The sequence below is a fragment of the Salvelinus namaycush genome, chromosome 40, assembly GCF_016432855.1.
Source record: "Salvelinus namaycush isolate Seneca chromosome 40, SaNama_1.0, whole genome shotgun sequence".
NCBI lineage: Eukaryota > Metazoa > Chordata > Actinopteri > Salmoniformes > Salmonidae > Salvelinus > Salvelinus namaycush.
This window is the reverse complement of record NC_052346.1, coordinates 15,741,396-15,813,106: the sequence shown is the minus strand read 5'-3', so window position 1 is coordinate 15,813,106 and position 71,711 is coordinate 15,741,396. Positions and strand designations below refer to the sequence as shown.

General features: G+C 44.4%; 4 protein-coding genes and 1 pseudogene across 5 annotated transcripts; 2 read left to right on the top strand and 3 right to left on the bottom strand.

The window, feature by feature from the left end:
- Positions 1 to 24,793: 24,793 nt before the first annotated feature.
- On the bottom strand, positions 24,794 to 31,020 carry LOC120033425 (F-box only protein 36-like). The gene is made up of 4 exons (XM_038979782.1): positions 30,919 to 31,020; positions 26,316 to 26,424; positions 25,689 to 25,861; positions 24,794 to 25,496 (listed from the first exon to the last, which is right to left on the bottom strand). The coding sequence occupies exons 1-4, from the start codon at positions 31,012 to 31,014 to the stop codon at positions 25,308 to 25,310; spliced, it is 567 nt and encodes a 188-aa protein (XP_038835710.1). The 5' UTR covers positions 31,015 to 31,020; the 3' UTR covers positions 24,794 to 25,307.
- A 5,141-nt stretch (positions 31,021 to 36,161) lies between these two features.
- Positions 36,162 to 39,015, top strand: LOC120033598 (chromosome alignment-maintaining phosphoprotein 1-like). Of its 2 annotated transcripts, none has more exons than XM_038980016.1 (2): positions 36,162 to 36,447; positions 37,068 to 39,015. In XM_038980016.1, the coding sequence occupies exons 1-2, from the start codon at positions 36,407 to 36,409 to the stop codon at positions 38,272 to 38,274; spliced, it is 1,248 nt and encodes a 415-aa protein (XP_038835944.1). In that variant the 5' UTR covers positions 36,162 to 36,406; the 3' UTR covers positions 38,275 to 39,015. The 2 variants fall into 2 exon arrangements, with proteins under 2 accessions (XP_038835944.1, XP_038835945.1); XM_038980017.1 differs by lacking the exon at positions 36,162 to 36,447 and adding an exon at positions 36,461 to 36,670.
- An 889-nt stretch (positions 39,016 to 39,904) lies between these two features.
- LOC120033589 (P2Y purinoceptor 8-like) lies at positions 39,905 to 44,975 on the top strand. Its single transcript, XM_038980003.1, has 3 exons — positions 39,905 to 40,081; positions 43,407 to 43,747; positions 43,952 to 44,975. Exons 2-3 carry the CDS (start codon positions 43,499 to 43,501, stop codon positions 44,753 to 44,755), a joined length of 1,053 nt encoding a protein of 350 aa, XP_038835931.1. The 5' UTR covers positions 39,905 to 40,081; positions 43,407 to 43,498; the 3' UTR covers positions 44,756 to 44,975.
- Positions 44,976 to 47,143: 2,168 nt separating this feature from the next.
- Positions 47,144 to 53,305, bottom strand: LOC120033261 (protein FAM171B-like). Its single transcript, XM_038979536.1, has 9 exons — positions 53,095 to 53,305; positions 51,503 to 51,736; positions 50,556 to 50,648; positions 50,250 to 50,408; positions 50,000 to 50,002; positions 49,635 to 49,805; positions 49,068 to 49,184; positions 48,769 to 48,892; positions 47,144 to 48,482 (listed from the first exon to the last, which is right to left on the bottom strand). Exons 1-9 carry the CDS (start codon positions 53,303 to 53,305, stop codon positions 47,144 to 47,146), a joined length of 2,451 nt encoding a protein of 816 aa, XP_038835464.1.
- A 12,587-nt stretch (positions 53,306 to 65,892) lies between these two features.
- On the bottom strand, positions 65,893 to 66,285 carry LOC120033761 (annotated as a pseudogene).
- Between the last annotated feature and the right edge of the window lie 5,426 nt (positions 66,286 to 71,711).

Sequence of the window (71,711 nt, the reverse complement as noted above, 5' to 3'; positions counted from 1 at the left end):
GGTTTCCGTGATTCGTGAGAACAGCCCTCGTCAAAAAAGCCGAGGTATTTTAATTATGTATTGTTAATATATAGTATTATACCTGAAATGTATTTGACATTTTTTTATCTGACATATTTTTATGTTTAATAACCTATTTTGTATGTATTATTTTCTTTCAGACCCCTCCCCGGCGTATAACGGCACAGAAGACCTCACACATCAAGAGCACGCGGAGGATTCCGGCTCACCGAACATTCCCAATGAAACAACCAAACCGGAGGATTTCACCGTTTTAAATGACATTTCAGAGGCAGACGACTGGTTATTATGGGATGCGGCCAACCTTCTTGATTCGGCCAATTCTTTGGTGGCAACACCCGGATCTGAAATAGAACAAGCTAGGTTTTTCACAGCCTTTTCCAGGGCTCTAAAATCCCAAAAGGTTTTGCTACACAAACGAATGGGTGTTTTACTCGAGCGACAATACTGTCAGGATCTATCCTTCTGGCATAGAGCAATTCCATGTATGTTAACTTTTTAGGGATAGGGGGCAGCATTTTCACTTTTGGATGAATTGGTGCCCATAGTGAACTGCCTCCTACTCTGTCCCAGATGCTAATATATGCATATTATTATTACTATTGGATAGAAAACACTCGGAAGTTTCTAAAACTGTTTGAATTATGTCTGTGAGTATAACAAAACTCATATAGCAGGCAAACTTCCAAACAGGAAGTGGAAATTCTGGGGCTGGTTGATGTTAAAGTCATCGCCTATTCAATTCCCAGTAAGATATGGATCTGTTCGCACTTCTTATGCCTTCCACTAGATGTCAACAGTCAGTAGAACGTGGAATGAAGCCTCTAGTGTAATGTGGGGCCGGATGGCAGCTATTTGAGTCAGTGGTCTGGCAGAATGCTAGTTCCTGGTCACGCGCGCTAGTCATGATATGGCCATGTGTTCCATTACTCTGTAGACAAAAACGTATGCTCCGGTTAGAACGTTATTGGATATATATGATAACAACATCCTGAAGATTGATTCTCTACTTAATTTGACCAGTTTATTCGACCTGGAATATAACTTTTTGAAGTTTTCGTCCGAGTTCGCCTGGACCGGCGCCAGCGTTTGGACATGTGAACTAAACGGAGCAGAGCGCCAAATTCCCAAAAAATATTAAAAATATTTATAATCATGAAATCACAAGTGAAATATACCAAAACACAGCTTAGCTTGTTGTTAATCCACCTATCGTGTCAGATTTTGAAAATATGCTTTGCAGCGAAAGCAATCCAAGCGTTTGTGAGTTTATCAATCACTAGACAAAACAGTAAGAACAGCTAGCCTCAAATTAGCTTGGTCACGAAAGTCAGAAAAGCAATAAAAATTAATCGCTTACCTTTGATAATCTTCGGATGTTTGCACTCACGAGACTCCCAGTTACACAATAAATGTTCTTTTTGTTCGATAAAGATTAGTTTTATAACCGTTTTTTATAATCAATCCTCAGGTTGTTTTTAACATACATAATCGATAATATTTCAACCGGACGGTAACCTATTCAATACTACAGAGAAAGAAAATGTCGAGCTACATCTCTGCTCGCAGGAACTAATCAAAGGACACCTGACGCGTTTTGAAAAATCTCGCTAATTTTTCAAAATAAAAGCTTGAAATTATGTCTAAAGCCTGGTCACAGCCTGAGGAAGCCATTGGAAAAGGAATCTGGTTGATACCCCTTTAAATGGAGGAGGGGCAGGCAACGGAACAGGGATTTTTCCAAATAAAAGGCACTTCCGGGTTGGATTTCCTCAGGTTTTTGCCTGCAAAATCAGTTCTGTTATACTCACAGACAATATTCTGACAGTTTTGGAAACTTTAGAGTGTTTTCTATCCTAATCTGTCAATTATATGCATATTCTAGCATCTGCACCTGAGAAATAGTCCGTTTACCTTGGGAATGTTCTTTTTCCAAACATAAAAATTCTGCCCCCTAGCTGAAAGAAGTTAAACAGCAATCCGATAAAAAAACACAAATACAGGCGCTAAAATCATATATGTAACACGAATCCTTCCAGAATAACCCAAGGACACGCATCATTAATTATCCAAATGGCTGAGCCAACAGACATTGGTGAGACAGTTGAAAGCCAGAACTCAAAGCTATAATTAACCATATGAATGAGGCGGGGGTAACAGACATAATACCGATAGATGAAAGCATATTATCACAGATTCCAGCCGAACTCATAGAAATGATTAATCGTATGAATGAGTCAGGGCCGACCGATGAAAACCTGTTATCACAGATTCCCGAAGCCCTCATATCGATAATTACCCAGATGAACGAGAGCCTGAGATCTTCTGCACCGCACACCCCACAAAACCAGCCGTTAACGCCCAGGTCAGAAGAGTCTGAAACGCAATACGATGTTTTTGAGGAATTGGAAAATTGTCTAATAAATCAGGATGGAGACGGTATTGATAGACGTGTCCGGGTTGTGTACCGAAATAAATTCAACAATACAGAGATTCGACAGTTTTTCAATTTCACATGGGTGAATCAGAATCTTGACTATGCTGTGTTTTACGTAATGATATTGGACACTCTGAACGAACTGTTAGACAGGGCTAGAGATTATGGCGAACCACGTGATGTCTTACAGTTGGAAATTTGTGGAGATAGCCTGCATAGCACGGTATCTCTTATTTTACCCAATGGCGAAGCAGATCTTGAACAATTTATCGCCCTGCTAGAACGACTTGTTCAGTCAAATGTATCCGTCATAGCTGATAGGACCCTCGAGCTTGTAGTGCAAATAATACGTCAACCCCAGGGTGCTGGGGGACAGAGAAGGAAGCTAGATAGCCTAATGAAATCAGAAATCATAAGCAATAAAAGGGCCTACCTCATAAACGTTCACAATCCTGGTAATCAGCTATGCTTTGCAATAGGTCTGTCCCATTTACTCAACCCTGGATGTACTGATCTAGCGGTGTTACAAAAGGCTAGAGATCTCCAAACTGCTGTGGGTCTAGGTATACAGGATGCTGTGGCTTTCTCTGACATAGTCAAATTTGAAAACTTTCTGAATATCAAGATTGTGGTTTTGTACCACAGTAGAGCTAATGCAGCTCTCTTGAAATTCCAAAATAAAACCCCAACCTCATCCTCAGATTCTGTACTTTTATGTGCAAAACGAACATTACTATGCCGTTACTAACATCACAGCGTTTTTAGGCGCACCATATGTCTGTCCATCGTGCCATACCGGCTACACCCGAATGGGGGGGCACTCGTGCTGTTATAACTGTTCAGTATGTCTGGATGAAAATTGTCCTATGCAACCCTTAAACTTGACACCCTGTGAGGATTGCCACCGCACATGTCGTTCGGCCTACTGTTACGAAAAACACAAAATTGAAACATGGCACCCCAAGGCCTGTAAATCTGTAAGCAGTTGTAACATTAACAAGAAATGTCCAAAATGCCATTGCAATTACAACCTTAAAATAGATAGCCCTTAAACCTCATGTGTGTGGAATCATACATTGCCCAATCTGTAAAGGGCCTTTGAAAAGCAGAGACACTGAAGTGGTTCAAGAAGTGCCACACGAGTGTTATATTCAGCCCGTGGCTGAAGATGAACATTCAGAGAAATACGTGTTCTATGATTTTGAGACAAATCAGCAATCAGGGGTTCATTTGCCTATTTTTGTATCTACCATGACTTTCAAGGGTGAAAAGTGGTCGGCAGAGAGACCCAATTGTGCACTGCTCTTTCTAAAACACTTTAGAAAACCCCAGTACAGAAACTTCATGTTTATAGCGCACAATGCTAGAGCCTATGACTCCTACCTTCTTCTGAACCCCTTGATACAGCAAGACGTTGCACCCAGTGTCATAGCTCAAGATAGTAAAATCTTGTGTTTTGTAGAACCCGCCTTCAACCAGAGATACATTGACAGTTTAAGCTTCTTACCCATGAGATTGGCTCAAATGCCAGAGGCCTTGGGTTTTGAAAACTCTGTGAAAGGCTGGTTCCCCACTTCTTCACATCTGAGGAGAATCTACATTATATTGGATCTTTTCCCAGCCCTGAAATGTATGGGTGTGATCAAATGTCTCCCAAAGAGCGTGAGATTCATGACGTGGTACGAGACAGTAAGACATGGCCCCTTTGATTTCCATAAAGAGATGGAATCATACTGTGACAATGATGTGGTTATACTTCGTGAAGGATGCCTCAGATTCAGAGAAGAGGTAAGGCATTGACCCCTGGAGTTGTACATCTATTGCATCGGCATGCATGAAAACCTATCGTACACACTTTCTACCTACAGCATCTATAGCTATCCCCTCGCCTAACAACTACCGATGCCAATTCAAGTCATACTCTAGTGGGTCCATTCAATGGTTGGAGTACTTGGCCCAGGATAAAGACATTTTTATTCAACATGCTTTGAATCGGGGGGAGAAGGCATTTGGCTCTTACCATGTAGATGGATACACACAGATTGACGGGGTTGAGACCGTGTATGAGGACAACGGTTGTTTCTTCCACGGTTGTAAATCTTGCTTTGTGCCCCAGGCCATGTGTGTCCTAACCCAAAAGACTTTTGGGGAAATGTACCAAGAGTTTCAAGACAAATTGGATTATTTACAGGCTACTTACGGGTTAAAAGTGGAGGTGATGTGGGAGCATGAATGGACCGCCCTCAAAAAGTCTGATCCTCATGTTCGAGCCTTCCTTTCCAGCTATGACACACCAGAACCCCTGGAACCACAACAGGCCTTGTATGGAGGCCGTACCAATGCTTTGACATTGCGGTATGTAGCGCAACACGACGAGACAATAGGATATGTAGATTTTACATCCCTTTATCCTCATGTAATGAGTTCCTCATGCTATCCTATGGGGCATCCGGAAATTAATCACCGCGACTTTGACGTACCCCAAAACTATTTTGGTCTGATCAAAGCAATTGTCTACCCTCCTAGGGTTTTTTTTATACCAGTGTTGCCTTACAAGGGACCTCAAGGAAAACTTTTCTTTCCCCTTTGTCGCACCTGCAGTGAAAACAACAACCAGGAAAACCCTTGTGATCACTCAGATCAAGAAAGAGCCCTGACCGGTGTATGGGTCACAGTTGAATTCTCTAAGGCTTTAGAGAAGGGGTATCGTGTGGCCAAAATCTTTGAAGTGTGGAACTTTTCCAGGAAATCAGACACTCTTTTTAAAGAGTACATCAAGACCTTCTTGAGATGCAAGCAAATGGCTTCAGGCTATCCTGCATCGGTCACAGATCAAGAGAGCAAAGACAAGTACATTCAAGACTATCACGACAGAGAAGGCATACTTCTTGACCCTGACAGAATAGAGGTCAACAAAACCAAAAGAAATGTGTCGAAATTGTACTTGAACTCACTTTGGGGCAAATTATCGCAGAGATGCAATATGCTAACAACGTTGATCATTAAAGACCCCGAAGAATTTTTGGAATTTGTTTTTTCGGACCAACACGAAATTTCACATTTTTCCTTCTTGAGTCAAGACACTGGTGCAATGGAGGCGTAACAAAAAGTGGGTTCTGCCCCCGGGTAATGTAAATGTGTTTCTTGCAGCATTTACCACGGCCTATGGCCGACTTGAACAGTACACCCTCATGGAACAGCTTCAGAGGCGGGTTCTTTACCACGACACAGACTCTGTGGTCTATGTAAGCAAACAGGGTGATTGGAACCCCCCACTTACATTTACATTTACATTTAAGTCACTTAGCAGACACTCTTATCCAGAGCGACTTACATTTAACCTTTATTTAACTAGGCAAGTCAGTTAAGAACAAATTCTTATTTTCAATGACGGCCTGGGAACAGTGGGTTAACTGCCTTGTTCAGGGGCAGAACGACAGATTTGTACCTTGTCAGCTCGGGGATTTGAACTTGCAACCTTTCGGTTACTAGCCCAATGCTCTAACCACTAGGCTACCCTGCCGCACTTAGCAACTATCTGGGTGGTTTAACGAGTGAACTCGAAGAGGGTGACCATATCACAGAATGGTCCTCCTGTGGTCCCAAAAGCTATGCTTTTAGGACTAAAGACAATCACGTGGTGTTGAAAGCCAAAGGCGTGACTCAAAACTATGAAAATGCCCTGCGTGTAAACTTGGAATCAATCACATGCTTGGTCGAGGGTTTCATAAACGACCGGAATAGTGACTTGGAGATTTTGAGCTCCTACAGAAAAATTGTTAGGGATAAAAAGGGCTTCCATCTAAGGAATGCCCCACTTACTAAAAGATTCAGGGTAGTCTATGACAAGAGACTGCTTTTACCTGACGGGACCACATTGCCCTTTGGCTACTGACTTATGCTATAAGCCCCAGTGTGTCTTAAAGCTTAAGATATAATGACTGCTGTAGAAGGTTTTGACCCCCGGTTGCAACTACCATTTTCGGCCTTAATCGCAGGCCCATCAAATAATGGTAAAACTTGTTATGTAAAAAGTATTTTAGAGAATTCTGAACATGTGTTATCTCAAAAGCCTGATAATATTGTGTGGTGTTATTCGTGTTATCAACCTCTGTATGATGAATTGTTGAAGAAAATAAAAATCAAGTTTGTTGAAGGAATACCTGAATCCCTGTCTGATGATGAACTTCTCCCTCCTCATAAAAACAATCTGCTGGTTTTGGACGATATGCTATTTGCAGGTAGCGAACATCCCGAAATTGCACGAGCTTTTACCCAATATACTCATCATAGAAACCTGTCCGTGCTTTACTTGGTGCAGAATGTGTTTCACCAAGGTAAAAATAGCCGTACCATTAGTTTGAACGCCAATTACATGGTTTTGTTCAAAAATCCTAGAGACAAACTACAAATGAACACTCTAGCTCAGCAGATGTACCCGGGAAGGAAATCCTACTTTATGGAGAGCTATGAGGACGCTACCAAAGTGCCATTTGCTTATTTAATCGTGGATTTAAAAGCAAATACTCCAGAACACCTGAGGCTACGAACCGGTCTGTTCCCATGGGAGTGGCCGGCTGCGTACATTCCTAAAAAGTAACCGCTATGTCTCTGCGTTTAAAAAGAAACCTGCCCCTCTTGAGAAGCCTAGTTGGGTCTACAGCTAAAGAACGGAAGGCCATCTTGGGTCACTGTTCTTCAGATCTCATATTATCCCTATGTGAGATTGCTTTGAATCTTCTCAAAGGACGCATTCCACTCACCCTGACCCAATTGAAAAAATTAAAGAGACAAAAGACCGCGATCAAACTCTATGCCAATAAAAGGGCCAGTCTTCAAAAGAAAAGACATAGCATACCACAGTCTGGGGGTTTTCTTCTACCTTTACTAAGTATAGCTGTGCCCTTCATCACCAGCCTTATTGCTGCCAGTTGTGGGGGGTGAACACCGAGTGTGATGGCCAATAAAATTAATTTGGTGCCACAACAAGAGTTGGATAGACTTAAAAAACAAATGCAGGGTCCTGAAAATATCAGACAAACAGCGGAAAATGATTTGGATATGGCCATGAAGGATATTTTGAACCGAAAAGGATTGAACCCCTATGATAAGGTCCAAAAATACACAAACCTATTGCAAAGGTATTTGGCCATGGTAAAACAAGGGGAGAGAGAGACCAACCATTTAACGCGTTCCCTACCGGACCCTTTAAAAGATGACGAGCCTAGCGAGAGCCAAGCCCCTGTAAGGCCTGTACCTGCGATCTTACCGGCTGAAGATCAAATGCCTGTTGAAGATAAAGTTATGCAGGACATGTTGACACATGTTCCGGCACGTAACAGGAAAAATGTTAGATACATTATGAACAAGATAAAAGACTCAAAGGGGACCGCTACTTGGAATGACAAAGGAGAGTTTATCCTTCAGGGCGCTGTTGTCAGGGGTTCACATATGCTTGACTTGCTTAAAAGTACCACGGCTGCCCACAAGGTTGCTGATGACAGAAGACCTCCTGGGTGGTGTCAGTTTCTTAAGGCCTTGGCAATCCTCAACATTCCCCTCTCGGGTGTACCCAACTATAAGCTATGTCAACAGATTCAAACTTTAAAACAAAACCTCAACGAGATACAGCACCCCTAAAGATCACACAACGACCCCGCCCCCCTATGAAAGGGATGATGATAACTCATTTACCCCCCTGAATGTCTCCGGACCTTTTCCTAATCCTGATCTCTCTGGGTGGTTAGACTTTTGAATGACTATGATTAAATTCAATACATTTTATTTGAAAAAATAAGCAATTTAACATTTGTGGCATTCTTGAAACATTTGACGTGAGCATACGCCTTGATTACACGGTCTTAAAGGACACACATTTGAACACTTTTGATATTTTCTAACAAAAAAAGCTCCAACGTTATCATTACTTCTTAAATCACCATTATAAAGAGACATAACATCTTCAAAAGAAACTCCCCGGGCTCTTTGGCATAGGTAGAATACACAGTGTTGAACACATGTAGTGGAAAGGTTATCTTGCACTTGTTTGATGCTGTAGTATATCTTTGATCCGTTTTTGGTCAAAAATTCTTTAATACATGGCAGGCCGCTCCGGCCATTTCTCAATAGGTAACACTCCACAAAATAGTTTTCCAATCAATTGGCTAGTGAGCCCGTCCAACTCTTGGGTATTCATGTCTTTGCTCAATGATCCTTAATAATAATCCACCAAGACCTGTCTTCGGGCATTCACTTCCAAGATTGAATCAGAGCATGCATAAACAATCATGCTAACTGTACAGGCTAAAGGTGTACGGAAACGCATTTCCAGCCTGAGGTTACCTTGGGACACCACAGACAGATTTCCTGAGGTGTCATCATCAGGTGATAAATTGAAAGCATACAATGTGTAACCCTCTGCAAAATCATTTCTGTCAATAGGTAAAGAGAGATCTTTTTAGATGCCTCCCGGTAGCCAGGAATAGATTGTAAAATTCTCGCACAGATATGTTGTTATTAAATTGTGGTTGGAAAGCCTTAGCAGGGACCTGACGTCCGTCCTGACAGAGAGCTACATACTCTGCATTGAAGTGTTGAAAATTAAAGTTTTTTAAAATCTAAGCTGCCCGTATTAGAGGCATGATCAACCAGACCTATAACCACGTATCGAGGTAAAGGGCCTAGAAATAGGTTTTCTTGACTGCAGATTCTACTGCCCACCGGTATGCTAAAGGTTTTCATGGTAGTTATTTAGAGAGGGTAAAGGGCATTTCCTTTCATCAAAGCCTGTGAGTGACCCAGACGAACTGCCGGAGATACAGACACTTTTTTAATAAAAAGCGTTGCCCCCAACACTTTTAAACTAAAGTCCCCGTCCTGGGCAGACATCAGGAAAAACTCATCCTTGGCCCTGGTTAATTTTAGTCTTAAATCAACCGAATTTAAGAGTAAACGTTCTTGAAAGAAAATGTCAGAGTGTATAGGCCCTAGCAAATGAAACTCTCGAGATTCGGCACAGTAGCGAGCGTGTGCCTCCAGTCCTTTGTTTGCACCAGTGGAAGGGTCTGTCGATTCCATAGAGACTCCTGCAGTATCCTTGCTAAACAGCCCGGCGCTGAATTGTGTCTTGAGAGTGTCTTCGGAGTAGTTGAGTAAACACTCCATGATGGCCCTATAAGGGTATGTGGCGCTGCTTTGACTGATTAGGCGTTCACCCAAAGTCACGTCCACTTGGGAGAAGATGGTGGCCACTGGGTAATTAATGAGACTCACTTTGGCATCGCCTGCAATATGAGTACCATCTCTTTTGGTCACTTTTAGACGCAAATGTACCAAGGTGTTGTTGAGGTCCAGATAGTTGTCACCGTGGCCTGGTATGAAAAATTCTATCGGACTGTTGTCGGTAATGGCAGAGAGTGGGGCTATCTCCACATAACTGGAGCTCTCTATTGAATGTTGGGTTAAGGGGGCCGTGAAAAGATCGAGCTCTGTCTTTATAGCTTCAGAGGACATGCGGTGTAAAAGAGACATGTTGCTTGTTCTTTTAGAAAATACTTCAGAGTATTCTTTTTGTCGTTTTTGGTCCAGACCTCCTCACTTTACCACGTCTTTGACTTACTGAGTTTCTTTTAACTGTTAACCTCCGCCTTTTATCCGGAGGTCTCTTTTTTGGTCTTCGAGACAACATCATAAGCCCCGAGCCTTCTTGATGCTCGGCATCTGGTGACGCCCTTCGGGTCATAGCATTGGCTACTATATTTTAGTAGCCAACGCCCTTCGGGTCATAGCACTTACTATATTTTTAGCCGCTGATTTTAAATGTGGTTTGGCTATGCTGAGGCCTCTCTTCATAAACGGTAAAACCATCCTAAAGAGGTTACGAAATATACCTCCTATCCCCGAACCGTACATGGTCGGGGATCCATAATAGCCGGGTAACCCATTACCCACTTGAGAAACATAGTATGAGACATAGCGGTTAGGGTCGAGATGTTGGTGGTCCATAACCCTTTTTAATTGTTTTGTATTATGTTTATAAAAATATATAATACTAATATTATATATGTAGAGAAGTTTTGGTGGGTCTAAAGTGGAGTTTTACAATCGTTTTACCATAAGTAAATTCTATGTTTTCGTTCTTATCCGTTTTAAGCTCAACCAGAATGTTTCCAATATATTTCTTGCTTACAGGTAAATAGTGTGGCTTGTCATAGTTAACAGTGACTACATCACCATCCTTTCCCTCTATATGAACTGTTCTCAGGATGGTCACATAACTGTCTCCTACACTTTGATAGGATATGATGTCGGTATACACAAATATGTTGTAAAATCCTGCATGTATATCCGCAGGGAATGGGAATGATTTATCTTTCACATACGTCCATTTATTGGGACCCATCCCCAACATGTAGGCTAAATTACCACTGGTCTTTATACCCCCGTCAGCATCCCCTGAGATTTGTACACGTTTATGTATAGGGTTGTAGATCAGGAGTATTTCCATATTGTTCAGGGTTAGTTCATTCAACTCTGAGACGATCCTGTCGACGGTTCTATAGAATCCTTTTTTAAGCTTAATAAGTTTCGCAGGTTCCGATATCCTTTTGCAATAAAAATCACGGGCCTTATCTTTGATATTATACCAACTATGGGGGTATGTAATCTCGCTGAGACCTACTTCCCAAGCCTCTGATAACTCTACAGGCTTTGGGAATTTGGTTGTATAATTCAAACTTATTACGATATATATGTGCAGACGCATTGCTGGGGAGAGTCAGGTAGAAGCCGTTGTGTTCCATGATGCACTCCTGTGTACACGCGAATGATGGGGTATTTATCATGCATGAGGGTTTAAGTTAACCCCCGATACCTCCACCACATCGTGCTCTAATACCCAACTGTTGAACTTTTGGGGCCAGTTTTTCCAGCGGACCAGCACCCATTTTTTTTACCCTTTTCTCTCTTTTGATCTAGAATCTCCTCCACGTGAAAGACTTTGTCTTTACCCAACTGTACCTTCTGTAGTTCCTTCTCATAAAAAGGTCCCTCTATAAGCTCCCCGTCATAATCTTTTAACTTGTAGACCGGGGGTATGCGCGGCAGACATTTGGTAGCGGTGAACAACTCATCGCTGTAACCTTGCTCATATTTTTTGTCGAAAACACCCCTCAACTTGGATATACGCACCAAGTCCCCCACTCTGAATTTATTTTTTATTTTTTTCTTACGGCGAAGGGGGAACAAACCATACAGATTTTTAAAGACTTGAAAAGAGTTTTCAGAAGAGACCTCGGAGGGCTTCATCCGTATATTCTTATGGTAGCAGTAGTTGTACCCCTTTACTAAATCTTGAACTATATCGATATATCTATGGTTGTTGTGAGCTGTAAAATATCCCCACATCCGCTCCTTCAGAGTTCTGTTAAAGCGTTCAACAACTGAAGCTTTCAAATCCGAGCCTGTAGCAAAATGTATGATATTGTGCTTCTTCATGAGTTTCTGAAAAGTATTATTAAAAAATTATTTTCCGCCATCAGTCTGCACTTTCTTGGGGGCTCCTCCTTCCTTCAAGATAGAGTCAAAGGCCCGGGTCACCTCTGCCCCGCTCTTATTTTTTAAGCCCCTTACAAATGCTATTTTAGAGAAAATATCTATAACCGTTAGCATGTAGCGATTTCCATCTTTTTCATCTGCAAGGGCCTGCATGTCACATAGATCCGCCTGAAACTGGGACAAGGGGTGAGTAGAAAACACTATATTTCTTGGAAATTGTTTTCTTACAGGTTTATGTAGAGTATGTGCATCCTGCTCTGATAAACACTCATTCACTTTAGCAGCGCTTAACCGGCTACCTGTTTCTTCAGCTATAGCTCTCTGTAAACGCTCCTTACCCCCATAAGACGCAGGGTTAGAGGGGGAATAATAAATGTTTTTCAACATCTGCTCCGCCATCCTTCTTGCCTCTCTGAGGTACAATAACGTTAATGAGCCACTTTCAAATAACGACAACATTTCATTTTCATTTTTGAATTTTTATTTTATGCATACATCAAGTATTACGTATACAGACAATTCAGGATTCGTTGCAGGATACATGTCCCCGTTTTCTCAACGATCACAGCATGCAACACCCTGTATATTTGGTTTAGATTTACAGGCTTGTGTCGCTGAATTTTTAAAACACACACATCCGCTATATAAGCATATAAACAACAAATATGATACATGTTACAACTAAATGGTGTTTCAAACAAATAAAGTAAAATCTTAGACAAAGTTGTTTCTAGTTCTTCAGAATCATCCACAAGACGGGATATCAGTTGCGTCCATTGTAGACTCTCGCCCGTATGTCGTACATGATTCATGATTTGTTCCATTTTCAGCACACGCTCTACATTAACCCAGGCATTGTGTGTTGTGTAGAGCGATACATTGCTCACTTTATTTTCAATAATTTGATGCATAACATTTGTAAGTTCTCTCAAAAGAAAAAATGTATTTATTCTCTCTAACATGGTATAAATATAGTTGCCCATTGCTTTACATCTAAATAACAAAATGTCACTCGGTCTCTTGGGGTTTATTGAGCCAGAAAGTCATCACATCAGCCACCACAGCTTCCCGGTATTTATTGTCGTCCACCAGGGTGTGTCGGATTTCTTTGAGTTTCTCGTGGATGTAGATTGCCTCCTTCAGTTCATGTAGGAAAGCCTCGGTTACCCCGTAAACTCTGGGAATAGACGGCACAAGACCCATAGACTCCAAGGCTCTGACCAGCGATGGTATAAACCTGCAGGACCACAGTCTTTTCACCAGCTCCTCAAAATGGTAGAAGAAGTAGTATATTGGGGGGTCGTATAGGCACGGATGACGGCACTGGCTGGGGTGATTGATCTCACAACCGATGCATTTTTCTCTTATATACTCTCAAATCACCACGTCTAAAAGTGTGGCTACAGAGGCCTTGATGGTGTCCACAAAAATAGTACTGACTACCCCATCAAACACATCCTCAGGCTGTGTACATGTAGGGGGTGTCGTGGGTCTTGCCAGGGGGGAGTAGAATGTTGGGCTGTGAGGCATAGAGTCCTTAGGGTCTGGCCCCCATGTCGTATCGGAGTCCTGGTATGTTGTATGAATATCCATGGTATATGATGAAATGAAGAACTGGAGGCTTTAAGGGCACTCCTTTTATTGTTGAACCAGTCCTTTGGGTATCAGGGCGTGGTTAACGCAGCCGCGTACTTAGTTTTCTTCGGGGGCTGACCCTTCTGAGGATGTACCTTCTTGGGGCTCCTTTGAATCATAATCCTCAGGATTCGTATATATTATGCACTTCCTTACACGAACAATGCTCTGCCGCTGTTGACTCTGTACAAAAAGAGCGTCCAACAACTCTAACATTTTCAATTCCATTAGATCCCAACTTTTAAAAGGAATAAGCATGCGCAACCTAAAATCCCCAGTCAGGCCACCATCACGAATGTTTTGGTTGCGGGTTTCTTCGTTGCTGATATAGAACTCCACGCAGCCACATGGAAGTCTATTCTTTCTTTGTATTTTCACCCTGTGAAATATTCTTCCTGAGGAGTCAGGGGCACCTTCCCAACGGGTCTCGTAGCCCGTGAACAAGCTATACCCCTTGGTGATAAGTCTCAGTTCGGGATACACAACCTTGCGAAAAACCGTCCAGTCCAGTTTTTCAAATCTTGTTTAGTGTTCTGGGGCTGCATGTCTTGTTCTGGGCTTTATTTATAATGCGTCTGCCAACCCCAATACCCCAGGACATTCCTGTTTCATAGATCAATAAAGGTCAATAAAACAGGGGGTGGGGGGGGTGGGGGGGCCATACTCTTTGAAATGTTCAAACACATCCCCCCCAGTTCAAAGAGGTCCCTAGACATCAATCATCATGACAACTTCAAAGGAATAAATGCATTATATACATAAATTCACACTCACTCTAAGGTGTGAGAACAGGAACAGGATGCCCATATATGGGCATAAGCACGTGATAACTTCCCGCCAGGATGTCCTGACCGGATGTCCAAATATGGGCATGCACACGTCATCCGGACATAAGGTCATAAATCAAACGTTTGACGTGTGCCGTCTACTTTATTCTCTCTTCAATGTACATGCAAAAAATATAGATATTTAGTATTTTGCATTTTATAAGGATCCCAATGAGCTAGTGGCTACATACACATAACCATGTGTATGTGACAAATAAAATTTGATTTGATTTAGTGCTAAAGCAACAGCTACTTTTCCTGGGGTCCACATATTGAAACCAAAAATCTACCAGCAATAGAGAATGCTGGGAAATATGATAATGATGGGCACGGTTTTGTTTCAACTCTGGTTATTAACACCAACACTGGGATTATTTTTCACCACTTAGTGTTAATTTAACTCTTCCAGTGTTAATTTAACTCATCCAGTGTTAATTTACCTTCCGAATCAACACTTGAAATGTTACACTGAAAAATAAACACTATTAACACTGGCTAATTTGCTGTGTGCTAGGAAATGGACTATAACGGTAGTCATATTCCTCCTCCTCGGACGAGGAGAGGCGAGAAGGATCGGACCAATATGCGGAGTGGTTAGTGCTCATGATGAAGATTTATTATAACGAAAAAACTGAACACTGAAATACAAAACAAATAAACGAAGTGCAGAAAACCGATACAGTACCGTGTGGTGAAAAACACAAACACGAAATACAAACACCCACAAAACACACGTGAAACCCAGGCTGCCTAAGTATGATTCTCAATCAGGGACAACGATTGACAGCTGCCTCTGATTGAGAATCATACCAGGCCGAACACAAAAATCACAACATAGAAAATAAACCATAGACAAACCCACCCAACTCACGCCCTGACCAACTCAAATAAATACAAGACAAAGGAAAACAGGTCAGGAACGTGACAGAACCCCCCCCTTAAGGTGCGAACTCCGGGCGCACCACCATAAACTCTAGGGGAGGGTCTGGGTGGGCGTCTGTCCACAGTGGCGGCTCTGGCGCTGGTCGTGGTCCCCACCCCACCATAGTCAATCCCCGCTTCCGTGACCTCCTCCCAATGGCCACCCTCCATATACGCAGCACCGGACTAAGGGGCAGCTCCGGACTGAGGGGCAGCACCGGACTGAGGGGCAGCACCGGACTGAGGGGCAGCTCCGGACTGAGGGGCAGCTCCGGACTGAGGGGCGGATCCTGGCTGGCTGGCTGGCTCTGGCGGATCCTGGCTGGCTGGCTCTGGCGGATCCTGGCTGGCTGGCTCTGGCGGATCCTGGCTGGCTGGCTCTGGCGGATCCTGGCTGGCTGACGGCTCTGGCTGCTCCTGGCTGGCTGACGGCTCTGGCTGCTCATGGCTGGCTGAAGGCTCTGGCTGCTCCTGTCTGGCGGAAGGCTCTGGCTGCTCCTGTCTGGCGGAAGGCTCTGGCTGCTCCTGTCTGGCGGAAGGCTCTGGCTGCTCCTGTCTGGCGGAAGGCTCTGGCTGCTCCTGTCTGGCGGAAGGCTCTGGCTGCTCCTGTCTGGCGGACGGCTCTGGCTGCTCCTGTCTGGCGGACGGCTCTGGCTGCTCCTGTCTGGCGGACGGCTCTGACGGCTCGGGACAGACGGGCAGCTCTGATGGCTCGGGACAGACGGAGAGCTCTGACGGCTCGGGACAGACGGACAGCTCTGACGGCTCGGGACAGACGGACAGCTCTGACGGCTCGGGACAGACGGACAGCTCTGACGGCTCGGGACAGACGGACAGCTCTGACGGCTCGGGACAGACGGACAGCTCTGACGGCTCGGGACAGACGGGCAGCTCTGACGGCTCGGGACAGACGGGCAGCTCTGACGGCTCGGGACAGACGGGCAGCTCTGACGGCTCGGGACAGACGGGCAGCTCTGACGGTGCTGTGCAGGCAGGCAGCTCAGACAGCGCTGGGCAGATGAGAGACTCTGGCTGCGCTGGAGAAGAGGAATGCTCTGACAGCGCTGGACAGGTGGGAGCAACTGGGGAGAGAACCCGGAGAGACAGCCTGGTGCGGGGGGCTGCCACCGGAGGACTGGTACGTGGAGGTGGCACCGGGTATACCGGACCGTGAAGGAGGACACGCGCTCTTGAGCACCGAGCCTGCCCAACCTTACCAGGTTGAATGATCCCCGTAGCCCTGCCAGTGCGGCGAGGTGGAATAGCCCGCACTGAGCTATGCTGGCGAACCGGGGACACCATTTGTAAGGCTGGTGCCATGTACGCCGGCCCGAGGAGACGCACTGGAGGCCAGATGCGTTGGGCCGGCTTCATGACACCCGGCTCGATGCCCAACCTAGCCCTACCAGTGCGGCGAGGTGGAATAGCCCGCACTGGGCTAAGCACGCGTACTGGGGACACCGTGTGCTCCACCGCATAACACGGTGTCTGACCAGTACGACGCCCTCTCACTCCACGGTAAGCACGGGGAGTTGGCTCAGGTCTCCTACCCGGCTTTGCCACACTCCGTGTGTGCCCCCCCCCCAAGAAAGTTTTGGGTCTGACTCTCGGGCTCCCAACCGCGTCGCCGCGCTGCCTCCTCATACCAGCGTCTCTCTGCCTTCGCTGCCTCCAACTCCGCCTTGGGACGGCGATATTCCCCTGGCTGAACCCAGGGTCCTTTGCCGTCCAGGATCTCTTCCCAAGTCCACGAGTCCTGTGTCTTCTGTTGCTGCTGTCGCTGCCCTTTTCCACTCCACTTGGTCCTTTGTTGGTGGGTGTTTCTGTAACGGTAGTCATATTCCTCCTCCTCGGATGAGGAGAGGCGAGAAGGATCGGACCAATATGCGGAGTGGTTAGTGCTCATGATGAAGATTTATTATAACGAAAAAACTGAACACTGAAATACAAAACAAATAAACGAAGTGCAGAAAACCGATACAGTACCGTGTGGTGAAAAACACAAACACGAAATACAAACACCCACAAAACACACGTGAAACCCAGGCTGCCTAAGTATGATTCTCAACCAGGGACAACGATTAACAGCTGCCTCTGATTGAGAATCATACCAGGCCGAACACAAAAATCACAACATAGAAAAGAAACCATAGACAAACCCACCCAACTCACGCCCTGACTAACTAAAATAAATACAAGACAAAGGAAAACAGGTCAGGAATGTGACATGGACACATCTGGAGGCTTCCGTACATTTCAAGAACCTTTTAGAATTCTGAAGAACTGTAGAAGCCACATCAAGAAACCCCACTTAACTCAAAGGCTATTTATCGTCAAGAGTTCTCCAAGGAACCTTAAAGGCATAGTTTGTGATTTTGGCAATGAATCCCTTTATCTTATTCACCAGAGTCAAATGAACTCGTGGATACAATTTTGATGTATATGCATCCAGTATGAAGGAAGTTAGAGGCAGTTTCATGAGCCAATGCTAACTAGCGTTAGTGCAATGACTGGAAGTCTATGGGAACAGCTAGAATAACACATTTCGCTATTGCTAGTTAGCAACTTCCTTCAAACTGCAGCACAGAGACATAAAAATGGTCTCCACGAGTTAATCTGACTCTGGGGAAGTAGATAAAGGGCTTCACTGCCAAATCTCGAACTGTCCCTTTAAGAGCTGAGGAAGAACGATTTAAGAACCTTATTTTTTTTCAGTGTAGGCCTACTAGAAAAATAACCTATTTGCGGAAGTGAGAAAAGACGTGGTAGGCCTTGTGTAATTCAAAGTTGGCCTAAATGTTCCATTGTTGGTGCAGCATATGTCGCATTGCTTTGCATGAGATGCTACAGGCCTTTGTGTTGGAATATCTGATGATGTTATTTATAGATCAAAAGCTCTATGCAAAACAAAAAAATGCCGTGTATATCTCAGTGTGTATTTACAGTCATGGCAACGTGTGTGAGCTGCATCAACAGATAGCCTTGATGTCCAATTCGTATGCAGCCTTGGTGAATTCTTAATATCGGCGTAAAGGGGAAACATTGCGTTTAGGTTTAGGGCCGCAGTGTTTGACTGGGCCAGTACTGAGCTGAGCCCGTGGAAGTGTTGCAGAAGTGATCTATACTGCAGTGATACAAACCCGAACAAACCCGAGTGAGAACAGCGGCAGCCACAGCACAGCGAAAAGACGCAGCCTCGATACAGTCTGCAGCTAAATTGAATTGGCATTACAGGCCCTACAATCACCTGAAAAAGTTCCGCTACAGCTGAAATCTATGTGTTGCTGTGTCGTTGGGTTTGAGGGATTTGTTTTTGTGTGTTGGCTTTTTTCCTGCTGCGCTTCTGGCACGCGCACGCTCAACACACACACACACAGAAACACACACACACACAACACCAGCAGCAGCAGTGGCAGCAGTAGTGGGGTCTGCGCAAATAAGTTATTCACCCCCTCCTCTCCTCCTCCTCTTTCTCCCTCTCCTCCTCTCCCCCTGCGCTCACTTGGTGCACAATTGCGATTGCAGCTACAACACACCAGCAACCACAAGCTTGCGCCTAACAGTGCAGTCACGGGGGGGAAATACACACACACACACACACACACACACACACACACACACACACACACACACACACACACACACACACACACACACACACACACACACACACACACACACACACACACACACACACACACACACACACACACAGGGGGGTCTCTCTCTCTCGCTCTCTCTCTCACTCTCTCAGTCTCTCACTCACCAGTTGGGTTCTTGGTTTTCTTGAGACTCTTCCCACAAAGACACTGCAGCATATGCGATCCTTTGCTGTAAATGTTCCAAAGAAACCTCATCGATTTGGTCGAGGAGCGCTCCAGCAGCCTAGACACCCTCATGGGGACTCGCTCCCCCCGCTTGCATAACAGCCAGGTCCCGTTGGGCTTAGCTCTGCGACTCGGCCCAACCAGCTGGACCATAGAACAGAACAGGTGAATCCCCGGGTCCTTCGCGTTGGCGCTTAGCTGCAGAAACGCTTCGTTATACCTCAGAATGAAGGCGATTGCTGCAGTTTCCTCCACTTGCTCCTGCTCCTTAACGGTATCGCTGCAGCGGGTACTGCTGCTGCCGCCTGGCCGGCGCGTCAGAAGCCCAAATAGACTCTTTAGATCGCATCTGCCGCACAGGGGGAGCGGTGCGGCAGACAGACATGCGGAGCTAGCGTGTAGTCGGCGAAACGCAGGGGATTTCTGGACAAAAAACCATTGCATATTAGTTCGTACGTTCCCGGGGTGAGGGTGGATATGGGATCGGTCCGTTAGTGAACCCGTAGGGGTACCATCCCTATGCGAACACTGCAGCGGAGCTTTCTAACCAACAACGCATAGCCAATCGCTGGAGCCCCGAATCCAAATCAAGTCGCGTCGTCACATTGGTGAAGGCTACTCGCTTTTACTGTAAATCCCAGCAGGAATCAATCCCCAATCGCTTCGTTCCTGCGTCTTTAAAAAAAACGTGTTGAATATTTAATAAAGCCTAGGCTTTTTAAAATGAATAATCCATGCTTCTCTGATAGAGTCCCAATGCACTGCTGCTGCTCTCCTATCCGGGTAGTTTCTGTTTTCTCTTTCCCCCTCTTCTTTTCCTCTCTTCCTCACGTTGTTGATGAAAATAAGCTGACTACGGCCCTCCCTTCTCCCAAAAGTATAACGCATCCGGTAGGGATGTGTGTGCGTGGTCCCGTACCCCTGCGCTGGAGATAGGCGGGCGCGAGGAAGGGGGGTGAGATGAGAGGGAGGAGGGGTTCAAGCCAAGAGATCGGCTTTCCATTACGTAGACACGTGGTTTCCACATCATCACCTACGAACGAGACGCTCCCCCAGTTTTGGTAAAAGTGACTCGAGATATCGTCACTTCACCGGTCGGCTCGCTCTCTCCCGTCTTTTCCAGTCACTTCCAAACCGTGATTGGAATTCTCCATTGGGGGGAAACATAGGCTGAGGCTCACGCAAGGTGGGTGAAACGTCCAGTGCGTTGTAGAGCCATATGTAAAATAATAGATCAACAATTATCCTGTAGTTTATTTATAAGTGCTCTCTAGCTAGAAATCGTAATGTGTGTGTGTGTGTGTGTGTGTGTGTGTGTGTGTGTGTGTGTGTGTGTGTGTGTGTGTGTGTGTGTGTGTGTGTGTGTGTGTTTTCCAGCAGATGCAATGAAGTGCAGCGCTGCAGCGTTGAGCAGCATATAACCGCTCTCGGTGGTCCTGACCTGCTCCACCCGCATAGCACCAGCTCGACATCTGGTGCTGAAAGGACAGCGCCAGGACCAGCATCATATCAGTGGTGACGCATTCTCCCATTTTCCCTGCATGTTCTGCAATATATAATTAGTTTATATTCTAACTTTCGACAAGAGAGCCATATTGCTCAGCCTTGAATCACCAAGAAAGGTTAAATAATAGCAATATTATATGTTATTTGTAAAGTGGATTTCAAGACACCCCAGAGCTGTGTTGACTGAGCGGGTGATAACTCTATTCATGCAAGGCACTACTGCTTTATTTGAACACCGTTGTTTAGTCACTTCTCAGTGTTCAAGGCCAACGCTTCGCGCTATTACACAACGAATAAACAGCTCAGAACATTGCAGCAGGTGAGAAGAGGTAAAATATTGCATAGGAGGTTGGCTGTGGTGTGTATAGAACCACCACAGTCAAAACTCTTTTCCATTTTCTTAAAATGTGTTTCTAAATATATGGTTATGATATACAGTGCCTTGGGAAAGTATTCACCCCCTTTAACTTTTTCCACATTTTGTTATGTTACAGCCTTATTCTAAAATGGATTAATAAATGTAAAAAATCTACACACAATACCTCCATTGATCATCCTTGAGATGTTTCTACAACTTGATTGTAGTCCACCTGTGGTAAATTCAATTGATTGGACATGATTTGGAAAGGCACACACCTGTCTATATAAGGTCCCACAGTTGACAGTGCATGTCAGAGCAAAAGCCAAGCAATGAGGTCGAAGGAATAGTCTGTAGAGCTCAGACTGGGGCAAAGGTTCACCTTCCAACAGGACAACAACCCTAAGCACATAGCCAAGACAACACAGGTGGGTCTTCAAGACAAGTCTCTGAATGTCCTTGAGTGGCCCAGCCAGATCCCAGACTTGAACCCATGTCTGGAGAGACCTGAAAATAGCTGTGCAGCAACGCCCCCCATCCCACCTGACAGAGCTTGAGAGGATCTGCATAGAAGACTGGGAGAAACTCCCCAAATACAGGTGAGCCAAGCTTGTAGTGTCATACCCAAGAAGACTTGAGGCTGTAATTTCTGCCAAAGGTGCTTCAACAAAATACAGAATAAAGGGTCTGAATACTTATGTAAATGTGATATTTGTGTATAGTTAAAAATACATTTTATTTTTAGCAAAAACTAATAGAAACCAGATTTTATATATATATATATAAAATGTTTTGAATATATATTTTTTGAATATACATACAGTACCAGTCGAAAGTTTGGACACACCTACTCATTCAAGGGTTTTTCTTTATGTTGACTATTTTCTACATTGTAGAATAATAGTGAAGACATCAAAACCATGAAATAACACATATGGAATCATGTAGTAACCAAAAAAGTGTTATTCGAAGTAGCCACCCTTTGCCTTGATGACAGCTTTGCACACTCTTGGCATTCTCTCAACCAGTCTCACCTGGAATGCTTTTCCAACAATATTGAAGGAGTTCCCACATATGCTGAGAACTTGTTGGCTGCTTTTCCTTCACTCTGTGGTCCAAGTCATCCCAAACCATCTCAATTGGGTTGAGGTCAGGTGATCGTGGAGACCAGGTTATCTGATGCAGCACTCCATCACTCTCCTTCTTGGTCAAATAGCCCTTACACAGCCTGGAGGTGTGTTGGGTCAATGTCCCACTAAGCGCAAACCAGATGGGATGGCGTATCACTGCAGAATGCTGTGGTAGCATGCTGATTAAGTGTGCCTTAAATTCTAAATAAATCACAGACAGTGTCACCAGCAAAGCACCCCCACACCATAACACCTCCTCCTCCATGCTTCACGGTGGGAACCACACATGCGGAGATCATCCATTCACCTACTCTGCGTCTCACAAAGACACCGCGGTTGCAACCAAAAATCTTACATTTGGACTCATCAGACCAAAGGACAGATTTCCACCGGTCTAATGTCAAGTGCTCGTGTTTCTTGACCCAAGCAAGTCTCTTCTTCTTACTGGTATCCTTTAGTAGTGGTTTCTTTGCAGCAATTCAACCATGAAGGCCTGATTCACGCAGTCTCCTCTGAACAGTTGATGTTGAGATGTGTCTGTTACTTGAACTCTGTGAAGCATTTATTTGGGCTGCAATTTCTGAGGCTGGTAACTCTAAGGAACTTATCCTCTGCAGCAAAGGTAACTCTGGATCTTCCTTTCCTGTGGCGGTCCTCATGAGAGCCAGTTCCATCACAGTGCTTGACGGTTTTTGCAACTGCACTTGAAGAAACTTTCGAAGTACTTAAAATTTTCCACATTGACTGACCTTCATGTCTTAAAGTAATGATGGACTGTTGTTTCTCTTTGCTTATTTGACCTGTTCTTGCCATAACATGGACTTGGTCTTTTACCAAATAGGGCTATCTTTTGTATATCACCCCTACCTTGTCACAACACAGCTGATTGTCTTAAACGCATTAAGAAGGATAGAAATTCCACAAATGAACTTTTAACAAGGTACACCTGTTAATTGAAATGCATTTCACGTGACTACCTCATGAAGCTGGTTGAGAGAATGCCAAGAGTGTGCAAAGTTGTCATCAAGGCAAAGAAAGGGTGGCTACTTTGAAGAATTTCAAATATAAAATATATTTTGATTTGTTTAACACCTTTTTGGTTACTACATGATTACATATGTGTTATTTCATAGTTTTGATGTCTTCACTATTCTACAATGTAGAAAATAGTAAAAATAAAGAAAAACCCTTGAATGAGTAGGTGTGTCTGTAAATATATATTTATTATTATTATTTATTTTGGATATTTCATAGGCTACACCCAGGCTGTAAAATCCGTGCTACTTTCTGCATTCCATTCGAAAATCATTTTTTCTTCGACTCTCCTTGCCAGAGAGAGAAGGCTAGTTTTTCACAATGAAATTCCACCCTCATCTACCTCAGTTTTCAGAATGGAATTCGGCAGCCCTCTACCAGAGCGAGAGAACAGTTGGAGTGTGTGAGAGAGAGAGCTCCTCATTCATTGATCTTTGTCACAGTACTGAATGGGCAGGCCACTCCTGGGACTATCATATGGCTGCCCTGTCAGCCACCATTAAACAGCTCTCAATGATTAACCAGGCTTGTACTGGCCCTTTCAGATACTGTCTGCTTCCTAAATGGCACACTTCTCCTTACATATTGCACTAGTATATGAAAAAAACCCTCATCCCCCTCCCCCCATTTCCTTGCTCATTATCTCTACCTCTCTCTCTTTCTTTCTCTCTCTCTCTTCTCTCAGACAACACATTTTACTTATTTTCAAGTCTTTGAAAAGAACACATATTACATTCCAAAAACAATTCAAAGATGGGCACATCCCCATGGCAACAGAACAACTAAACTCAACCTTGGATAACTGTGGTGATTGCTTTACTCTATACAATCATTGTGGTCCATCAATAGTCAATATGCCCCAAGAGAACTGTGGTGTGTGTGTGTGTGTGTGTGTGTGTGTGTGTGTGTGTGTGTGTGTGTGTGTGTGTGTGTGTGTGTGTGTGTGTGTGTGTGTGTGTGTGTGTGTGTGTGTGTGTGTGTGTGTGTGTGTGTGTGCTGCATCACTCAGAGAATGGAAATGTATTACAGCTGGGTCTACACACCAGAGGGGGGTCTCTAATATGATAAAGCCCAAGCAGAAAGCCTCTACAGTACTATAGTCTTTAGCCTCTGGTGGGTAGAGAAGACTATATTCTTTAGCCTCTGGTGGGTAGAGAAGACTATATTCTTTAGCCTCTGGTGGGTAGAGAAGACTATAGTCTTTAGCCTCTGGTGGGTAGAGAAGACTATAGTCTTTAGCCTCTGGTGGGTAGAGAAGACTATAGTCTTTAGCCTCTGGTGGGTAGAGAAGACTATAGTCTTTAGCCTCTGGTGGGTAGAGAAGACTATAGTCTTTAGCCTCTGGTGGGTAGAGAAGACTATAGTCTTTAGCCTCTGGTGGGTAGAGAAGACAAGAGCACTCAGATGTGCGACCAGTATATTCAATCACATGCATTGGATTAGGACTTCCGATCTGCCTGCAGTACATTGGAGAATAGAAGATGTTTCTTCTATTGATGAACTACTGTCTATATGTTTGATTCATCACAGACACAATGTATAGGTGATTGTGCCGTATGTTCTTTATTCTATCATTTGAGACCAAAAACACAAACAACATTAGCTATGTATCATTATAACCATTAAAAGGTTTTGGAGTAGCAATACCTCTTCCCCTAGCTGAGCACACACGTTCTACAGCAGGCTACCAAATACCTATTAGTGAATCAAAGAGGTTTATGAGGCTCTCTGATTTCTGCTTAATATTACCACCTGCTGGCCATTCAAAACACTGACAGGCAGCTACACTACCTATATAAACTAACTCTGCCCTATGTGCCTAACGTAACTATTTTCCAGGTCATGGAAATGTAATAGATAATAATGAAATATCTTGAAAGAGTATGAGAGAGAGACATACATACAGACTAATAGATAGACAGACAGACCGACCGACATACTTTGCTCCTCTCTCCCTCTCACATGTATTCTGGTGAAATCTGCCTGATCGTGCGATAGCTCACATTCTGTTGAAGTAAAACGAAACGAGAGCGCTGCGTGACCAGGCTAACTCTCTCACAGGTGCCAGACACTGTTCTTCCTCTTGCTGTGCTGCTGCTGGGCCAAACGGTAAAGCACCTGTCTTCTGTGAAACACCACCAGACGGCGCTGTAGAGTAGGGCTCACACCCTCCATAGTGACCTCACTCTGCCCGTACCTGGCCCCTGCTGTCCCCTGCGCCCAAAAGCCCTCACTGCAGCATAGCTAGGGAGAAGGAGAAAGAGGAGGATGGGAGGGGGGAGAAAAGGGGAGAGAGGGAGAAAGGAGAGGAGCAGCAGAGGGAGGGGGAGAGCTCATACATGTTGAGCATTTTTCAGTCTGAAAAAAGTACTACCAGCATAATAACTCAAACTATTACTATAAATCATTACAATGATGTCATCATGGTTAGCCTACCTGTTGGAGCCTCTTGCAGGTCTGGGAGATATTCTTAATATCCGCCCACTCCAGGAAGGACAGGATGTTCAGGAGCAGCCAATCAGGGAGCCGGACCAGGTAGTCATAGCGATGCCAGCACAGGTTCACCACATAGTCCAGAGTGTGTGGACCAAACACTCGCCCTATGTGATCTGTGAAGGAACCCCTCCCCCCCACACACACATCCTCTTTCAATAACCTTTTATTTAAAATAGTAATATTTAAAATAGTAATAGTTTATTGGCATCTATTCTAAATAAATCATATGATCCTTGGAATTGGACAATAAAAGTATTTGAATGTGTATTCTTGCTATGGACTATGAAAAGGATATTGTGGGAGTAGGCTCTCTCTTTCCATGCCTAGACTTGACCATGGTCAGGTGGTTGACAGTTTGATCGTTCGGTTTTATATGACATAGTTATTTATGGAGGGTATGCATTTGTGTGACCTAAAATAGCACTTTATCTCTAACACACACACACACACACACACACACACACACACACACACACACACACACACACACACACACACACACACACACACACACACACACACACACACACACACACACACACACACACACACACACACACACACTACCTTGTGTGTGGCTATCCTGTAGGAAGTCTGTGTGTGGTTTCTTGTTTTCTGCAGGTTGTGGTTTCTTGTGTCGTAGAGGACAGGACACTCTCCACACCTTGAAAACCACCTATGACCAAACCAGGTCTACATGATTACAAGTTAATACACAATAGCCTAACAGTTCACAGCGTACAAATATAGCTAGTTACAAAACACACTATTCACTTGACTGTGTAAATGACTATTCCCCATTACTGTGTCATTTAAATGTGAAGTTTTGTTCTTTATCGTTTTTTATACTTCATTAAATATTTCATTAAATGTCTAGCCCGGAGACTGATTCACATCTGTAGCAGAGCCCTAAAGCTGATGAGATTTCCAGGGATGCATTCGCTCGCTCTCCTCGGTTGACATACTTTATGAAACAGCTTCTAAATGCCGCACCTAAAAGACATCCAAAACCAGAGTAATAGACTAAGCTAGGTGTCTGTACTGTTCCTGTAGGTGTCTAAACTATACCTGTAGATGTCGATATTGTTCCTGTAGTTGTTTGTACTGTACCTGTGTCTGTAGGTGTCTGTACTGTACATGTGTCTGTAGGTGTCTGTGCTGTTCCAGTATTTGTCTGTACTGTACCTGTATCTGTAGGTGTCTGTACTGTACATGTGTCTGTAGGTGTCTGTACTGTTCCAGTAGTTGTCTGTACTGTACCTGTAGTTATCTGTACTGTACCTGTGTCTGTAGGTGTCTGTACTGTACATGTGTCTGTAGGTGTCTGTGCTGTTCCAGTATTTGTCTGTACTGTACCTGTATCTGTAGGTGTCTGTACTGTACATGTGTCTGTAGGTGTCTGTACTGTTCCAGTAGTTGTCTGTACTGTACCCGTGTCTGTAGGTGTCTGTACTGTACCTGTATCTGTAGGTGTCTGTACTGTACCTGTAGTTATCTGTACTGTACCTGTGTCTGTAGGTGTCTGTACTGTACCTGTATCTGTAGTTGTCTTTACTCTTCCTGTATGTGTCTGTACTGTACCTGTGTCTGTAGGTGTCTGTAATGTACCTGTAGTTGTCTGCAATGTTCATGTATGTGTCTGCACTGTACCTGTAGGTGTCTGTACTGTACCTGTAGGTGTCTGTAGTGTTCCTGTAGGTGTCTGTACTGTTCCTGTAGTTGTCTGGACTGTTCCTGTAGTTGTCTGTACTTGTAGGTGTCTGTACTGTACCTGTGGGTGTCTGTACTGTACCCGTATGTGTCTGTACTGTACCTGTGTATGTAGGTGTCTGTACTGTACCTGTGTCGGTAGGTGTCTGTACTGTTCCTGTAGTTATCTGTATCTGTAGGTGTCTGTACTGTTCCAGCAGATGTCTGTACTGTAGCTGTATCTGTAGTTGTCTTTACTGTTCCTGTATGTGTCTGTACTGTACCCGTGTCTGTAGGTGTCTGTACTGTACCTGTATCTGTAGGTGTTTGTACTGTTCCAGTAGATGGCTGTACTGTACCTGTATCTGTAGGTGTCTGTACTGTTCCAGTAGTTATCTGTACTTGTAGGTGTCTGTACTGTACCTGTATGTGTATGTACTGTACATGTGTCTGTATGTGTCTGTACTGTACCTGTGTCTGTAGATGTCTGTACTGTTCCTGTAGTTATCTGTATCTGTAGGTGTCTGTACTGTTCCAGTAGTTATCTGTACTGTGCCTGTGTCTGTAGGTGGCTGTACTGTTCCTGTATGTGTCTGTACTGTACCTGTGTCTGTAGGTGTCTGTACTGTACCTGTAGTTGTCTGTACTGTTCCTGTATGTGTCTGCACTGTACCTGTAGGTGTCCGTACTGTACTTTACCTGTATGTGTCTGTACTGTACCTGTAGGTGTCTGTACTGCACCTGTAGTTGTCTGTACTGTACCTGTATCTGTATGTGTCTGTACTGTACCTGTAGTTGTCTGTATTGTACCCGTGTCTGTACTGTACATGTAGGTGTCTGTACTGTTCCTGTTGTTGTCTGTGCTGTAACTGTAGGTGTCTGTACTGTGTATGTAGGTGTCTGTACTGTACCTGTAGTTGTCTGTACTGTTCCTGTAGTTGTCTGTACTGTCCCTGTAGGTTTCTGTACTGTACCTTTAGTTGTTTGTACCTGTAGGTGTATGTACTGTTCCTGTAGGTGTCTGTACTGTACCTGTAGTTGTCTGTTCTGTTCCTGTAGTTGTCTGCACTTTACATGTGTCTGTAGTTGTCTGTACTGTACCTGTAGTTGTCTGTACTGTACCTGTAGGTCTCTGTACTGTACCTGTAGTTGTCTGTACTGTTCCTGTAGTTGTCTGTACTCTACCTGTAGTTGTCTGTACTGTACCTGTAGGTGTTTGTACTGTACTTGTAGTTGTCTGTACTGTACCTGTAGGTGTCTCTACTGTTCCTGTAGTTGTCTGTACTGTACCTGTAGTTGTCTGTACTGTACCTGTAGGTGTCTGTTCCTGTTTGTGTCTGTACTGCACCTGTAGTTGCATGTACCTTCCCTGTAGTTGTCTGTACTGTACCTGTATTTGTCTGTACTGTACCTGTAGTTGTCTGTACTGCACCTGTAGGTGTCTGTACTGTTCCTGTAGTTGGCTGTACTGTTCCTGTAGTTGTCTGTACTGTACCTGTAGGTGTCTTTTCTGTTCCTGTAGTTGTCTGTACTGTACCTGTAGGTGTCTTTTCTGTTCCTGTAGTTGTCTGTACTGTACCTGTAGGTGTCTGTACTGTACCTGTAGTTGTCTGTACTGTACCTGTAGGTGTCTTTTCTGTTCCTGTAGTTGTCTGTACTGTACCTGTAGGTGTCTTTTCTGTTCCTGTAGTTGTCTGTACTGTACCTGTAGTTGTCTGTACCATTCCTGTAGTTGTCTGTACTGGACCTGTAGTTGTCTGTACTGTACCTGTAGTTGTCTGCACTGTACCTGTAGTTGTCTGTACTGTACCTGTAGGTGTCTTTTCTGTTCCTGTAGTTGTCTGTACTGTACCTGCAGTTGTCTGTACTGTACCTGTAGTTGTCTGCACTTTACATGTGTCTGTAGTTGTCTGTACTGTACCTGTAGTTGTCTGTACTGTACCTGTAGGTGTCTGTACTGTACCTGTAGTTGTCTGTTCTGTACCTGTAGGTGTCTGTACTGTACCTGTAGTTGTCTGTACCATTCCTGTAGTTGTCTGTACTGTACCTGTAGTTGTCTGTTCTGTACCTGCAGTTGTCTGTACTGTACCTATAGTTGTCTGCACTTTACATGTGTCTGTAGGTGTCTGTACTGTACCTGTAGTTGTCTGTACTGTACTTGTAGTTGTCTGTACTGTACCTGTAGTTGTCTGTTCTGTACCTGTAGTTGTCTGTACTGTACCTGTAGTTGTCTGCACTTTACATGTGTCTGTAGTTGTCTGTACTGTACCTGTAGTTGTCTGTACTGTACTTGTAGTTGTCTGTACTGTACCTGTAGTTGTCTGTACTGTACTTGTAGTTGTCTGTTCTGTACCTGTAGTTGTCTGTACTGTACCTGTAGTTGTCTGCACTTTACATGTGTCTGTAGTTGTCTGTACTGTACCTGTAGTTGTCTGTACTGTACTTGTAGTTGTCTGTACTGTACCTGTAGTTGTCTGTACTGTACTTGTAGTTGTCTGTACTGTACTTGTAGTTGTCTGTACTGTACCTGTAGTTGTCTGTACTGTACCTGTAGGTGTCTGTTCTGTACCTGTAGTTGTCTGTACTGTACCTGCAGTTGTCTGTACTGTACCTGTAGTTGTCTGCACTTTACATGTGTCTGTAGTTGTCTGTACTGTACCTGTAGTTGTCTGTACTGTACCTGTAGGTGTCTGTACTGTACCTGTAGTTGTCTGTTCTGTACCTGTAGGTGTCTGTACTGTACCTGTAGTTGTCTGTACCATTCCTGTAGTTGTCTGTACTGTACCTGTAGTTGTCTGTTCTGTACCTGCAGTTGTCTGTACTGTACCTGTAGTTGTCTGCACTTTACATGTGTCTGTAGGTGTCTGTACTGTACCTGTAGTTGTCTGTACTGTACTTGTAGTTGTCTGTACTGTACCTGTAGTTGTCTGTTCTGTACCTGTAGTTGTCTGTACTGTACCTGTAGTTGTCTGCACTTTACATGTGTCTGTAGTTGTCTGTACTGTACCTGTAGTTGTCTGTACTGTACTTGTAGTTGTCTGTACTGTACTTGTAGTTGTCTGTACTGTACTTGTAGTTGTCTGTTCTGTACCTGTAGTTGTCTGTACTGTACCTGTAGTTGTCTGCACTTTACATGTGTCTGTAGTTGTCTGTACTGTACCTGTAGTTGTCTGTACTGTACTTGTAGTTGTCTGTACTGTACCTGTAGTTGTCTGTACTGTACTTGTAGTTGTCTGTACTGTACCTGTAGGTGTCTGTACTGTACCTGTAGTTGTCTGTTCTGTTCCTGTATGTGTCTGTACTGTACCTGTAGGTGTCTGCACTTTACATGTGTCTGTAGTTGTCTGTACTGTACCTGTAGTTGTCTGTACTGTACTTGTAGTTGTCTGTACTGTACCTGTAGGTGTCTGTTCTGTACCTGTAGTTGTCTGTACTGTACCTGTAGGTGTCTGTACTGTGTCTGTAGTTGTCTGTACTGTACCTGTGTCTGGGTGACTGTGAGTTGGTGGTAATCCTTACAGGGAGGTGCAGCCTGTTGACTGATCTCATACAAACACTCTGAGAGGAGAGAAGACATAATCTCTAAACTACTAACACACACAGCCTCAGAAACTTTCATATGATATTTTGTGTGTGTGTGTGTGAAGGTGCTGGCAGACAGGGAGGGTGTGGGAGTGGGTGTCATGTGTGCCAACACTGTTTTCAGGACCTAATGTTTGCCAGTTCAACTCTTAGCTGAGTTACGAGGTACAATAAGTACATAGCCATGGGTTTGTCTAGGATTGAGAGTGTGAGTAGATGTGTGTGTGTTTGTGTGTGTGTGTGTGTGTGTTTGAGGGGAAGAATGAGAAATATGGAGAGTAAACGTGTGATATTACCCAGCACTCATTTCCTGACGACTCAAACTGAATTCTTCCACTGTTCTATGTTCGCTACATACTTCAATCTGAGACTGCCATTGTTGAAGTCGTTAGTGGTGACATCAAAATGAAAGGTCATGTCTCTGTACAAAACAAAGTTGTCAGTGATTGTATCATCTCTAACCAATCAGAGTATCAAAGCCAATGACAAATTTTCACAACACTACTTTACCCACATGTGTTCTGGCTTTGCCCCAACCCATCGGTTTCTGGGACCAACCAGAGTGTTTAGAATGTGTTTGCGTTCTAGAAATCGTCGGGGAGGTACTCAGATTCAGACTAATTGCAGAGAATAAACTTACATCCATGGGCGTGGCGTATGGCCGGAGCAGAGAGTTTGGGTAGCCTGGCAACAGTATTCATTGTTTACAACAATGTCAAGGCACCATGCTCCTTCTGTTCAACTTCTCCTAACCAGTTCCTCAACCACAGGTCTTTCTGTTCCGCCTTCCACACGTTTTTACTCTGTATCTGGGTCGTTTCTACGGTTTGAGGGGAAATAAGAGGCTTCTGGTCATAGTGGGTGTCATATGTGTCAACACTGTTTTCAGGACCTGTTTGCCAGTTCAACTCTTTGCTGAGTTACAAGGTACATTAAATGGCCATGCGTTTGTCTAGGATTGAAAGTGTGAGTGGATGTGTGTGTGTGTGTGGTTTAGGGGTAAACTGAGAAATCCAGAGCTTAAATGTGTGATATTGCCCAGCACTCATTGTTTACAATAATGTCAAGGCACCATGCTCCTTCTGTTCAACTTCTCCTAACCAGTCTCTCAACCACAACTCTCTGTTCCGCCTTCCACACGTTTTTACTCTGTATCTGGGTCGTTTCTACGGTTTGAGGGGAAATAAGAGGCTTCTGGTCATAGTGGGTGTCATATGTGTCAACACTGTTTTCAGGACCTGTTTGCCAGTTCAACTCTTTGCTGAGTTACAAGGTACATTAAATGGCCATGCGTTTGTCTAGGATTGAAAGTGTGAGTGGATGTGTGTGTGTGTGTGGTTTAGGGGTAAACTGAGAAATCCAGAGCTTAAATGTGTGATATTGCCCAGCACTCATTGTTTACAATAATGTCAAGGCACCATGCTCCTTCTGTTCAACTTCTCCTAACCAGTCTCTCAACCACAACTCTCTGTTCCGCCTTTCACACGTTTTTACTCTGTATCTGGGTGGTTTCTACGGTTTGAGGGGAAGTGAGGGGGAAATAAGAGGCTGGGAAACACCAAAGACTACAAAATGTCCACCCTGTTTGATTTTTGTGATGTTTAATTGATACAACTTTTATTGGAGATTTACACATTTGGAGCAAAAGGAATCACAAGCCAAAATCAAAGCTGCATTTCATTCCGAAAACCTGTCCCCTCTGTTTGTCCCTCTATCCTTTGCTTTGCACAGTTGACTATTTCAAAATGTCTAAAGTACTGAATGGCGCTGCCCATGCTAAAACAACTTTTGCGCACTAGAGTCCTCTATCTATCTCTATGAGAAAGCCCTCAATGGCCTGCCCTGTTCTTATTATACCTCAGTGGCGTGTCACAGCAGCCATTAGTGCACATATATAAAGATGAGTTAAAGATTTTCTACCTCCATGGTGGAAACCTAAATATCACTTGAGCTGTGTTCAAATACTCATACTAACCGCATTAACCGTACTATTTGTGACGTGAATTGATTATATAGTATGCTTATTGGTCATAATATGGATATAGTTAGTATGCCAAAAGTTCCCGGATGTCGTACTAAATTTGCCAAAATATGAAGTATACACGCAGAGGACACTATTTCCGTACTTTAGGGCCCATAATGCAATTCTTCAGGAAATGGGCATGGCTTCACATCGTTTTCCGATATGAAGAAAATGGCGGAAAATATGCAGCCGAAGTACGAGAGCGGATACAAATTCATTGCTTTAACTAATTAAGACAAACGTTAAGAAAATGTTGAGCAATGTAATAAAGTAATGATTTTTCAAATAAGTTACTTTACACGTTATGTTGGCTGACAATTTGTCAGCTACGCTGTCCTTACGAACCACATTGCATCTCATTACAGCAGTATGTACCGGTATCTTAGCTACCTACCTAACATTAGTTGGCTACTAACTTATACATAAAACTTGCCAGTATATTAACTATAGGCTAACTAACTACCTAATGTTGATTGACTTGATTATTCCCATCATTCTTAGCTTAGCTATATGGTACAGTCGTTATGACGTTCTCAATGGACATTCGGGTGCATTCATGAATTCGCTCTTGCCATCTACTCCGACTTTGCAACTTCAACAACAGGTACAGTATTGCAACTTCGGACTATTTCTGGTCTAGCGTTTGATGACAACGGAATACACTGCTCAGCCTCACATAACTAGAAAAAGATTCTCATGATTAAAAGGGTGTCTGACTAGAAAAAAATCTAAATATACACATTGCGAGATATTTCCATAGGAAAACAATGGGGTGAGCGCAGTGTTCCAAGGGCAAAAGGTATTTCGTGGCTAGTGTTTGATGACAGCAGAATACACTGCCCAGCCTTACACAATTAGAAACAAGAGATTCTCATGATTAATATGGTGTCCAATTTAAAAAAAAATCTAAATATACACATTACGAGATATTTGACGAAATAGACAGACATACCTATATTTCCCTATAGGAAACAATGGGACGACCTCAGAGTTCCATGAGTAATATTTTGTTGTTGTTTACATTTGAACTACATTGCCAACAATAGCATAGCAGGCATTGTGACGTAGAACGTTCAGAAGGCGAGTTGGTGCTCAATAGAACTAATAGGAGCTGGCAGGGTGAAAAATGCCCTAAAATAAGGCCTGTTTTTTCGTGATTACTTCAAAACTACGGCAAGCAGCTGGGACATATAGTAAAACTATGAAACTGGGCTCCATGACGGATGTGATGAACTAGTTATCGAAAAAAAGCATTGTTAAAAATGTCATGTGTCCAGCCTATTACAGTCACCAACGCTCTGGATAACATGAACACTTGCGAACCAGGTCTGCTAGGGCGAGTAAAATGGTCAAAGTGTTCTCATTTGTGTCTGGAAGTAGCTAGCAAGCTAGCCAACGTTAGCTTGGGTGCCGTTGTAAGGTCAGAACGCTCAAATCAACCCTACTCCTTGGCCCGAGCGTCTAGTGTGTGCTCCAAGAGCGAAAAACGCTCTGAATTTACAAACGGACAATCTGACAATGCTCTAAATTTACGAGCGCACTCTGGCACTGAATTTAAGAACACACCCGAATTCGTAAAATGTCTAACTAGTCATTTGTTATGTTAGCTAGCTAGCTAGCAAGAGGTTGCATCGCAACAGCATCAACTTCCGGTAGACAGGTGAAGAACTACTACGCGCAATTGAAAGGATACTGTTCGTTTACAGTATGCTAAAATTAACTAATAGTATATACTCATCAGTGGCGTGCCGTGGGCCTGGGGCCTGGGCCTTCAGTGAGGTACTACACAGTCCCACCCGAATTAATCCACCTCATTATGATGCCATGGCTCTAGAAACTATACATTTAGACAGAAACGCAGTATAACCAGGCGTTGCGTCACCTTGAAATTGACAAATTGACATTTTTGGGTAAACAGTGTTTACCCAAAAACATGACACAATCAATGAGTCTTTTCAATATTTCCCTTCACCTTTTCATTGTGCAGCTCCGTTGCCCTGCGCGTTTGTTCTTTGAGCTGTAGATCCACTCCGGTGTCCCCAAAAGTTTTCAAAAGCACCATTGCTTGTTAGTGCCCAGCCGTACTTTGGTGTCTCGTTGCTGCCTTGGTTAGACAACTCAAGTTTGCAAAGCCAGTGTGGCTCCAAACACCAAATCGATCACTTGCAAATAATAGGCATTCCCAGCAGTACAGTTTGCAGTGCTTCTCGGAGCCAAGGAGCCTGTGAGCCATTGACAGCGCTCGTAGTTGAAACTTTGAAAGTGGCGAGCGAACGAAGCACTTTCCCGCCTGTGACAGGCTTTGTGGCGTCGGGCGACCTCTCCTTACAATGTCTAACTTTTCTTGAAAAGTTCGTCTTGAGAATGGCGTTATAATTATATCCTCGACCAAATCGATATCTTCTCCCCCTTCCGCCATTGTGGGTTGAAAAAACAGCTTAGTAGTACGCGAATTAATTCGTTTATCAAATTCAGTTTCCTAGATCTCCATAGGACCTGCCTCTCAATATTGGTAATCCAATCAAAAGACGTGCATGCACTACGCCTGCTAGCTGGCTCCTGTGTACCACTGGAGCCAGCCAGAAGGCGTACAATAGCCAACTCTAAAGCTGATTGGTTGACACTAAATTTTCATTTCCATTCACTATAAGCTACAAGCGCCCGCACTGTTGATTCTGAAGGCCTGAGGGCAGATTTTAGACCCCTGGCAACACATGATGGCTGAATATGATTGGATAAAAGTTCTAACATAAAGACCAGCCCTCAAAATCTCAACCTGGGGCTGGAAGCAGTGCAACCAAGAGGAAAGCTGTGAAATGAAGAGTATAACTCTTACTCTGGGGAATAATTTAATACATATTTGTGGGAAAATATATTTAAAAAAAAATTATATTCTGATGATGTTTAGGCCAGCAGAGAAGGCCTTGCAGGCCCTGACGGCCCACCACTGATACTCATTAAGTATGTAGTACACCGTATGTTAGTATGGGTTTTTGATCACAGCGTTGGTGTTTGCCCCAGTTTACTCTATTTACAAAACGCCGACAAGGTGCATTGTCCTGGGCTGCAAACCACCAGTTTCCACTCTTTTCCAGAAGACTACATCGTATTCCTAAAATTGGTGGAATTCGCCTCCTTACACAAGAATGGCGTATTGAACGGCACTCGGATATGCGAGGCTCATTTCAGCAAAGAATGTTTTCGACTCCATACACCGAGAAAGAGATTGTTGTGGGATGACGCGGTTCCCACGATTTATCCCAGCGATATCCCGAGCAGAACCGATACTTCTTCACCTTATGTTAGCCAAAAGGACGAGAAGAAGCAACACAGAGCGAACCAAGAAGTTCAGGATAGACCACGCATGGATTATTCTGTTATACAGAACAGCAGGGAGCCGAAACGGTGAGCAGAGAGTTAATGATGGAGGCTACGTCACTTCAACGTACTGAGCGTCACTTCTGATAAACCAAAGAAAGGCTCCCGAGGAAAAACTGTTACATTATAGCAGATTTTTGCTATTTCATCAAATTATTCGGCAAAATGTAAACGAACAGCAATCAGGCATAGTCTATCTAGTCACGGAAATATGGAATGTGCGTTTCATTGGCTTTTTGAGAATTGATAGGTGAGTTAAAATGTACATTTTCGAACGAACTATGTGCTATTGTTTACACAGTAAGCTAGCTTGAGTTAGGCTAAATCTATTTTGGAATGAACTAGCATACTTTCATTCTGTGAACATGGCTGGAATTATGCCTCTACAATGCCGGATGTGAATCTAGATTAAACTAGTGTCAAATGTTGACACCTACACAACGTTGTTAGTGACATAGATTTCCTGATGTACAGACGGGCTACAGTGCTAGCTTGTAAATTTGTATGCATTTGGACAACTGTTAAATTACGTTGTCATTACTAATCTATTACTAACAACACTTATGTATTACATACATTCAGTCGTATTCAAATAAACAACAATCAATAATTAAAACGGCAAGTTTTTCACTCCCCTCTGTGTCCAGTGAGCTCCAGTCAATGGAAGCCGTGATGGAGGTTAAGGAGTCAGAGACAGCCACAATGGACGTTAAGGAGTCAATTTCAGCCGCAATGGACGTGAAGGAGTCCATGTCAGCCATGATGGAAGTTAATGAGTCAGAGTCAAAAGAAGCCGTTGTGGACATTAAGGAGTCACAGGGAGCTGTTATGGAACTCAAGAGGCAGTCTTCCTCCTCTGGCGGCCAGGGGCGGGACAGAGACCGGGAGTCGGACAGCTATCTCCAGCACCTCCAGTGTCCACACTGTCTGCTCCAGTGTAAGAGCCACTGCAGCTACCTCATCCACATCGCTAAGATCCACCCAAGCCGCCTGGATGACACGCCTGTGGGTCGCCTGGGCAACGCCATCTTCTACCAGCGCACGGCACGGCTGTTCCACTGCAGCGTGTGTTTCCACACGGCCAGGGAGTTCCCTCGCCTCTACGACCACCTGCTCACCTGCCACTGCCTCTCTGGGAAGGGCCATGGAGAGGGGGGAGAAGAGGGTGGTGAGGAGGGAGAAGGGGATGAGCGTAGGGGGGCGGGGGGAGAAGAACAGGAAGGTATCAGTGTAGACGTGCTGTCAAAAGACAGTAGTCATCCTCTCAGTGAGCCCAAGGCAGAAGAGGAGGATGAGGACAAAGGAGGAGTGAAGCAAGAGGAGGAAGGTAGGAAAAGAGGACTAGAGGAGATGGAGGGAGGCGAGGACAACGAAGAGGACTCCCGCTCAGCCGGCAGCCCCATGAAACGAAAGAGAAGCTCTACGGCAGGCAGTGAGGAAGATGATCACGACGAAGAGGAAGAGGAGGAGCTACAGACCAACAACAACAAAAAAAGTGACAAACACAAAAAGCAGGAAGAGGCCTTCCTGACCAAATATATCCAGCGCCAGGGGGGTCGCTACAACTGTCGCCTGTGCGGCAAGCGCTCCAAGATGAAGGGCCATGCCATCTACCACGTGAGCTACAAGCACGACGTGCCCAAACCTTACTGCTGTAAAGAGTGTAGCAAGGCCTTCATACTAGAGTATTCGCTACTCAAACATATCTACCACAACCACAGACAGGGCATGTACCGCTGCCTCTTCTGCCCCTTCAGCTCTGACGTGGTGTGGGGCATAAAACGCCATGGCAACCGCTGCAATGCCCGAAGCGGGGAGGGGGAGGAGGGGGAGGGCAGCAATGGAGAAGAGTGATTGGTTAATGGTTGCTAACACATACTGTACCTTGGTAATCAGGAGAAGGGACAATACAGCCAGGCCTACATTATCTAGGTTCTAGAATCTCTTTGCATTGTGCATCTACTAGGCTAGTAACCCTAGGTACAGTAGATTCTCAGTGAAGTATGTATTTACTTCCTCTGTACACACAGTGATGAAGAATGATGTACTTTGTCATTCTGTTGACTTTTCCTGATATACTTCTGTGGAGCAGATGGACTCAAATGTAGAATATGTACTTTGTGAACTCGCAAATAGCCGTAATATGTACATGACAGCTATTGATGACTCATAATGCTACACAATGAAACTATCAACTGACAAAACATGTTTTTTGTGTGTTTTTTACCTGCCTTTGTATTATCTTTATTACCTGGGATGTGTTTGTATCTTGGAAAACAATACAATAAAAAGAATACATAAATTTTAGGTACAATTTAGCCGACTTCCTCTGCCATAGAAGTCTAGACACACACCCACACCTGCAGCACAGGAGGTGTGAAACAAACCGTTTGCATCCTGTGCTGCAGGTGTGTGTGTGATTTTGGGCTGTTCCTTACACCTCTCCACTGTGGTTTCCTGAACTAACAACAGCTTTTTGTTGTGAGTAGGCTACAGCAGTGTCTCACAACCCATTCTTGTATTTCATACACTGAACAAAAATAAACCCCACATGTAAAGTGTTCGGTTTCATGTGCTGAAATAAAAAATCTCAGAAATGTTCCATATGCACAAAAAGTTTATTTCTCTCAGATTTTGTGTACAAATTTGTTTACATCCATCCCTGTTGGTGACTATTTCTCCTTTGCCAAGATTATCCATCCACCTCACAGGTGTGGCATATCAAGAAGCTGATAAAACAGCATGATTATTACACAGGTGCACCTTGTGCTGGGGAGAATAAAAGGCAAGTTCTGTCAAACAACACAATGGCACAAATGTCTCAAGTTTTGATGGAGCGTACAATTAGCATGCTGACTGCAGGAATGTCCACCAGAGATTTTTTCCAGAGAAAGGAATGGTAATTTCTCTACCATAAGCTGCCTCCAATGTCTTTTTAGAGAATTTGACAGTATGTCCAACCGAACTCACAACCGCAGACCACGTGTAACCAAACCAGCCCAGGACCTTCACATCCGTCATCTTCACCTGCGGGATGTCTGAAGGGGTGTGTGGGGGGTGCTGAGGAGTATTTCTGTCTGTCAAATGTTGAAAAACTCATTCTGATTGGCTTGAGCTTGGCTCCCCAGTGGGTTGGCCTGGCTGCCAAGTGGGTGGGCCTATGCCCTCCCAGGACCACCGATGGCTGCGCCCTTACCCAGTCATGTGAAATCCATAGATTAGGGCCTAATGAATGTATTTCAATTGACTGAAAATCTTATATGAACTGTAACTCAGTAAAATCTTTGAAATTGTTGCATGTTGCAAATATATTTTTGTTCAGTATATATTTTGTATTAAACAGCACTAGATTGGTGATATGAGAAGAAAGTAAAGGTACAGTAGGTGGTTTCCTTTCTGTCGCCACCAACTGTTGTGTTCAGCTACAGTATTTTCCTTTGCAGTGACACAGATAGTGCCTTTTCACCACGTGTCAACAGCATGCACCCTGGTACACTACAGGCACATGTTCAGTTCCTTAGTGGTGAGGGATAGCGAACCAACATCATTGTCATTGGGCAAGACACAGAACAAATCATTTCTACCACATTTCCTGTGTGATATTGCTGATTACACACTTGAATGTAGCAGCACTGACAGTGCGCATCACATGTGCATAAAGGTAAGTCACCAACAATACATTTCATTAATCAGTTTAGATTTTACAGATCAATGTTCTTCCATGGAGATGTTAGCTGTAAGTGTTATTTTTTTATTCTTGGTCACAGTTTTATTTCTATAGTTCACTGACACTAGCTAGTTTTCCATCCGATTGGCGACAGATTTTCATGCGAATTTTCGAAACTGCGCATAAAAACCATATTTTTGTTTATTTAAAAAAAAACATTTATTTTATTTTTCTTCATGAAAACCATATTGACTTGTTGCAGATATAAGGCTGTGCGTCATGACGTAGTGCACATAAAAATACAATTTGCGGTTAAATTCCCATGCACCGAATAAAAAATACAAGTTAAATGGGTTTCCATCACATTTTTAACTCTACTGGTGGGTTTCTCACACAGTTGTTTGCCTTATATAGTGAGTGTGCCCGCTCTGGTATAGGCACATGCGCTATATCCAACAGCAAGCAGGGCGCAGATAGCGCTGTTGGATATAGAGCATGTATTGCCTACATGGTGAGATTATTATGGACAAAAAACATCAACATTATTTTTATTTGTCAAACGGCAGAAAGGATCATGTTCAATGTACTTTTTTAAAATCGGTGCTGGATTATGGTGATATTGTCTATATGCAGGCCTCAGCAAGTACCTTAACTCTTGACACAGTGTATCATGCTGCTTTAAGATCTATTACAAACGCTAGATCATCTACGTCATCCCGCACTGATTTATATCCGCCAAGAATTCCCTTTGGTGGAAACACTCCACTGGTGGGGAAATGCACGTATTTTCTTTATGCGTGGTTGAGAATACTAGTATGAAAATCTGTTGCCAATTGGATGGAAACCTAGCTATTGAAATCAGAGTGGAAAATCAGTGAGGTTTCATCTCAATGACCGCATACATAGCCTGGGAGATTTTTTAAATAACAATTCATAAGCTTCACAATGCTGCTTCACAGCTCTACACCTACTTCAAGCTATCTAAATCAAATTAAATCTACGTTTTTTTGTTGTTGACATGTAAGTGGTGCAAATTCTTATCAGCAAGCTTCCTCGACAGTAAAAAAAGTGCTAAAAAGTAAAATACTACAGTACCAGTCAAAAGTTTGTACACACCTACTCATTTAAATTGTATTTTTTTGTGCTATTTTCAACATTGTAGAATAATAGTGAAGACATCAAAACTATGAAATTGCACATATGGAATCATTTAGTAACCAAAAAAAGTGTTAAACAAATACAAATGTATTTGATATTTTAGACTGTTCAAAGTAGCCACCCTTTGCCTTGATGACAGCTTTGCACACTGTTGGCATTCTCTCTCTAAACACACATTTGGCAGATGTTTTTGCAGGTGTAGCGAAACACTGCACCCTGTGCATATGACAACAACAAAAAAACGTTGATTTAATTTGATTTAGATACTTGAACTCTGAAGCATTTATTTAGGCTGCAATCTGAGGTGCAGTTAACTCCAATAAACTTATCCTCTGGGTCTTCCTTTCCTGTGGCGGTCTTCATGAGAGCCAGTTTCATCATAGCGCTTGATGGTTTCTGCAACTGCACTTTAAGAAACTTTCAAAGTTCTTGAAATGTTCTGCATTGGCTGACCTTCATGTCTTAAAGCAATGATGGACTTTCGTTTCTCTTTGCTTATTTGAGCTGTTATTGCCGTAATATGGACTTGGTCTTTCACCAAACAGGGCTATCTTCTGTATACCACCCCTACCACAACTGATTGGATCAAATGCATTAAGAAGGAAAGAAATTCCACAAATTAACATTTAACAAGGCACACCTGTTAATTTAAATGCATTCCAGGTGACTACTTCATGAAGCTGGTTGAGAGAATGCCAAGAGTGTGCAAAGCTGTCATCAAGGCAAAGGGTGGCTATTTTGAAGAATCTGAAATATATTTAGATTTGTTTCACACTTTTCTGGTTGCTGCATGATTCCATATCTGTTATTTCATATAGTTGATATCTTCACTATTATTCTACAATGTAGAAAATAGTAAAAATAAAGAAAAACCCTTGAATGAGTAGGTGTGTCCAAACCTTTAACTGGTACTGTAGATCTGGTCTCTCCAACCCTGTTACTGGTGAGCTACCGTCCTGTTGGTTTTCTCTCCCACCAGGTTTCTGTAGAGCTACCGTCCTGTAGGTTTTTAGTCCAACCCTGTTACTGGAGAGCTACTCTCCTGTAGGTTTTTACTCCATCCCTGTTCCCGGAGAGCTACCGTCTTGTAAGTTTTCACTCCAACAATGTTCCTGGAGAGCTACCGTCTTGTAGGTTTTCAGTCCAACCCTGTTCCTGAAGAGCTACCGTCTTGTAAGTTTTCACTCCAACAATGTTCCTGGAGAGCTACCGTCTTGTAGGTTTTCAGTCCAACCCTGTTCCTGAAGAGCTACCGTCTTGTAGGTTTTCACTCCAACCCTGTTCCTGGAGAGCTACCGTCTTGTAGGTTTTCACTCCAACCCTGTTCCCGAAGAGCTACCGTCTTGTAGGTTTTCACTCCAACCCTGTTCCCGAAGAGCTACCGTCTTGTAGGTTTTCACTCCAATCCTAATCTAGCGCACCTGATTATAATAATTAGCTAGTTGATAAACTAAATCAGTTTAGTTACAAATGGGGTTGGAGTGAAAACCTTTAGAGGGTTGTTCTCCAAGAACAGGGTTGGAAAGCCCCTGTACTCGATCAGGGTTTCCCAAACTTGTTCCTGGCCCCTGGGTGCACATTTATTTTTTTTACCTAGCACTACACAGCTGATTCAAATAACCAATTAATCATCCAGCTTTGATTATTTGAATCAGCTGTGTTGTGCAAAAACTACACGGCCCCCTGGACCGAGTTTTGGAAACCCTGTAATGAGCAATAGGTCAACAGCATGTAGAAGGCATGAATGCAAAATACAAATAATATGTCAATAGGAAAAAGTAACTAACTTCACCTCAAGCTGTTTATGACAGTACATTTCCTGTTCCAATTTGTATTTCCACATACACAGATGTGAAATAGGCACGATGGAAAGTCCCATGTGAGCATTACAATAACTTCACCCCTTAAAAGGAACATCAGGGGCTTTCTCCAGTTTTAGTCACGGTGTGAATAGTGAAACTAGTGTAACGTTAGTATAGTGTCAGGGGAAAACATTGTTCGTCTTTCACATGGATGAATTAGCATCACACTGTTTCTGCATTCAACAACACTACTATCTCGTTGCCTAACCAATATCTTTCACTTCCTCCAACATAGTGTGGTTTTGGTGTATTCAAATGGAATGTAATAACACTCTCTTTTCTTCCCTTATCATTCCCAGTAATGCTTGTACCCCAACCTAAGTGACAGGACCGGTCACCCTGGTCAACTCTCCCTGTTGCTGTGGTCACGTTACTGTTGTGGTCAGTCACGATGAACACCTCCTCAGAAGCGGTGGCCAGAGGGGTCAACAACGCCACCCTGGAGATGCTGGTCAGTCCTGTGATGACCGTGGCTGTGCCTGTTATTTACCTGTCTGTGTTTGTGTGCAGTACCCCCTGCAACCTGCTGTCTCTGGTAGCGCTGCTGAACGTCCACTACAAACGCCACACTCCCACATCTGTGTTTGCCATCAACCTGTCGCTGGCAGACCTGCTCTACAGCGCCTTCCTGCCCCTACAGGTGAGTCGCTGCCACTACAGGTAACACACAGCGCATTCATAAGTGCCATGTACAAGGTTGTCTCTGACACTCTGGCACCGGTTACAACTAATCTGCACTGTTATTGCTGTCACATGTCACTAAGTTTCTACATAAACTTTTCCTTTCTAGTTGGACATAGCTAATATTTGATGACCACTAAGCCCATCTCTCTCTCTCTCTCAGGTGTTGTACCACCTGTGGGGTAATGACTGGCCGTGGGGCGCTGCCCTCTGTGGCCTCACCACCACAGCCCTCAACTGCAACATGCATTGCTCCGTCCTCACCACCTGTGCCATCGCGCTCGAGCGCTACTGCGGTGTCGTACGCCCACTACGCACCAAACACTGGCGCACCGCCCGGAGAGCCACCATCGCCTGCGTCCTCATCTGGGCATTTGTTCTGATTACTCAGACACCCTTGCTCCTCCGTGACCTCACCCTCCGGGTCGTCGAGCTAAACATCACAACCTGCTTCGACGTGCTTCCACGTAAACTGTTCATTCACCAATCAGTAGCCTATCTCTACTTCCTAGTGGTTCTGCTGATGTTCTACGTGTTGCCGTTAGCCGTCCTGGTCAGCTGTTACGTTGCCGTGGCGAGAGGCCTGCACAGGTCGTTGCCGACGGCAGCTGAAGGCAGTGATGGCAAGAGGGAAGTGTTGTCAAGGCGACGGGCTCAGACCACAGTCGCCTTGGCAACCCTGTGCTTTGTGGTGTGTTACCTACCAACCATCACCCTTCATGGCCTGCACTTAGTCTTCCACGCCCAGGGCAAGAGCCTGTACAGATACTATAAACTAGCGCTGAGCATCAACAGCCTCAACTGCTGCTTTGACCCGTTTGTGTACTACTTTGCGTCGAGGGAGTTCCGGCTGGCTCTGAGGAGGCTGCTGGGGCGGTGTGTCCCACTGGGAGAGGGGGAGGAGCTTGGGACCTCTGAGCTGGTGTTCATGACTGGGGAGACTAGGGAATCTAAGGGCCACTACTAGGCCGTAGTTGATCACTAGATCGTCATGCTGGAATGGACAAAGTATGCAGATGCCATAGCAAATGACCCAAACTGTAAATACAAAAAAATCTATTTGTTATTTTATGGACAGACCCTGTACGGTCTTCATTATAAAGCTGTTTATGCAATTGTTGTCAATGCTAATTTTTATAGTTATTCTGACTTCATTCCATTAACATTTATTATTGAATAAATCTTTGACATGCATCATCTTGGTATCAAGTGAGTTTATTACTTAGGCATTGATAAGTGCACAAAAAGGCAGACTAATCACACTACTGTAATATACTGACGTAATCAACACAAGAAATGCCCGTTTCAAAAGCCTGAATGCCAGTTAATGTTAAATGAACACGGACAGTAGAAATACACTACATTACAATGAAATAAATACAAGGAAATACATTCAGTGAAGGCCGCTTTGAAAAGAATGGGCCAGTGGGGTGTTTTGTCTCTGAGAAATATTATTACATACTATACTTTATACAATCCTCCAACGGTTGAAACAGCTTGTTTTTCATCAACTTCATCAACAACAACATGTTCAGCATTCAATCATGTTAAGCTTCATAAATCATCGCTGCATTCGTCAGGTGTAGAACTTGCGCTGCTACATTTAGAAGGTACAAGTTGCTACGTCGTCAAGCTTTTTACACTCCAGATCACATTTGAACCTATTCATCGCACCAAAGCTAACATACAATAATGTAACAAACCTCCGAAGTAAAGCACAAACACTAAAGCTTGGGTTTATGAATAGTGATGATGGCTCAAAAAAAATCTTTCTTCACTCAGAAGCATTCTCTCAGAACATTTGTCTTCGCAGTTGCTGAGAAAGGATAGGACGATGTATGCATACATACATAAAAATACACTATCACACATACTAGATCATATGCTTGAGTATGTACATACCAAATAAAGCTATTCATGTGCAGTATTTATCTTCATACACTGAAGGACTGGCGTGTGTGATGTCACACCACGAGGAAGACTAATAATGGGCAAAATATGAATGACGTTTCAAATTTAGCAGCAGGACGACTGATATCGCTGGTCAGAACATTTTCAGGAGGAGATTGTGTGCTTCACCAAATATATCAGTCCATCATAGTAATATAGTTTGTGTTCATTTGAAATACCACCTCACTTTTTACAAAAAACAAAAAAAACTAATTTGAGTGCTTTCATTTATTTGAGTGTTTTGTGTTACACTTATTACGTTCTCATTGCAGAGGGTTCTAACCAATCAAATTATATTATGTTATATGTATCGTTCCCAATTGTGCTCCAATGCATCACAAACAGGCAAATGAAAGTGTTCTGTGCTTTTTAGACTGAACAATGAAAGCTTAAACTGACCACCTCCCCATACTCCATCTGTATGTAAGAACAGCGATGTGTTGTGTAAGATCTGCTCGTGGAACAGGAATCATTGAACATCAACAGTAACTATTTGAAGAAGAATACGTTAAAGTAATACATGACTGGATTAGTATCCCTCAGACTTAATGTCCCTAAGAGGAGACATCCTTTCCATTGTCTTCACACTACAAGTCAAATACACATACTTTCCTCTTTTCATACACAACATTTTACTTTATACCTTTCATGCATTCTCAAAGAAATATGGTATTTTCGCCTTAATAGAGGTGTAAAGATGACCTCTAAAAGGGACAGCTGTGAATCAGTGTCTGGTTTATAAACAGAGCGACAGACAGATGGCTGGGTACAGCCAGTCTTAAACACTGTGAGCAGAGCAGGCAATGGTGTTTATATTGATTTCCTTTAAAGGCAGGCAATCACGGTGGCTAAGTGTCAGTGTTCTGTACAGGAGGACTGTATCACTGTCCGTCTCTGCTGCCAGATCTCATCGGCTCAGCCCAATACAGCCCTCTATCCTCTCTAATTACCCTTCACTATCTCTCTATACAGTATCTCTAATTCCTCATCGCAGGCAGTGTAAAGAACGCATCTTCTTTGATGCAGATGCCAGGAATGAGACGATCTGAAGCCATACTACTGCTGTGTCGCACTAGCATCTATCTAACTATTCCTTTAAGAAGGACTGGAGCATACACATCCATCAAACCACAGAAAACGCTTTAATTAACATCGCCGTACATTGTCTCAGCCGTCCGTCAATGTACGACCCCTATAGGAAAACAATAAACAATAAACTCAATCCCTTCTTGACAGACTCAACGTTTCTGTAACCATCGCAGCCAATTCAGGAAAAAGCACTGACCATGCAACTGGACATGAAAAAAGCCCATTAACTACTGAATGCCAATCATGTCAATACACTTCCAGAATTGACTGGTAATGAAATAAGTCCCATCCCAGTCCATCTCTGGTGAGCAGTGCCTTAGCTCCGTTTGACCAGCCTCTCTTCTCTGACATGGTGCCTGGCGCTTCTCTTCTCGGCCCTCCCCTTCTCCCTCACCTTCCTCAGCCTGCGTGGGGGCGGTGTCCCCCTCGACTCACTGTCCTCCTGTGCACTGGACGTGTCCATCCCGTCCCTCTCCTCCGGGATATTGGGAATGGCCCCGCTGCTCCCGTCTAGAATGTTCCTCAGGTAGGGGTCTTCAGGGGTGCAGGTGGCGGTGGTGCCGCTCTCACTGCTGCTCAGGTCCTGCTCCTCGCTGTAGCGCCCTCTGCTGTGGTGGGGGAACGAGCCCCGGATGGAAGGCCTCTCTCGCTCCGCCTCCCTCACACTCTGCTGGGGCTCATTCATGTCCACGCCAGAGTCCAGGCTGGTGTCGTTGCTGCTGGGGGGCCGTGGGTGGCGTCCCTGGAGCTCTATGATGGAGTGGCGGACCGAGGCGGCTGGTTTCCCATCCAGGGAGACGAACCAGGCCCTGGGGTGAGGCGACGAGGCCTTGCCTCGGGTCAGCTCCAGGAGTGTACGCTCTGATATCCCCTGAAGTTCACTGGGGCCCCCCATCCCACTGCTGAAGGCCCTCATTCCAGCCGCCTCGTTCAGAGTACCGGGGACGGAAACGGAGGACTCCGGGAGGCTGCTGTAACGGCCCCAAGCCCCAGGATTAGAGGCTGGGCCTTGGGGAGTGGTCTCCAGGGCCTGGGGCTGGTCCTGGCCGCCCTGCTGGGGGTTGGCTCCCTGGGCATGGTGGGGGTTCTTAGGGAGGGTCTGGGTGTAGCTGTCCTGACCTCCCTGCTCAGAGTGGGAGTGGGTGTCATAGGCTCCTCCGTTGCGGGGGAAGGTGGCCGACTTGCAGCCTGATCCTTGCTGCTCCCCACCCTGGCTGCTGCAGCGCTCCGGGGCCTGGAGGATGGCCACAGGCTGGTTGTAAAGGTGGAGCAGCTGAGCACCTCCACCCAGGTGGGCTCTGTTCTGCTCCTCTCTGGACCTCTCCCTCAGCCTGGCCACCTCCTCACTGTTGACGTAGTGGTGTGATGCCTGTGGTCCCTTGGCCCCGCTCCCCACATTTTCATACAGGAGGGCGGACCCACGCCCGGGGTCTTCCACATAGATGTTGTAGTTGGCTTTGTTGTGCCTGGGGGTGGAGGGGTCACACTGGACGCTGCGCGAGGCCAGGCCATGGGCTCTGTCTCCGGGGTGGAAGGACATCATGGCATGGCCCTCCTCCATGTGGGTGGAGGTGGTCTGGTCCTTCTTCAGAACGGACAGCTTAGAGAACCGTGCTCTCCTCCTCCTCCTCGGCCCCTGAGAGGAACCTGAACCTCTGCAGATGACAGTCAACACAGCAGGTTGATTGAGAAGCAGAGAAGGTAGTCAATACACAGTGGGTTTTTTGGGGGATCTTTGTTATGTGTACGTTTAACTTCATATAATCAGCATTTGTGTCAATAATTAGTAGAACAATCCTGGCCATTAAAATGTTTTAAATTGTATAACTTACTGTAAACATTTTGTACAACCCCCTTCGCCCCACACACCCCCATCTGTGATATTTCCAGCTGCAGTTGACACACAATCAGTAACGTTAGTTAATTAGGTTGGTCTCTTACCCACATTGACACAGCAGCACAGCCAGAAACCCCAAGACTATAACCAGTGTCCCACCCAGTATTCCTATGAGCAGGTAGGTGTGGTAGGAGAGGAATTCCATTGAGCTGGCATGGCCCATATAACCTAGACAGGTACAGACAGAGATGAGTTGATTATATTATGTTGATTGTGGTCAATATGTTCTCCAGGATAGTAAGACATGTTTGAAGACAATACTGAGAGTGAGACTCCATCATTTTGTTAATTTGTAACATTCAATTCATGAAAACTTCATTTTGGACCGTTACAATCGTTATACCGTTGGAGGAGGGTAGGGGTGCAGCGATCCAGTAACCCAGGTGAGAAGCAATGTATGTCCAGACCAGATGATCTCCAACCATCTTCACTATCCCCAGACCCTGGTTCTCCCAAGCACCTGGAGGACGAAACATTGTGAGGAAAATGTATGAAGTAAAACTTGGAAGACACAGGCAGATACTTCCAGTTCCACAAAGTAAGTGAACACAGGAAGTATTTTGTAAACAAAGCCTTTGAACAAGTTACTAAGGTAGTTCCAGTCCTAGTCCTTCTGTTGCACTAATAGCTATATTCGTAAAGAACAGGAAGGCCCGCACACTGTTTATGCTCCCAATCCTCACCTCTTTATTGACAAGGTTTAGATCCAAACCGGATGTTCATCTTCGTTTTGACCAGACGAAGAGCCGGTTTGGATCGAAACATTGCCAATAAAGAGGTGAATTGGGAGCATAAACAGTGCGCAGGCTTTCCTGTTCTTTACAAGTATTCTTTATTAACCCAGCACCTGCTGTATGTTTTTAAGGATGTGCGTATGACCACAAACTTCTCTAGTCGCTATATTCCCCACCTGTCTTGGTGTTGAAGTCCCAGGCAGGGAGGGTGTCCGAGGGCCTCAGGTTGGTGGTGTGTGCCAGGGGCAAGGAGATCTGGATGGGGCCTTTCACCTGGACCTCCTGACCACCAAAGTACAGCAGAGTGCTGACCGCTGCCATCGCCCGCAATTCAACACTCCTGAACACTGAACACACATACAACAGTGGAGGCTGCTGAGGGGAGGACAGATCATAATAATGGCTGGAAGGGAGCAAATGGAATGGCATCAAACACATGGAAACCATGGAAACCAAGTGTTTGATGTAATTGATACCATTCCACTAATTCTGCTCCAGCCATTACCACGAGCCCATCCTCCCCAATTAAGTTGCCACCAACCTCCTGTGACATACAAACACACGGGAGAGAATTACAACATGTCCAACGTTTAAAAATATGCAGGCTCTACAAACACTACAACATTAAAGAGGAATAGTTTTCAGCAAATGAACAGGGCTACTTCAGCTCAGAATCTTGAAGTATTCCTCAATCTTGGAAGTGTTCAATGCTTACTTTCATGTATCAATACCACCTCTCATTTCCATTAGTTGGTGCACTGCACTCCATGTATTCGATTTGCTGAGCCCACCTGACTTGTTGTGAATGATGCCTGGGGTGCAGTTGACACAGTCCTTGCCTAGGTGGCGCTGTGGCACGGTCAGGTAGGCCATCACTGTGGAGGTGTTACTGCGGTCTGAGAGCATCAGGTGACTCTTGGGGAACTGAACGCTGGGCTGGTAGGAGAAGTCTGTGGAAATAAGAAAATGACAAGATGGAGTTAATTCCCTCTACCAAAGCACTTCTGCCACAGTAGACTAAAATTGTTTAAAGAGTAAGATGTTGCATCACATTTAGGGTTACGTTCAAGTGACAGTTTCCAGATGCGTGCACATACCAGGTAACTTCCCAGTGATGAGCACGGAGTGGTCAAACAGCCAGATGTTGCCTTGGTTTTGAGGGAGCAGCGACAAGGTCACTGAGGAGAATACTGTAAAAACACATGAGGTCAGGTCAGGTGACATTCCAGTCAGGAAATCACTAGACACTATTGAGATGTACCCTCAAAAGGGTCCCTTTGTAGTGTGTCATGTTTCTGTACTTCTACAAAGACACCAGTAGATGGCGACATTGAAAAGGGCTTTTTATGGTCCTGCGTGTAAGATTAGAGAGAAGGGAGGTGGCTTTTGATGACACAGAGCATAGCTTGTACCACCAGTCACCTCTCTCTCAGTTCTTTCTTTGCCCCCTCTCTCTTTATCTTTCTCTGTTCTCTCTGCCTTATTCAAGAGAGAGAGAGACAGAGAGACAGAGAGAGAGAGAGAAAGATAAAGAGAGAAGCCCTAAGAGCAGCAGTCTCCTCTTACTAAATACAGCATGTCAAAATGGTGGTCAGAGTCCCCTTAACATCTTATTCAATACAGCTGCAATTAGCTGACACTAGATATGACATGACATTATGGTGTTATATTTCAGCACAAAACGCTTGCCTCAGACTCGCTGGCTACACGTGCTATACATAGTGAGTGCATCCTGCTTCTGAGAGTAAGAAATCAATACAATTAATGTAGTGTACGGCATTAAATTGTGCTTTGCTCCAATGCAAAAACAAACACTGATGCTAATGTGCTATGTGACACAGTAGGTGAACATCGTATTTTGCTCATTGTGCCAAATCAATGCTTTAAAGGAAAGGAAACAAACAGCTATATCATTTAGTGGTTTGGGTGAACTATCCCAGTTTAAACTCTAGAATTTAGCCACACCCGACACCCATAGGTCAGCTGGTTGGGTGCTTCTCAGGGACTCCTCCAGGTGGGACCAGACTGTCACAGTGCTACTCACTAGGTCTCTTGGTGGTCCTCCAGGGCAACGGGGTGAGGACGTATCCCTCCATGCTAGCTACAATGGTGAGGCTGAGGCCCAGGCTGTAGGGGACCCTGAGCAGCACCTCTCCCCTCTCCCCAGTCAGGGCCTGGCTACTCAGGGTGTGGTTGACAAACACCTCCACCTGGGCCCCGCCCAGGCGCCGCCGGGTCACCTGATCCTTCACCAGGACCCTCAGGGCAAAGGGCGGCTCTGGGGTGACACAGGAAACAGGAAGTGAGACGCATGAAGTGAGGCAGTGTATTGTGTATTGCAATGACAAAGTAATATTAAACCTTTGTTTGTATGGCTAATTTTCTACACCAGAATTGCAGAACACTAATGTATGTTCATAGAATGTACCAGTGCAGAACACAACCTTTGTGGTGGAACAAATAATGTACAAAGCCACATACAAAGAGACAAGACTACACTAAAAGACAAAGGAGGTGCATTTAAAGGTGTTTTTGAAGGTTTATCTGAAGGTGTATGCCGGTGTGTGGCTTTGTGAATGCAGGGATTCCATTTGAACAGTCTCTCCTCAGATTCAGTGGCAGCTCTATGAATTATCTCAGGAACCTTTAACTGCACATGAAAATGTGATGAAAGCTGAATCTATGAGAGGTAATGAAAAATAGATCAAAGTGCTGTAGCATCTGTGAGAGGCCTTGTGCGGTGTCAGACGATGTTCCCTCCCCTACAACACACACACACACACACACACACACACACACACACACACACACACACACACACACACACACACACACACACACACACACACACACAGAGATGCTATAGGCCAGGCCCTATTTAGCATACAAGGCTGTCCTGACAAAACTGCTTCACAACAGCAACAATGAGCAAATGTAGCCTATTTATAGACTACAATCTGTTTACTAATCTAATCTGATCATAGTCATGATAATAACTAATTTGATGAGGCTTAGTCAATTAAATAAAGGACTTCTGAAGCAAGGCAATGGTGAAAAAGATATGGTGTGAGCGTGCTGTACTAAAGGATTAAAACCCTGATCATTACAAGCACCGTTTCACACTGGCCATACTGATAATCCCTTAATCTCGAAAACCTTCAAATGAAATCATAACACTAAATCCGATTAGCTGCCAGGGGAATCTGTCGAGGGGACAGACTATTAGATTGCAGTGAAAGTCATAAATCTTAGTAAGATACTTTATATTGAATGTGTAGTATACTCTACAATACGTGAAGACAAAGTTGGTAAAACCGGTGTCATAGGTTTACTGATAACGGTTCAATCATTGTGTACATTGTTTTAAAACATCATTGTATTTCTGCGAGGCATTTGTATGTATTATTGTTGTAGCCTATGTTGAGTGGGATAAATACCCCAAATATCATATAGGTTAATATCATCATCATATATCGTCCTATATGATATTATCAATGAGAAATATTATCAGTTCCGTTATCATGCCCAATGTTTTATTCTCTCCACACTGAACATTTTCTCCCCACCATTTTAACATGCTGGACAGGCCCTCAAACCCACAGCCCAACCCAAATATACCGCAAACATGTACTGTACCTGGTGTTAGGGCAGACGGAGTCTGAACCTGATAAAGGGCCGTCTGGCCGGTGATGGATCCGTCTGGGACAGTGGCGATGGCATTGTCCTCGGCGGCCAGCAGCGTGGGTAGGCCGCCGAGGACACCACCATCCGGCGCCGCCCTCACGACGCCAGCCCCGCAGGAGATCACAACCAGCGAGAAAAGCAGGTACAGGCGGTCCGCAGGCATGGCGAGAGGGAGCCGCGAACCAAAGACATAACTGCGCGAAATGAGACAGAGAAGGAGGAATGGAGGCCTAGTCTCACCGCTTTCTTTGTCATGGAAACCTCATGGTGGAATGGAGGCAGGTAACCTAAGTATGCACAGAAAGCAGGCAGGCTGGTGGTGTTGACGCGCTGGTGCTGATGCTGTGTTTTAGGGGCGTACAACAACAGAGAGGGGAGATGGTGCTGTTACATCATAGATACAACTCTACAATGCCCTCTGTCGGAAATGTATTTTTGTACATAAACAAAAAGATGGTATCCTACACATGTTATAAATTGATGCCAATTATAGCCACACTCTGTCAGATGTGCAAAATCAAATAGTGCACAACGAGCGGAACAACTTAAATAGAGCAAATACATCCCATGACACTTTCACATGCAAATAGCAGAATATTTATATGTAATGTCTCTATTGCTCATGGAACGACTTTCCATGACTGCAACATTACTTTAAAACAATATTATTTGAAGATATAGTCTAACCTACATTGTATACAAAGTTATTTTACGAGGAAAAACATATCCCTAAACAATGGAGTAGGGGCTCCCGAGTGACGCAGCGGTCTAAGGCAGCATTGGATCTCAGTGTTGAGGCGTCACTACAAACACCCGGTTCAATTCCAGGCTGTATCACTACCGGCCGTGATTGGGAGTCCCATAGAGCTGCGCACAATTGACCTAGTGTTGTCCGGGTTTGGCCGGTGTAGGCCATCATTGTAAATAAGCATTTGTTTTTAACTGACTTGCCTAGTTAAATAAAAATAGCCTAGGTCCTTCATTTTCTGATGCCTTTTCTCAGAACTGAGTCTAAGAAAAAAAAAAAATCATATCTGTGGGGGAAATCGAAAGGTGCCATTAATATTTTATTTGAAGCACCACTTATCAATTCTAGAAATTATTTACCTGTCTTGGCTTAGCCTGGTAACAGTTGAAGAATTGACCACTAAGTGGCGACATTGTATCGTTTCCCAACACTGAGGCAAGCAAGATGGTTGAACTTGAGTTCCATATCTATTTTCACAAGAGAGCAGGGTCAAGCTCAACGAGTAAAAGCCACATTGGAATCTTTTCTTTTTCAATAATGGATATTTCTATTGGTAGTCTATATGGCTGTGGAATCTTTTCTTTTTCAATAATGGATATTTCTATTGGTAGTCTATATGGCTGTGGAATCTTTGAACGGAAGACATAAGCTCTGTGCAACTAGTAGGCCTAGAAAAGGTGATACCATCTCAATCAGTGGTCAGAACTATGGCCAATTTCACCCTCTCCTCATATATGGAACCAGTTAACATTTAAAGAAGTCTATTCTAATATTCTGTGTGTTGCTTTGTTGTTGTTGTCATTTAGCAGACGATCTTCTCCAGAGCGAATTACAGGAGCAATTAGATTTAAGTGTCTTGCTCAAGGGCACATCGATAGATTTCCCCCCTAGTCGGCTCGGGGATTCGAATCAGCGACTTTTGAGTTATTGGCCCAGCACTCTTAACTGCTAGGCTACCTTCCATCTTAAGGAGACAGCCCACTAGAGGGAAGACTGGGTGAACATCCACAAATTCCCAGTCTCTTCTCCTTTTAGAATCTCTCCCAGTGTGCTGCCTTCCTCTTCTGACTGAGGGATTGTGTCCCAAATGGCGCCCTGTTCCCTATATAGTGCACTACTTTTAACCAGGGCACATAGGGTCCCATATGCAGTGCACTATATAGGGAATAGGGTGCCAACAGTGTGCCATTTGCGACAGAACCAGGGAGTGTCATGTCCGTCCACAACAGTAGCCTAATCAGTGAAGAGGATGACAGTTAAACAGGTATTATGGGATAAATGAATAGTCTCTCCAAATGGCTCAGTGATTCATGTGTTTGATGTCCCTCTCTCCCAGTTGCAAATTGCTTTGAATGGGACACATTAAATCAAATACATTTCTTCCAGATATGAACTATCCAGGGGGGCTATTTGTATTTTCTAAACAATGCATAGAATAGCAGAGACAGAGTGTCATTATTGTGGAAACACGGTCCTGTTTGATAAATAGCATCAAGGTAGTTCTGCTGTTGCTGATGTTGTTGTTGTTGGGGACATTGGACCTTTTTTAGCCCATTCAGCAGTGAGGACCATGATATTTATGGCCTATAACTTGGACTATAAATGTTATGCTACTATAAACCAAAAATGATTTGCTCACACAGTGCAGGTCCTTTAGATTAAATGACAGTGTTAAAGGAACTTAAATCAGTTCAAAAAGGGTTTTCCAGTACAGCATGCTGCAACATTGTGTAGGTCTATAGTGTGTGCATGGTTCATGGTCCATGATGTTTGACCATGACACTCTCAAAAGAAAGCCAGGACTGTCACCAACCACACCAATATTCTCCCCTTGTCCCTTCTCCCTCCACCCACAATCTCCCTCCCTTAACTCATAACCACGCCTTTATCCCCACTGAACATATCCAAGCTGCCTCTGCCTCACCTCCCCTCTATATCTGTCTGATGAATGGCTTTCCCCTTCACTGGCTTTAATGGGTTGCTGTGGGCCTGCTGCAGTCCAGACTGGGCCCAGGCTCTGAGGCTCTGAGGCCAACGCTACTTGTCCTCTTATCTGTGCTGCGGAGGATCTAAATGGCTGTTTAGACGATGGATACAGGCACGTAACCTGAATATTGATAAAGAAAAAGCACCCCACATTACCCATTATTATCTTTAGGCTATAGTGTTACAGATGGAAGTTGTCTGTCATGAATCATCTTCAAGTCATGCTGGTCACCACCATGTTTGGTTTTACCATTGGGTGTATCATACTGCATTTGAGGTTGGTTAAAATCATACGATTTTGTATGTGTGTGTATGTGTGTGTGTCCTAGAAGTGCCAGTCCTTAATATACCATAGTGGTATCTTGTTATTTCCTCTATTGGAAAGCCAGAGGCTGAGTCGTTACAGACTGTGTATTGGATGATAAATAAAGGGTTGATCAATAAGGATGTCACCACAGTGCTGAATAACTGACAACCCAGTCTCACCACAGTGCTGAATAACTGACAACCCAGTCTCACAGCAGTGCTGAATAACTCACAGCCCAGTCTCACAGCAGTGCTGAATAACTGACAACCCAGTCTCACAGCAGTGCTGGACAACTGACAACCCAGTCTCACCACAGTGCTGAATAACTGACAACCCAGTCTCACAGGAATGCTGAGTAACTGACAACCCAGTCTCACCACAGTGCTGAATAACTGACAACCCAGTCTCACAGCAGTGCTGAATAACTGACAACCCAGTCTCACCACAGTGCTGAATAACTGACAACCCAGTCTCACCACAGTGCTGAAAAACTGACAACCCAGTCTCACAGGAGTGCTGAATAACTCACAACCCAGTCTCACCACAGTGCTGAATAACTGACAACCCAGTCTCACCACAGTTCTGAACAACTGACAACCCAGTCTCACCACAGTGCTGAATAACTGACAACCCAGTCTCACCACAGTGCTGAATAACTGACAACCCAGTCTCACAGGAGTGCTGAATAACTCACAGCCCAGTCTCACAGCAGTGCTGAATAACTGACAACCCAGTCTCACAGCAGTGCTGGACAACTGACAACCCAGTCTCACCACAGTGCTGAATAACTGACAACCCAGTCTCACAGGAGTGCTGAATAACTGACAACCCAGTCTCACCACAGTTCTGAACAACTGACAACCCAGTCTCACCACAGTGCTGAATAACTGACAACCCAGTCTCACCGCAGTGCTGAATAACTGACAACCCAGTCTCACAGCAGTGCTGAATAACTGACAACCCAGTCTCACCACAGTGCTGAATAACTGACAACCCAGTCTCACCACAGTGCTGAATAACTGACAACCCAGTCTCACAGCAGTGCTGAATAACTGACAACCCAGTCTCACCACAGTGCTGAATAACTGACAACCCAGTCTCACAGGAGTGCTGAATAACTGACAACCCAGTCTCACAGCAGTGCCGAATAACTGACAACCCAGTCTCACCACAGTGCTGAATAACTGACAACCCAGTCTCACAGCAGTGCTGAATAACTGACAACCCAGTCTCACCACAGTGCTGAATAACTGACAACCCAGTCTCACAGGAGTGCTGAATAACTGACAACCCAGTCTCACAGCGCTGAATAACTGACAACCCAGTCTCACAGCAGTGCTGAATAACTCACAACCCAGTCTCACCACAGTGCTGAATAACTGACAACCCAGTCTCACCACAGTGCTGAATAACTGACAACCCAGTCTCACCACAGTGCTGAATAACTGACAACCCAGTCTCACAGCAGTGCTGAATAACTGACAACCCAGTCTCACAGCAGTGCTGAATAACTGACAACCCAGTCTCACCACAGTGCTGAATAACTGACAACCCAGTCTCACTACAGTGCTGAATAACTGACAACCCAGTCTGACCACAGTGCTGAATAACTGACAACCCAGTCTCACCACAGTGCTGAATAACTGACAACCCAGTCTCACCACAGTGCTGAATAACTGACAACCCAGTCTCACCACAGTGCTGAATAACTGACAACCCAGTCTTACCACAGTGCTGAACAACTGACAACTCAGTCTCACCACAGTGCTGAATAACTGACAACCCAGTCTCACCACAGTGCTGAACAACTGACAACCCAGTCTCACCACAGTGCTGAATAACTGACAACTCAGTCTCACCACAGTGCTGAATAACTGACAACCCAGTCTCACCACAGTGCTGAATAACTGACAACCCAGTCTCACCACAGTGCTGAACAACTGACAACTCAGTCTCACCACAGTGCTGAATAACTGACAACCCAGTCTCACCACAGCGCTGAACAACTGACAACTCAGTCTCACCACAGTGCTGAACAACTGACAACTCAGTCTCACCACAGTGCTGAATAACTGACAACCCAGTCTCACCACAGTGCTGAACAACTGACAACTCAGTCTCACCACAGTGCTGAACAACTGACAACTCAGTCTCACCACAGTGCTGAATAACTGACAACCCAGTCTCACAGCAGGAGGGGAACTAAAAAGTCAGTTGTCCTCTTTTTCCCATTTGACATTTTAGATGTTGATTATTCCTATCTGTTGATGTGCGTTAATGTGCATTGAAGTGAGTCATGCTGGGGGAATGGAATGGTAATGAACGTTGTCTTATCGACGTATTAATGGATTGAATTCGACAAGGGTTGATTGGTGGTTATAGAAAACTGAAATGTACATTTTAGATTCATCCATCTGTCAAACTTTGGCAGACTTTTAAAATAAGTGTTTGAGTGAACACCTAACCGTTCATAAAACTTGTTATTATCAGAAGTTTTTAGAACAAATATGTTAAATAGACAAATAAAAAGAGCTGGAAAGAGAGAGGGATTAGGCTGTTTCGGTCTCTCTGGACTGGGTCCTGTCACCATTTAAGACCAATGAACACTGCTCCTCACCTCTCTGGACAGGAAAGTTATCCAATCAAAACAAGATCCACTTTTACTCAAGTGGGAGAGAGAACAAATTTTAATCTTGGCGAGGCTTGAATCCGTCACAGTGATCCGTGAAGGTGAGGCGTTATGGAATAACTCTGACTGATGAAGATGAGAGAGAGAGAGAGAGAGAGAGAGAGAGAGAGAGAGAGAGAGAGAGAGAGAGAGAGAGAGAGAGAGAGAGAGAGACAGGGACAGGGACAGGGACAGGGACAGGGACAGGGACAGAGAGAGAAATATAGATATAGAGAGAAAGAGAGAGGCAGAGAGAGAAAGAGACAGGGACAGAGAGAGAAATATAGATATAGAGAGAAAGAGAGAGACAGAGAAAGAAAGAGACAGGGACAGAGAGAGAGAGAGAAAGATAGACTAGAGAGAAAGAGACAGAGAGACAGGGACAGAGAGAGAAATATAGATATAGAGAGAAAGAGAGAGACAGAGAGAGAAAGAGACAGGGACAGAGAGAGAGAGAGAAAGATAGACTAGAGAGAAAGAGACAGAGAGACAGGGACAGAGAGAGAGAGAGAGAAAGATAGACTAGAGAGACAGAAAGAATAGAGAGAAAGAGAAATAGAAAGACAAGAGAGGATGAGATACAGAGACAAAGACAGAGATGAAGAGACAAAGAGAGAGAGAAAGACAGTGTGAGAGAGAGAGAAGGTCACGTTATCAGTGTAGGAGCGTAGTGCCGGTGTGAACACAGACCAGTTAAAGGTCAGGATCGCTTGTTGCTGTCAGTTGTCTGGGATTGTGTCTGCGATATGAGACAAGCATTTGTGACACGTTGTCAGGGAGATACACCCTAACAAACCTGGACAGGGTGTACAGGCCTCAGTCAATGCTAAACTAAATAAACACTCTGACAATATATTATGTCTTACATTTTAGTCATTTAGCAGATGCTGTTATCCAGAGCAACTTACAGGAGCAATTGGTTAAGGTGCCTTGCTCAAGTGTACATGCACAGATTTTTCACCTAGTCAGTTCAGGGATTTGAACCAGCAACCTTTCGGTCACTGGCCCAACACTCTTAACCACTAGGGTTTACTGTAACCTTGTGAAAAGTCCCAGACTCAAATGAGGGTAAGCATACTGTAACACACCTGTGCTAAGAAACTCTTAACCTTGTACCCAGATTCAAGTCCTACCAGAGAAAGAGAGAGCCGGCTTGAGATGAAGAACCACTGGCTGTGAATAACTACAGGGGAGAGCGCTCTGAAAGCATTCCACTTTCCCTCCACTCCACTCCTGTTCTCCAGGTGACAGGAGAGGAGGAGTATAGGAGGAGTCATTGAATTAAATGAGTAACCTTGAGCCTATGGTGGTGTATGAACTGTGACCACAATAGTTCATAAAGAGTGGACTGTGTGTGACTCATAGCAGAGGTCAGAGGTCAGTCTCAGAGGTGACTTCAATCACAGACGCTGCCCAGAGAGAACCATTCGCCTCCCAAAGTAACGCAGAACTAGAGATGATAGAATATGAAAAGCAAATGTATTTCTTGTCTTTGTGAACTATTTTGAAATGCCCAAAACAGGGGAATTTGAATATCTGGTGAGGACAAAAAGGACGTGCATAAATTAAGCTTATCTGAACATAAGTCCACAACGGGTAGGACAAGCAGAAAATCAGGTTGGTCACAGCTGTCAGACCAAATAGATATGACAAGCATGACTTTTTTTGCACAAAAGCATCATTGCCTTTCCAGGTCACTTTTGCACCTGCTTTGGTGTATCAATGAAAGTACTGTAGAACTTTCCTTGTGTTGAAAACATGTATCCCTGATGAAGCCTGATGATGACCTTTGGGTCAAGACTTTGCACAAACAATGGGAGCATTCAGGAGTGTGTGGTTATCTATTACTTATTTCCTGATTTTTTACTTAACTAGGCAAGTCAGTTAAGAACAAATTCGTATTTACAATGACGGCCTACACCGGCCAAACCCTCCCCTAACACGGACGACACTGGGCCAATTGTGCGTCACCCTATGGGACTCCACTTCTCCACTTCCACTTCTATGAAGTCTAGAGGTCTATACCTGACAAATAAATCCACATTTTCAAAATCAGCCAGGAGTCACAGTATAGACGGGTTGGCTGACAACGTCACGAAAATGATGTGCACGCAGCAGAGGCAGAAGGCCGTGTGGTCAGATAGCTGTAGCAACAATGACAAGAAGCTGCCATGTGGGGAATCCTAGGTGGCTCTTTTCAGCTAGTTTCATCTGGTTCTTGACACCATGTCTTGTTTTGAGGTGTTTTGACTCATGTCAAGTCTATGCTAATACGGCAAAAAATGTGCTAGCTAGTTAACTAACAACTGTAACGATGAGGGAAATCCTGGCTGATATCTGGTCACATAGCCAGTTCATCAGCTCATCATGATGGTTCATCATGTTCCTAACTGAATGGGCTATATAGAGAAACAGAACAGGCTCTGTTCACAACGCAAAGAGACCCCACAGAGCCCCAGGACGGCAGCACCATTAGACCCAACCAAATTATGAGAAGGCAAAAAAAAATACTATTTGACACACTGGAAAGAATCAACCAAAAAACAGAGCAAATTGGAATGCTACCTGGTCCTAAACAGAGAGTACACAGTGGCAGAATACCTGACTGAATGATGTACTAAACCTGAAATAAGTTCAACAAAGGTGAAATAGCTTGCTTCTATTATAATGATAGCATACTGACTCTGCTCTCCCTGTGGACTCCGTCCTCTGCTCTCTCCTAGCGGTCTATCCACTATCCAGTGTCTTAAGGAAATGGAGAGATGTCATGGCCAGGTTGAAATATGGACCTGATGGCAATAAGAGACAGATCATTAGATCCCCAGTGATAAGTGGCTCTGTACTGCTTCAGGCTACTGCTTTAGGGGTCTAGTCGTGTAAGTAGCTGTGCAACAAGCCTCCATATCTCTCTGCCTACACTCTTAGAAAAAAAGGTGCTATCTAGAACCTAAAAAAATAGGAGAACCATAGGAGAACCATTTGAAGAACCCTTTTTGGTTCCAGGTAGACCTTTTTTAGCTCCATGTAGATTCCTTTACAAAGAGGCTTCTACATGGAACCCAACATAGTTCTACCTGGAACCAAAAAGGGTTCTACATGGAACCAAAAAAGGGTTCTCCTATGGGGACAGCCGAACAACCCTTTTGGAACCCTTTTTTCTAAGAGTGTACTCAAGTACGTCTCTGAACTTTACCTGCGTGCACTGCACACCATTTACAATGTGTTGTCTGCCAAGTTAATCTACATTCATGAAAGCAAGGATGTTGATGGAAAACCTCATTGCTTGCCAGTGAATGGAGCAACAATCAATGGACACATTTTTTATTTTAGGACCCAGGGCTAGTGGCAATAATTTGAGTGCAACAGAACTTGAATAAAAGAAACGGCTCACGTCCTCATTGTGGCGTTGTGGTATTCCGTGCTCTGCGCCGCTAGCCTGCTACCTAAATGAATCAGGTTAACGTCTTGGTGTTTTCCATTCAGTGAAGGTTATTGCTCATATGGGTGGGAATGTGGGATTGGGTGTGGCTGTTCTGAAGTGAATTAGAGACACTGCACCATCTTTCAGAGGCGAGCCAGACAAAGCTGGAATTCACTGTAAGGAGGAATGATCCCACCTTTCTCTGTGATTTAGCTCGGGCAACGAGATGAAATGCATATCTTAAATCATGCACGTCGGCTGCAATGGAGATCATATTTTTGAGAACACACCTTGAACTCTCCTGATCTACTGTTGATATCGTTATGCTAGAAACCTGGAGATTTATGATACGTCTCTGCACAGCTAACACTTAGTTTATCTCAATTCAAATCAAATCAAATCAAATTTTATTTGTCACATACACATGGTTAGCAGATGTTAATGTGAGTGTAGCGAAATGCTTGTGCTTCTAGTTCCGACAATGCAGTAATAACCAACAAGTAATCTAACCTAACAATTCCACAACTACTACCTTATACACACAAGTGTAAAGGGATAAAGAATATGTACATAAAGATATATGAATGAGTGATGGTACAGAACGGCATAGGCAAGATGCAGTAGATGCAGTAGATGGTATAGAGTACAGTATATACATATATACTGTTGACACATTTGACACATTCTTAAAGCCATTTTACACCAAGGTGCAGCCCTTTATCAATGTCGACATACGACACTCAGTATTCAGAAAGGGTCTTCAAAATCAATATATCATCTCTTTTGTCTCTCCTGAGCAAAAGTACATAAACATGTCGTCAGTATTTGGCGGAAAGTCTATTATGTGGAACACAGGCCTCATTCGTGTGTGTGTGTGTGTGTGTGTGTGTGTGTGTGTGTGTGTGTGTGTGTGTGTGTGTGTGTGTGTGTGTGTGTGTGTGTGTGTGTGTGTGTGTGTGTGTGTACATACACATATGTGTGCCCTGTGGGAATTCTATGAAAACGGCACCTTAAAATACAGTACGTTGTCCATTCTAAGGCCCCAAACCACCTATGAAGCTAGCAGAATTCAACTTAAAACAAGATGGGGGCACCCTTCAACGTTGCCAACAGAAACAGATGGAGCCCCGACAGGGAGAAATGCACTTGACTACTGTGAAACGACATGAGTGTTCCCAACCATCTGTAGCAGATGTCCAACATGGAGGATGGAGCACAGAGGTCTGTATACCTGGAAATGCCAGATGGGCATTTGGGTCTGGCCCTGTCTATCTGTTCTAGGATGAACCAGGAGGACAGGACTAATGTTCACTACGGCGCTGCAGTGTTGTAACATCCCATTCATTTCAGATGAGAGTGCAGGTCACTGATGCATGCCTTGTCAGTCTGATACCAGACCTCACAATGCATTGAAACAGGTAGACTCCAGTTGTTTTTGACACATTTGTGCCCTGAACCATTTATAATCCTGTATGTGCTTTTTGGGTATTGGATTTAGCATGTAACTGTAGCCTTGCCCACCGGAATACAGCATTACAGTCTACCAGTGAAGTGTAAACCCACTGCCCTGTAGGGTGCCTGGTGTTGACTAGGAAGTAGGTTTGCTTCCGGTTGCCTGTGTTTATTTCCACCAAGGTCATTGCTCGTAGGGAGAGGGAACGTATGTGGGGGAGTGAGTGGGCGGAGACCAAGGGATGTCATTCATCACAGGCTCAACCAAACGCTCTTCTCCATGGTTACACCAGGAACGAAGCAAACGGCATGTTGATATCCTAATCATCTGTCCAGTTTACCTACTTGTTTCAGCAGGGGGTACTTGGTTCAGCAGGGGATACTTACTGTAGTTCTTATACAGTCATTGATTCAGTAATTGATTCAGTAATTTGCCTTAGTGTTCCACTGACGTCTTTGGCCGTTTAATCAATATTCTGAGGCTTTAAGCATCTCTCTACTTAGAACCTTTTACTGTGGGCTTGGATAGACAGGTCAGGGCCTCCTTGATTAATATACCATAAGGAGAGACTAATATGGTAAAACAGCAGTGTGTATCAGTCACCGTGCCGTTGTACCTGCTATGAAGCTGAGCAATGGAACTAATTGGCCCTTTTATAGCTACAACCTGTTGTTGTTGTAACGAAAGGGGTTTGGTAATGGATTGATGCTAATGGACCAAGAAGACATGTTCCCATTGGCTTCATCAGTATCTTTTAATAGCAGCCATAGCAACTTGTTTGTAGCTGTTACTCCCATGCACTGGCTAATGCAGCCTTAGATGCTAGTTCAAATACATGAGTAATGGCTCTGCTCCCACGCAATTTAACCAGTGAATTTGTGGGGGTGTTTTGTACTAATACTCAATGCAGTTCTACACTCTTAGAAAAAACTGCTATCTCGAACCTAAAAGGGTTCTTCAGCTGTCCCCATAGTAGAACCCTTTGAAGAACCCTTTTTGGTTCCAAGTAGAACCGTTTTGGGTTCCATGTAGAACCCTTTTCACAGAGATAGTTATACTTGGAACCAAAAAGGGTTTTACCTGGAACCAAAAAGGGTTCTCCTATGGGGACAGCTGAAGAACCCTTTTGGAACCCTTTTTTCTAAGAGTGTATAGGGCCTAGCCATTAGGAAGCAGACATATGTTATATACACGTGCACACACACACACACACACACACACACACCCTCACTCACACACACACACACACACACACACACACACACACACACACACACACACACACACACACACACACACACACACACACACACACACACACACACACACACACACACACACACACACACACACACACACACTCACACACACACACACACACACACACACAAAGGCAGCAGACCTTTCATCATGTCTTTTCATCAGACCCCTGAAGCTCAATAGGAATCAGTCCACATAAAACAGGAATCAGTCCACATAAAACAGGAATCAGTCCACATAAAACATAAAATACATGATAGAGTACTGAACAGTTCTGGACAAGAACAACATAAGATATTATTACATCAAAATGAAAAGTCATGTCTTGTCAAGGCACCAAATGAGAGTGATCTGGGCATACTGGATGAGAACATGCCAAAGACTATTCTCATATCATCTGACAGACCTGGAAATGCCAGATGACTTCAAGAGCTTGGGACTATAATGTTCTATCTGTATTTTAGTCAACATGTAGTTATTGAAACAGCCTTGTTCTGTTCAACGTTCTCTACCTATACAGTAGTCTAAATACCCCAATTTGTGTTGTTAAATTAAAAAGAATACAAGATAAAAATCGCTGACACCATTCAAACCAATGAGGGTTTGTATAGTCCCAAGCTCTCGACTTGTAAACGCTGTCTAATACAGGAAATAAAATGTACACTTCAACTAGGCCTACTTGTCTTCATTCTTCCCAGCCAATCATACAACTGCTCAATTCACCCACTGTAATAGAAACATCAAATTGGTGCCGATTACCACGTTCTTTCCTCACCAAGTTTTATTGTGTTTTATCACAGTGAACATCAGCCCAATATAATTACAACTGGCAGACAGTCCATTGCTCACACAGAGTCAGTGTTCCACTGTCATAAACACAGTAGACAAGAGGCGTTGGGAAAAAGTTTTATGAGTTGGCGTTGGGTCCCTTCTTCTTGCCACATGTTGGCACCACATTCACAAAGTACCTGTTATATTGGATCCTCCTTTAAGCCAGTCTTCTTTTTCTTCTTCTCCTGCTTGTCCACCTTGGAGGTCTGTCCGCTGACCTTCCCCACTCTGGCCAAGGAGCCATTGACTTTGCCTCCCAACAGTCGGTTGTAACCTCAAGAGTGCTGAACTCCAGTGCAGACTGGCCAATCACATCATCGTCCTGCAGGGGTACCCCGCACAGCAAAACCACCTGGTCATCACAGGACAGTCCCTCCAATGCCTCAATATGAGCCTTGATGTGGGCGACAGTCTCTAGCCGAGACACCTCAAAGTTGTGGAGAGTCTGAGCACGCACAAATAGCTGCATGGTCAACCAAAGTCTCACAGTTGCAGTGTAACAAGCGTGTGTTTCGACTGTAGAATGAAAACAGGAAGTGGCAAGAACACGAAAGGTCTAATTCAATCAACTCAGCTATTCAGCATTCATGATTAGAGCTAAACACAAGACAATGTTCTCTCGGGGGCCGGGCTATAGCTTATTTCCATAAATATACAGACAGGTTTCTCCTTTGCCTGAACATAACCTAATTACTTAGATCAAGCCAAGCAGGCGTTGGTGTGTTGTTGTGGTTCATGCGGTAAACATGCACATAACAGATGGTTAGATTGAATTAAGATCTGTTGCAGGCAAGAACACCATTTCTGTTGCAGGCAAGAACACCAAGGGAACATTGTGAATTAGCCCTCTATCGTTTACCACGTAAACCTCCTCCACCACGTAACCCTCCTCCTGTCTGCCTCCCTCTATCAACCAGTCCCTATACGTGTGTGGGGTCCACATGTACTGCTTAACATTGCCTCAGGGGTCCACATCTAACATCAAACCCAACTCTGGTGTGCCTGCCTGGTGCCCAAATCAACTTAGTTAGATATCATTAGGCACATAGTCTAATTTTATGGTGTTGCAGGACATTTGCTTTGTTAGCAGTTGGGGGAACCATCACCATTTAGACACAAACTCTGGATTATAATCGAATAACTCACCCTTTTTCCTCTAAATCAGACCGGATAGGTGAAAGCAATGGGTTGCAAACTCTACCCAGCCACTATCCAGGCCCTCTGAGATCATCGAGGAGGGAAATTTGACAAGGTCAGAGGAAAGGAAGAGAGGGAGCAAGTTATCCAATTGGAATGTAGCCACAATGTCCGTCCGTCGAGCTGAGCTGAGATATTGATTAGATCCCAACATTGCTCCTGATTTAGCCCCGGCCGGCACAGCTGTAGCACCTATGTTAGACTACTGACAGGCCATTCATCTGACTGTGAGAGCCTCAACGACCGCTGGTAGATCAGGCAAATTAATAATATTCCATTAATAATTGTCTTTTCTCTCCCTTCTCCGTGTTTCATCCTCCATTTATCCTCCAGGGCTAGTAGGACAAAGTATCTGAGAGCGAGCCCAGAAATAAACAGTGGTTAAGAGTCCCGACAGACACAGGCGGTTTGTTTGTCTCTTTGGCTGTCAGGTGCTACTGAGGGTAACCTAATAAACTATAGTCAAAGTCATGGGAACCAGTCCAAGTCGTCAGGTCCAGACATATTGTATTGGTGCGTTCAAGACACCTGGGAACTCTGAAAAATACGAGGTCATATCATGACGTCAGTGATCTTCAGGTTGGAAAGTCGGAGCTCTAGAAAGAGGCCAGAGTTCCAAGACCATTCAAACTATTTTTCCCAGTCGGAGCTAATTTTCAGTTGAGTTCACAGTTGAAGTCTGAGATTTCCCAGTTCCCAGTTGTTTTGAACGTGGGTTCTTGGGCAACTTGGGTTCTGGTAATGATGGTAATTAACGTTTGAAAGTTGAGGATTTTACACATTATGCATTACTTTGAATGTGTAAATGTGTAAATGTGTGTATATGCATGAGAGAGAGAGAGAGAGGGAGAGAGAAAGAGAGAGCGAGAGAGAGGGAGGGAGAAAGAGAAAGAGAGAGAGAGAGAGAGAGAGAGAGGGAGAGAGAAAGAGCAAGAGAGAGAAAGAAAGAAAGAGAAAGAGAGAGAGAGAGAGAGAGAGAGAGAGAGAGAGAGAGAGAGAGAGAGAGAGAGAGAGAGAGAGAGAGAGAGAGAATGAGAAAGATGTCAATCATTCACAAGCCTCTCAAGCATCCCCTAAATGTAATCTGTGGTCTGAAGACATTCTCCTCTCTCGATCACTACACCATCAGCACAGCTGACTGCACTGGCTTCTAGAAGGTTCTGTAAATGTTAGTAGAGCTATTTTCATCACATTTTTGTTCCATCGTGAATCTACTCACTAGGGGCCTCATCCTGTTTTGGAGCATACATGCATGCGACAGTTTTCACCCCAAAGTTTGTATTTATAAAAACTGAACTTGACGTGACAATGTGCTCATCCTGCCGCAAACTTTAGACCATGTATACGCACATTTTCTGTTGGTTGAAGTCTTGCATTGCAAGATGGCAAAAGTATTCTATTAGTAGTAGTAGACTTTTACAAATCGGGAATAAATATATGATGTCACTCTTATTCATAACAACGACAAAAAACATGTAGGCCTAGCTAAATATAATAACAATATGCAATCATTTGCCATAGTGAGAAAAGAGAACATCGATTTATCTTTGCATTCTAAAATAATTAGAAATAGACATATATTTCCTATTATTTATTGCAGAATAAATGTCTCACCTTTCTGACTGATGGTAGTCTATAGGCCTACAACAAGTTGGGACAGACTACCATTCTTCATCTCTCATTTAATCGGACCCACGTCACAGTAGTAAAAAGATAAGCTATTTCAAGAATTCCTATTTTGCTCTATGCGATCCGATCCGAAGCGCAGTTTAACGGTTGAACAGACGGTTCACCTTTTCCAATTGACGTTTGTATGCTACGTCGAAGTACTGTAATGTGACATTTGTAGCGTATACAATATTGTATTTATATGCGGAACAAAAATATAAACACAATATGCAACAACTTTTACGATTTTACTACGTTACAGTTTATATAAGGAAATCAGTCAATCGAAATAAATTCATTAGGCCATAATCTATGGATTTCACATGACTGGGCAGGGGCACAGGCATGGGTGGGCCTGGGAGGGCATAGGCCCACCCACTGGGGAGCCAGGCCCAGCCAATCAGAATTAGTTTTTCCCCACAAAAGGGCTTTATTACAGATAGAAATACTCCTTAGTTTCATCAGCTGTCCGGGTGGCTGGTCTCAGATGATCCCGCAGGTGAAGAAGCCAGATATGGAGGTCCTGGGCTGGCATGGTTACACATGGTCTGCGGTTGTGAGGCCGATTGGACGTAATGCCAAATTCTTTAAAACAACATTGGATGCAGCTTATGGTCGACAAATTAACATTCAATTCTCTGGCAACAGCTCTGGTGGACATTCCTGCAGTCAGCATGCCAATTGCACACTCCCTCAAAACTTGAGACATCTGTGGCATTGTGTTGTGTGACGAAATTGCACATTTAAGAGTGGCCTTTTATTGTCCCCAGCACAAGGTACACCTGTGTAATGATTATGCTGTTTAATCAGCTTCTTGAAATGCTACACCTGTCAGGTGAATGGATTATCTTGGCAAAGGAGAAGTGCTCACTAACAGGGATGTAAACAAATTTGTGCATTTGAGAGAAATAAGCTTTTTGTGTATATGTAATATTTCTGGGTATCTTTTATTTCAGATCATGAAACATGGGACCAACACTTTACATGTTGCATTTATATTTTTATTCAGTATATAAACATAATACATCATGTATCATAACCATTGCAGAATAAATTCCTCATCTTTTCTGGCCAAATTGAGTTTATATGCCCATAGTACTGTAGCCATACACCAAATTACCATATGCATTTAGTTGGGACTTGTCAGGGTTGTGTGCGGAGAATATTTGGAGTCAAACGCAGGACACAGGTGTTGAGCGAAACCACAGAGTTTTACTCAAAATAAATGCACAATTCCACAAATGGAAAATAAACAGATACGTACACGTATCAAATACAACACCTAACGCACAAACAATCACGGACAAACAGAAATGAAAGCCAGAGGGTTAAATAGGGAACATGATGGGGGAATTGAAACCAGGTGTGTATAATACAGACAAAACAAAACGAAACTGAAAAATGGATCGATGGTGACTAGAAAGCCGGTGACGTCGACCGCCGAACACCACCCGAACAAGGAGAAGGGCCGACTTCGGCGGAAGTCGTGACAGTACCCCTCCCCTGACGCGCAGCTCCAGCAGCGCGACGACACCGGCCTCGGGGACGACCCGGAGGGCGAGGTGCAGGGCGATCCGGGTGGAGACGGTGAAACTCTTGTAACATGGATGGATCTAGAATGTCCTCCACCGGTACCCAGCATCTCTCCTCCGGACCGTACCCCTCCCACTCCACGAGGTACTGAAGGCCCCTCGCCCGACGTCTAGAATCCATGATGGCCCTTACGGTATACGCCGGGACCCCCTCGATGTCAAGAGGGGGTGGAGGGACCTCCCGCACCTCAGACTGCTGGAGCGGACCAGCCACCACCGGCCTGAGGAGAGACACATGGAACGAGGGATTAATACGGTAATCAGGGGGGAGTTGTAACCTATAACAAACCTCGTTCAGTCTCCTCAGGACTTTAAATGGCCCCACAAACCGCGGACCCAGCTTCCGGCAGGGCAGGTGAAGGGGTAGGTTTCGGGTCGAGAGCCAGACCCGATCCCCCGGTGCATACACCGGGGCCTCACTGCGGTGGCGGTCGGCACTCGCCTTTTGTCTCCTGATGGCCCGTTGTAACCGCACATGGGCAGCGTTCCAAGTCTCCTCTGAGTGCCGAAACCATTCATCCACCGCAGGAGCCTCAATCTGGCTCTGATGCCATGGTGCCAGGACCGGCTGGTAACCTAGCACACACTGAAACGGTGATAGGTTGGTAGAGGAGTGGCGGAGGGAGTTTTGGGCCATCTCCGCCCAGGGGATGTAAGCTGCCCACTCCCCCGGCCGGTCCTGGCAATAGGACCTCAGAAACCTACCCACATCCTGGTTTACTCTTTCCACCTGCCCGTTACTCTCGGGGTGGAAACCTGAGGTAAGGCTGACCGAGATCCCCAGGCGTTCCATAAACGCCCTCCAGACTCTAGATGTAAATTGGGGACCCCGATCAGAAACTATATCCTCAGGCACCCCGTAGTGCCGGAATACATGGGTGAACAGAGCCTCCGCAGTTTGTAGAGCCGTAGGGAGACCGGGCAAAGGAAGGAGACGGCAGGACTTAGAAAACCGATCCACAACGACCAGGATCGTGGTGTTACCCCGCGACGGGGGAATATCCGTCACGAAATCCACCGATAGGTGTGACCATGGTCGCTGTGGAACGGGAAGGGGTTGTAATTTCCCTCTGGGCAGATGTCTAGGTGCCTTGCACTGTGCACATACCGAACAGGAGGAAACATAAACCCGCACGTCCTTAGCTAAAGTGGGCCACCAGTACTTCCCAGAAAGGCAGCGCACCGTCCGACCGATACCAGGATGACCAGAGGGTGACGTATGAGCCCAACAGATCAAACGATCGCGGACATCAAACGGAACGTACATACGCCCAGCTGGACAGTCAGGTGGAATGGGCTCTGAACGTGACGCCCGTTCGATGTCCGCGTCCACCTCCCATACCACCGGTGCCACCAGGCGAGAGGCTGGAATGATGGGAGTGGGATCTGAGGACCTCTCCTCTGTATCATACAGCCGGGACAGTGCGTCTGCCTTAAC

Coding starts and splice junctions, on each gene's coding strand:
- LOC120033425 (XM_038979782.1), bottom strand. CDS start 31,014: ATGTCTTCTCTCCTCTCAGAGTGTTTGTATGAGATCAGTCAACAGGCT. Junction 26,425..30,918: donor TCACAGTCACCCAGACACAG/GTACAGTACAGA, acceptor GTTTGGTCATAG/GTGGTTTTCAAGGTGTGGAG. Junction 25,497..25,688: donor CCTGCAAGAGGCTCCAACAG/GTAGGCTAACCA, acceptor CCTTCTCCCTAG/CTATGCTGCAGTGAGGGCTT.
- LOC120033598 (XM_038980016.1), top strand. CDS start 36,407: ATGGATTATTCTGTTATACAGAACAGCAGGGAGCCGAAACG. Junction 36,448..37,067: donor AACAGCAGGGAGCCGAAACG/GTGAGCAGAGAG, acceptor CTCTGTGTCCAG/TGAGCTCCAGTCAATGGAAG.
- LOC120033589 (XM_038980003.1), top strand. CDS start 43,499: ATGAACACCTCCTCAGAAGCGGTGGCCAGAGGGGTCAACAACGCCACC. Junction 43,748..43,951: donor GCGCCTTCCTGCCCCTACAG/GTGAGTCGCTGC, acceptor TCTCTCTCTCAG/GTGTTGTACCACCTGTGGGG.
- LOC120033261 (XM_038979536.1), bottom strand. CDS start 53,305: ATGCCTGCGGACCGCCTGTACCTGCTTTTCTCGCTGGTTGTGATCTCC. Junction 51,737..53,094: donor TCCGTCTGCCCTAACACCAG/GTACAGTACATG, acceptor GTGTCACCCCAG/AGCCGCCCTTTGCCCTGAGG. Junction 50,649..51,502: donor GAGGACCACCAAGAGACCTA/GTGAGTAGCACT, acceptor GTGTTTTTACAG/TATTCTCCTCAGTGACCTTG.